Here is a 72089-nt window from a genome sequence, read left to right as displayed (position 1 = left end):
AATCCATTTTGAATAACTTCAATTTGTACTTCGTTAAACATTTTTTTCAGTAGTTCTATGAATGGTATGGACATGTTGCTTTTTGTTTTAAGTGTGTTCCAAATGATATTTCTATCTGTTACGTCATAGGCGGATTGTATGTCTAATAGTGCTACAACTGGTGCTTTACCTGTTTTTTGTTTGTGTTTAATAATTAGTTCCTGTAATATTAGCGCTTGGTCTATTGTGGATCTTTTTTCTCTGAATCCCCCCTGAACTGGATCCAATTTGATGCTTTGATTCAGTAGTGATGCATATATTGAGAATTCAAATATTTTTCTTGTAACACATATGAGACTAATTGGTCTATAGTTTTTTGGATGTTGGGGGTCACCCTTTTTGTATATGGGTATGACTTGGGCTATATTCCATTTTTCTGGGAGGACTGTGTATTTCCAGCATATTTTGAAGATGGCGTAGAGTATTGGTGCTATTGTTTCGGCTATGGGCTGGAACATTTCTGCTTTGAGGTGGTCCACTCCTGGTGCTTTATTTTTGGGTAATCTATTAATGGCATCTATAATTGTTTCCACTGTGAAAGGGGGTACTTGTGTATAACCTCCTGGAGGTGGTGCATGATCTAAAGTTAGGTTTTCTATTTGTGTATTTCTGATGTTACCATTAAACGTGTTTTTCCAATTGAGTGTTAGTTTATCGACTGCGTCTTGTGGTCCATCTATGCTTTCAAATGCCACGCGAATTCCTTTATTGGATTTGATGTTTTTAATTTTATTTGTTGCTTTGCTGAATTCCGTTGAGTTTAGTGTGTTGCAGAAGTTTCTAAAATGTTTATTTTTTTCTGATCTTATTTTTTTTCGTACTTCGTCTGCTAAATCTAGGTGTTCTTTCCAGTATTTTGCTTTATTGATTCCTGTGGCTCTTTTCCACTTTCTATATATTTTTTCTCTTTTTTCTGAAATATTTTGTAATTCTGCCGTCCAAAACCATTTCCATTGTTTTTGTCGTGGTGTTTGTTTATTGATAGTGGCGTCTAGCGATTCATATATTGACGTGCATAAGTTGTTTTCGATGTCATCAATTTTTTCCTGTATTTCATATGTTGGCATAGTGTTGTTGTTATTTATTGTGTCTATTAATGATTGTATGTGGGGTATTTTCCGACGCATGATTGTCCTGTAGTCTAAAATATATTTGTTTTCATTTGTATTTGTTTCTGTATTACCTTGGGTCGTCCCCTGTGTTGGGATTTCCCCTTTTTTCATAAATTTATTTAGTTGCCATAGTTTTCTTGGATGTTCTATTTTTTCTGGTGGGGCTGGTAGTGAGTGTATAAAGAAAAAAATACTAGTTTGTGGTTGGATCCAAGGGATGCATCATCGTGTATTTCCATATATGGGTCGATTATGTCCTCTTTTTTGTTGCTTAAAAATAGATCGATGATGCTTTTTTGATCTTCTGTATTCATGTGTGTTGATCCTTTTATATAGGTTGGTTGTCCATAAGTTAGTTGTTTGTTCCATAAATGTAATCCATTTTCTGCTATAATATTAAGGAGAGATGTACATCGTACATTGGTGATGGGCATATAAGTGTTATTGACTATTCTTCTGTCGCCTAGGTAATTTCCCATTCTGCAATTAAAATCGCCGCATAGGATTATTTTGTCATTGTTCATATTGTGTTTTCTTATTTCTGTGTTGATTATATTTTCGAACTCTTGTGTTGTTACTGTGGGGTTAGGTGGTATGTAAAAGCATATAATGATATAGTTTTTAATTCTGCATGTTAGTACGTATTTGTTTGTAATTGGATCTGTAATGACTGTATGGGGAAATTTCGGGTTAATTAATAAAGTTATTCCGTTTATACCCTTATATCCATTTTCGGCTAGCTGTGCATAATTATTTTTTTGTATCCATGATGTTTTAAATGATTGTGATTCTAGGAGCCATGATTCTGTGATGAAAAAGAGTGAAGTTGAAGGATTGATTTGTTGGAGTGTGAAATCTATTGATTCCTTGGTCATTCCTGTTGCGTTCCATAGTGTGATGTTTAGTTTTTCACACATTAAATATTATTTTGGTGGTTTGTTTGTGTCTCGTCGTCGCCTTGGCTTTCTCCAACTGGGGCGGTTTGGTTCTCTTCTGATGTTGATTCTTTGAATATATCCATTGCTTCGACTACGTTTCGTCCTGTTAGTATTTGCTTCAGTTGGTCATCACTAATTATTTTTTGTCGGTGAAAACATCTCGCAACTGATTTTTTTACTGGTTCTCTTATAAAGTCGAGTGCTCTCATTGAACAGTTATTTCTAATTTGCTCTAATTTTGTTGTCTTTTCTTCTTTCGATAATCCTGTAAGTCTGCTATCTCTCAAATGTGAAACATGTAAGTAGTTATATTCTTTTGTTTGTATACCAGCCTGGTCTAATTTTTTTTCTGCCGTCTCTTTGTATTTTTCATGTATTAATAAAAGTACTGTATCCCAGTCAGGGCAGTATGTGTCCAGTACTTGTATGTTGTCAATTCCCACAAAAGCCAGTTTTCTTCTTATTTCTGATGGTTTCATTCTTCTTTTGCAAGGTAAATAAATGTTGATGAAATTATTCTCTTCTGTTTTTTCTTCAAATGTTCTTGTGGCTAATTCTAATTGTTTTTTTGATGGATTATTTTGTCGGAAAAACTGGTTTTTTCTTCTTTTGGTCCAATAGTTGTTATTGTTACTGTTGTTGTTTTGTTGTGTGTTATTATTTTTTGTAGCTTTTAGGTAGGGGAACTCTTCTTGTGAGTTCATATTGATTTCCTGGTTGTTTTTATCTTCTGTTTGGTTTATATTGTTAGTGCTTGTTTCATTTTGCTCCTCTGTGTAACCGCTATTATTTTCTGCCCTTCCTTTTCCTTTATCTTTTTTGTCTATTTTTTCCTTTTCTGTTATGTTATTTTTTTGCATCTTTTCCATTTCCCCTAGTTTTTTTTTTAATTCGTTGTTTTCCTTTTTTAATTTTATGTTATCCCTTATCAACTCCTGCATTTTTTTTGTTTCTTTTTCCGTTTTTTCTACTCTTTTTTTTAACATCTTCAATTCAGTTAAAATATCAATTTTTTCTTCTATTCCGTTCTCCTCCTCCTCCATTTCAATGTCTGATATATCCGATATTTCATTTTCGTTATCGTCCTCAAAATCATCTTCCTCTCTCAGTGTCTAGTTCCATTTGTTCTTCACTTGTTGATTGTGTTTCGTATTTTAAAATGGTTTTCATTTCGTCATATGTTGTTCCTTTTTCGCATTTTTTGCACTTGTATTGTGGCTTAGGGGGTTTACTTTGGTTGCTTCCATTTTTTTGTAGGCTTCCAATTGTGTTACATTTCTTGCATGATATTTGTCCTCTGTGCAATTCATACTGTACTACTACGGCTTCTATTTCTTCCGTATATTGTACTCCCTTTTTTTTTCCTGTTATTGTGTTTTTTTCTCCTATTTGTCTTTTTTTTTCCTTTGTGGCTCTCGACATAATTTCTTGTACCTCTTCCATTGCATAGTGTTTTGTGCATTTTTTGCATGTTAGTACAATCTCTGTACTTTCTTCATCTCCTACTTCCATGTTATCTATTCTGTTGATGTTTATCCATGCTCCTTTGCATTCTTGACATTCGATTTTTTTTTGGTGTTTGTTGAATTTATTAATAAATTCAATTTGCTGTTCATTCAGATGCTCCTTGTTTGCTAGTTGTATTTCATTAAGCATTTCGTCTATTCCTATTCCGGGAGAAGTTGATGCACTCCTTTTCTTTCCGGTAATGTTCTCCTGATCGATGCTCATTATACCCAATGCGGATGATGTTGCATTTTCTTCTTCTCTTTTTTTTTGTTGTTCATTATCATTTGTTTTAGTATTTTTTTGTTGGTTTTTGTTGATTTTTCTGGTGCTGGTGGTTGTTGTGTTTTTGTTTAAGGTGGGTGATAGATAGGGGATACCTATCTTGACCTCCTGATCGGTGGGCGTAGGTTCCTGCGACATGCGTTGTTTGTCCAGGTGATATCTACTGCACGATTTTTTTTTTTTTAATTAGTTCTTTTTCTAGTTAAATTGCTTTGAATACTGCTTTATCGCGGATTTTAAGGGGGTGGCTTAGTCGAAAAAACGTATATAAGAAGGCGGATTTGCAACGCGCGATAAAACCATCTACTCTTCTTCTTCGATAGTATAGTGGTGAGTATCCCCGCCTGTCACGCGGGAGACCTGGGTTCAATTCCCAGTCGGAGAGTTTTTTTTTTTGTAGGCATTAGGTCCTCACAATTTGAAATTGTCGGGTCTGATATAAGTGTTAAGCTTAGTTATAGATATTTAAGTAGAGTAGTAAAAGAGTTATCGTTTTATTGAATGATTGATCTGACATATTTATAAGTATCTAAAAGCAGTCACGACAATACCCCCTTCCCAAAAAGAGCTTCATGTACGGGGAAAAATTATGAATTCATAATTTTATCTTTTGCTCTGGCTGTGCGAGGGATATACCAAGATTTGTCGATTGGGTTGCCATCATATTTTACTGGATGCAATCTATCAGTGTGGACCCAAGAAGAATATACTTTTCCATCCACTTCCTTGATTTGATATGTATTGAAATCAAAGTTGCACTTGATAACTTGATATGGTCCCATCCAGTTGAATTCAAGGCCTTTCTTGCTTTCATGCCTGAGCATGACATAGTCATCAATCTTGAATTCTTGAGTTTTCTGATTTTTTAATGCACCATCCCACTTTTCTTTGTCTTTTTCGGCCTGTATTCTTAGTCTATCTTCAGCTTGGAAACGATTTTCGCGAAGATATCGCAAATGGGTTAGAGCATCTTCAGCTATCAACTCCGGGTCTTCTTCTGTAAGCGGATCCATAAAAGGCCTAAGTGGATCGCCAGGGAGAATAGGATCTACGCCATACGTCATATAAAATGGGCTGAGGCCAGTAGTTGCATGCTTACGTACTCGACACGCAAAGAGAGCAGTTTCCATAAACTCATCCCAACTGTGAACTTCTCCTTTCACGTATTTGGTCAACATGTGCTTAAATGTTTGGTTAAGACGTTCACATTTGGAGTTCGTACGAGGATGAAACGCACTGGTGAAAATATGATGAGTCTTGATCTTCTGCATATATTGTTTCAATATCTTTGACATGAAATTGGCACCACGGTCAGTTACAATTTCTACTGGGCAGGAAAATCGCATAACAATTTCTTCATAGATGAATTTGACTATTTCAGAAGCAGTAGCAAATGGAAGAGCTTTTGCTATAGGCCAGTTAGTGTTGTAATCGACTGCCATGATTATCCATTTATTGCCATTTTTTGTGAGGGGCAATTCACCAATAAAATCCAGATGCCAACGAGAAAAAGGCGGAGGTACTTCCAAAGGTTTCATAGGAGCGTGGTGAACATCTTTTTCTTTTCTAGAATGCAGTTGACATTCAGGACATTGCGATAGCCAGTTAGAGATATCACCTGCCATTTTCGGCCACCAAAATCTTGTTTTCATCAATTGCGTAACGGTAAGTTTCCCTTGATGGCCAAAACCTCTGTGAAAATCTTCTACTAAGTCGGCTCTTCGTTTAAAGGGAATGAATTTCACCAATTTTTCTAAGGAATCCGTTGAATTGGTTAATTTCTTCCAAACATGACTTTCTTTGACAACAAAATTCTTGTGTTGATTAATCAGTTGTTTTTTGATATTTTCAGGCCAAGAATCTTCATCGTGGAAATAGAACAGTGGCCAGTCTTGCAATGGATCGGTAATTAAAGGATCATCAAATTGACGAGTTTTCTCAGATATAACAGCAGCACAGACTTCGGGTGAATCATATAAGTAGCGCGGCTCAAAAGACTTGTCATTGGGAGTGCAATCAGGACCTTCCTTTCTACTTAAGCTGTCCGGAACTATTTGCTCAATACCTTTTTTGTAAATAATTTTTGGTGAATATTGGCTCAACTCAGCCATCCATCTTTCAAGTCGAGGAGATATCTTGGCAGAATCGTTGTAGTATTTCAGAGGTAAATGGTCAGTATAAACTTCATAATCGTTACCATCGATGAAACAACGCCATGTACGAAGACAGTGCAATATGGCTAAATATTCTCTTTCTTGGGCTGGATATGCTCTTTCCGGAGCACTGAACTTGTGAGATTCATAAGCGACAGGTTTCCATTTGTTATCATCGTTAGGGTCTTCTTGAAGGAGTACACCACCACACATGTAGTCTGAGCTATCGCATTCAATTCTCCATCGATTTGTCATACAAGGTGTAAGTAATACAGGAGCAGATGTGATCATTTTCTTGATATCTTCAAACGCAGCTTGACATTCACTAGTCCAATTTATACCTCGTTGTTTATGACCACCACCTTTGGTAAGGTCGGTGATTGGGGCAGCAACACCAGCAAAAGAGGGCAGAAAACATTTATAGTACTGACACATACCAATAAACTTGCGAATATCTTGTACAGTTTTTGGGATAGGCCAAGATAAAATAGCTTCCACTTTTCTTTTGGACGGACTTATTCCTGCATTAGCAATAATATCATAACCAAGAAATGTTAGTTGTTTACGATTGAACTTGCATTTGTTTCGATTGACCACCAGACCAGCTTCGGCTAATTTCTTCATCACCATGTGCACATGCTCCTTATGAACTTTGATGTCTTTGTCTTTTGTAAAGATTAGCACATCATCAATATATACAATACAGATCTTATCTATATATTCATGTAATACGGAATTCATCATTTTCATGAACTGAGCGCCACTATTCTTGAGACCAAACTGGAATGACTTTCCATCGAAACTGACCATATCTTGTAGTAATAGTCGTTTTTTCGGAGTCGTTTTCGGTTAATCGTTGCTGATGAAAACCGCTTTGCAAATCAATCGAACTAAAATATTGAGCACCGTGTAATTGTTCAAGACATTCATCGATTCGAGGTACAGGTATTCTTTGTGATATGGTAGCCTTGTTGACAGAGCGGAAATCACAGACCATACGAAGTTTCGGAGGTTGACCTTCAACAGCAGCTGGGCTTTTAACAAATAGAACAGGTGTACCGTATTGTGAAGAAGTTGGTTCTAATAATCCTTGTTTAAGCAGCGTATCCAATTGACGTTTCAATTCCCGAAGTTCCAGAGGACTCATCTTGTATGGGGGTTTTGCATCAATTTTTACATTGGGATCCAATACAATCATGTCTTCAACAGAATCACGCATGGGCGGGAGACTATCAATGACACCTTTAAAGACAGTTGGGTATGCCGCAGCCAATTCATCGATCCATTCTTGATTCGTAATTTCTTCAGCCGATCGTTGTACGGGGCCAGAAGTAGGAGTATCGACCATAACCAAAAGATCATTCTGATCATCTAATACTGAAAGGTCTATCAAATAGCATTCATCAATTTTACCTTTTTTGAATAATCTGTCTAATTGTTTAGCAGTAATAACAAAATCCATATCAAGAGGTTTAGAATTATTATTGGTTATATCGGGGATCAGTTCTACTTTATCTACTGGCTGAATCATATGCAATTACAGTGGATCTATTACAGTGACTTGATTAGGGTTGTTACCTATCCGAATTTTCCATTGTCCAGAGAACCAATCGGGGATAGGCTGTACTTGCGATAACCATGAACGACCCAAAATAACATCAAACTTTGTGCCAAATAGATAAGCTTCAATTCGATCCGTATATCCACCTAAAGCAATCGAGAATGACGCAATTGAATCAATGGCTGTTTGTTGGCCATTTGCTGTTTCTACGACTTGACCTTGTAGTGTTGGTTTGACTTTCGATACATAAGGCAACAATCTAGGATGAATATAGTTGGCACTTGCACCTGAATCAATAAGAACAACACAGGGGTGACCATTCACAAGAATTCTATATAGCGGCAATTTGTTCTGGATGTTTTCAGCATGGAGCAAAAAGTCGATATCTTTTTGTATAATTGCTTGATTGACATTCAATGGTTTGACAAAAGAGGCAGAGGACGGTAACACAGAATACAATAATAATGCATCATTCGAACACTGGGCAGAAGTAGAATCTTTATTACTTTGACTATTTAAATTATTACTAGATTGAGGATTCCCTTGCATTGGAGCAGAACCTTGTTGGTAATTCTGGTCTTGAGAGGGATAGTAATTGTTTTGGGGATAGTAACCATCGTTTTCGTAATAATGATCATGAATAGATTCATTCATATAATGCAGTTCGGCATTACCTCGTCTACAGTTGTACTGCAGATGGCCCACCATACCACAATTGTAGCATGATCTGCTTTCACCACCATTCATACCACCACGAAAGCCACCACGAAAGCCACCACGGAAACCACCACGAGAAGGACCAAAAGAACCACGAGAAGGACCAAAAGAGCCACCACGAGATGAACCAAAAGAACCACCACGAGAACCACGAAAGCCACCACGGTAAGAGCCACGAAAACCACCACGACCACCATTGTTATTGACATAATTCAATACCTCTCGAGCAATTGTCACAGAAAGATCCATTGGCTCGGGCATCGACGGATCAGAGGCAAATGATGGAATGGATGGTAAACTTCCATGTTCATTCCGAGCCGATTCGAAAGTATACGCCGCTTGAATTGCTTCATCCATTGAGGGGCATTGGTCACCACGGTAAAGGCTACGTAATTGAATCCGGGCATCTTTACTTTTTAATCCACGGATAAACTTGGCAACCGCTTCATCATCAGTCATTCTAGGAATTCCTAGTTTCAGATTCATAAAATCTTGAATGTAATTGGAGATATTTGTTCGCTGTTGTAATTCTTCCATTTTATCTCGAAAAATCTGCGCTGAGTTAAGAGGTTTGAAACAAACCAGAATACGGGATTTCAGGGTCGACCAATTAGTAGGAGCGGACTCCGAGGCTTCCAGATTTCTAAACCAAACGGATGCCATCTCAGAAAGCAAAGTTTTAGCAAATTTGAATGTTTGAGTACCATTCCAGGCCTTGTAATCTTGATAGTCCTCGATAGATCGAATCCAGTTATCAATTACAAACGGATCTCTAGTACCATTGTACTTGGTTGGTTTATTAATTAGATCCAAGTCTTGATCGTTGCTATTGTTGTTGTTAGTTTGGACTAAATTGACTATTTCCTTTAAAGCCGCAGTTAAATTGTTCATATCGATATTGTTGCTGTTATTATTCATTTCCATATCGTTCATGTTGTTGTCGTTGTTACTTGAAATATTAGAGTTAAATTTTTCGATCAGTGTTCTTGCTAATGTATTCCAATGTAATTCTCTTGCGATAGTTGATTTAAGTCTTTCTCCGGGTAAGATGTCTTCCTTGTGAGTAATTCTTAATTTGTTATAACCAGCACGTTTGTCAATATCTAATCCTGATTCAATCCGTTCTTCGATTTCAAATTGATTTAAAAATTTCTGTCTATCCATAAATCCTGTATACAAAGGTATACAATAAAATAAAAATAAAAAGAATCTGGTGCTACCAAATGTCGGGTCTGATATAAGTGTTAAGCTTAGTTATAGATATTTAAGTAGAGTAGTAAAAGAGTTATCGTTTTATTGAATGATTGATCTGACATATTTATAAGTAAATAAAAGCAGTCACGACACATACAGGATTTTGAAGTCAATTTTGACAGTGTCGTGATAGTCGTTATAATATTTTAGTATATAAAATAAAAGTAGAGTAGATCAAAGATGACTTTATTTAATTTAATTATGGATTCTATTTTATAGGTGAGCGGAGGTGATATGATTTATAAGTACGACAACAGAATTTTTTTTTTCGCCCAAATACGTAGCCAATTTCGTGCTAATCAGAACTCGTTTTCGCTCATGTTCGGAGACAATATCGCCCAATTTCTAGGACGTTTTTGGCACAATTTGTCAATTGTTTTAATGTCTGGCAATTGAGTCGTTGCGGCGCATCTGTACGGCGTGGCCAATATTATTTTTTATTTTATGCGAGGAAAAGATACTCTTTATTGATACTCTGTGAAACTTAAAATATAAAAATACAATTTGGACACCGATGCTCTCATGCAGCATCCTTCTTTACTCACTTTAGCCTTTTGGGTATTGTTGGCCTAAATCTTCGTGCCGGCTTGGTCCATCGATTCTCCCTCTGGATAAACAGTGGTACCGGCCCGACAAATTCGTAGATAATTTAGTCTTAAGATGGACACAAATTCGAACATTACTGTAAACAATTTCATCATATATATTTTATTAAAAAAAAAAAAAGAAAAAAAAAAGAAAAAGTTACAACATATCCTCCTTGGTAATGCACCTTTGGAAGTACGACATCGAGTGTGAGACATATCCTTGACAATCAGAAGCACTGACAGTCCTCAAACCTTCCTCCGTCTTTCCCAAAAGAGTTAGCGTGTCATCTAAATATTCCCTTTTAACATAAGACTTCAATTTGGAGAAAAGTTCTTCGATCGGGTTCAGAAATGGACTCCAGGTCTGTAAGTAGACTACTTTATGCCTAGGAAAGTGCTGTAAAATCTTCTGTACTACGGGCGATTTGTAAATTGGGCAGTTGTCCATGATAATCGTTTGATTGGTGCCTTAGTTCTTTCTAGGTAAAGATATAGCTCCTTCATGTAATCCGCAAATACTTCACCATTGGTTCCATGCGTAGTATCATTCACAGCACAATAACTACACCATTTGTTGACATAGCAGCAATCAATGGCATGTTTCGTTTGCGCTGGCTACTCACTAATTGGAATGCTGGAGTTCCTTTTTTGGATCTTGCACAGCCTCTTGTCACTCACAAGTTAAACCCGCTCTCATCGACGAAAATACAATTATGGTTATAGGTGATTCCTTCAACCATCATTTGATTACAGTAGTCAAATCTTGTATCTTTAATTACTGGATCATTTCGTCTTCCCGGGTACTTGTGTAGTTTTTTCAGAGTATATTCGATGGGTTTTTTTAATGCGTAACTGGTACCGGTAATACAGTGGGGAGTTTCCATCTTAAAATGAAGTTTTAAGCGGGATTGAATGGTATCCAATGTAATAGAAGGGTTTTCATCAACCAAAGCTTGGATAAATTGAAGGTGCTCGTCATTGATCTTAGCATAATGACAGCCTCTGTCATGAACCAGGTACTTTGCACTCTGCCCCTGACCATAAATCCCCGACTACTGGAATGTTCTGGAATCTCACACTGAGATTCAACAACCCCAGTGTCCAGAACCTTCCAGGGCATTCCAAGACTATCCATGCAATGAACCTCCGCTTCCAAGAGATTAGTAATCATGACTCGTTTTCGAGTATCTCCGACGCCAAACAATTGGTAATCATGACTCATGGGTTTCGGCCACGTAAGATGAAACCAACACTAAGACTAATTAGGTAAGCCAAGACATTCTTAAATGCAAACCCATGTTATCTGAAAAGATATAAATACTCCGGCTTTCCATCGCCTTCCCCGTTCCATGTCGATTATCTTGTATTCTTTCCCCTTCCTTATGTAATCAATTATTATAATTAGGTATTTCATAAACCATTCTCCTTTGTCTTTGTTTAACTAGTAGGTATCTTCTGATATTATTGCTATAATATATTCCTAGCCACGTTCCTGACAGCCTCCCCTTTTGAGTGATTCTACTCTACCAGTATCTTCAAAAATTTTGTTATTGACGTCAAAGTAGATAGTGAGATTCGTAGGTTCGATGCCATTTCGTTCATGGTTTTAACACCACGATGATCTTCCAAGTATTTAATAATTTCTTTTCTTAAATTGTCCCTGATTTTTTGATATTTAGTTCTTCTTTTACTTATAGGTTGAACAGTTTGGTTTTGCTGTGACATATTTTCTTTAATCGGCATTTTTATATATAAACTTATAATCAATAAGAGAAAGATGATATGAGATTTGCTTCGGATAGAACAATTACGGTCCTTATATAGTTTATTGCTTAGAATGTCAAAAGTTCCAACACATTGTTTATGATCTCGAAAGTTCCAACACATTGTTTATAATCTCAAAAGATCCAGCACATTATATGTAATATCGAACGTTCGAGGACACTGTTTATAATCTCGAAAGTTCCAAGACATCATATAAATTTATGTTCAACTCTCATGTGACGAAAATGATTTCCTGAAAGTTCGAATTAGTGTCTGTCTTAAAATTAAATTGTCTAGAAAATGTGCCAAATCGTCCTAGAAATTGGGCGAAACTGTCTCCGAACTTGAGGGAAAACGAGTTCTAATTAGCACGAAATTGGTTACGTATTTGAGCGAAAAAAAAAAACTTTCAAAATTGACTTCAAAATCCTGTATTGTAAGATGAATTATAATGATTACATTGCGTCCACTCTGATTTGTGGTGCCTTCTTTTTTGGCATTTTGTCTTGTTTTTTTTGTTCTCTCATGTACATACTTTCTTGTACCACTTGCCATGCCAGAAATATATATAAATCATTATTTATCCCCTTTTATTTTGCCGATCATTATTCTATTTTAGGGCATTTTTCAAAAAATGACCTTTAGCTTTTCTGCAAAAAAAATTTCGTTTCCCACTTTATGGTCAATTTATTCCGGAGTTTTATTTATAAAAAAAGGGTCCCAGAGGGAGGTTTTACACTGTAAACCGATTGTACTGTTTTTCTTTTTTTCGTGTCCCACTTTTATGGTTCATTTTAATGCCGACTAACAAAACATCAGGAGCCATTACTTTCTTTTTCTTTCTAAAAAACAGCATGGGTAGACCAAGATTAACAGATGCTGAAAAAGAAGAACGAAAACGACTTCAAAGCGAAAAGCGAAAAAAAAAACGAAGATCTACTTCGTCCGCGCTATTGACCTATGAGGAAAAAAGAGAGCGTGAAAGAAAGCGTAAAGCAAAGCAAAGAGAAGATCCCTCGTTCAGGGAGCAAGAAATCAGCAGAAACGCAGACGATATGAGGTACAGCACAAATGACTAAAAAAAAAAATAACGCCACTAATATTTAAAAAAAAAAGGGTGACAACGATATGGAGTACAATACCAGCCAAGCTGCTGATCAAGATGATAACAATGGAAATCAGGTAATATATTGTGCGATATGTTTAAGTAACAATGTATTAAAGATTTTATTCGACAGGCTTTCGAAGCCATTCAATAAAAATACTATAAATTAAGGAAGGGCCAACATCTATATGTCTGTGTTGCAATGTTACATAATTTCCTTCGCAATCGAAACACTTGAAAGCAGAACTTTAACACATACAGGAGGTACCGTCAAATTTATTAAGACCATTTTTGGAGCTGTTACAGATTCTATGAAAGACGATGCTCTGGAAGAATTAAGTGGCACATATTGCAATCCTTGTTTTCAAGATATCAAGCAGTTTAAACTTCCTCGACTTTGTCTAGCTAATTGATTTAAGCTTGCTGATTTGCCTTCTGAAATCACCCGATTGGATCGAATTGAAGAGCGATTAGTCGCAACAAGACACAAATTCATGTCAGTTTGGACAGTTGCAGGTGTTAGAGGCCAGTTTAAAGGTAACGGAGCAATCGACAACAATCCTGTATCAGTTGACGCTTTCCGTTACATCCCTACCTCGTTCACTCAATGATACCAGAATTATGCCTATTCGGCTTGCCAGAAGAATGACGGATGTTCACAATTACATGGAGGGAAATGTAAACGCGAGATATGTCTGGGAAGCTATTCATTACTTGCAAACTCAGTCAGCATACGAAAAGCACGAAATTGCAATTGACGATACCTGGTTAAATGCGTATGATCAATAAACCCCAGAGAGCGATCTAGCAGAAGAAATGGATGAAGAAGACGATGTGGAGGGGCAAGATGGTCGCGGAATTGTAGAAGATGACATTCCAATCGGTGGTATTGAAACGCTGTACTCGGGTGAAGAACTACCGGATTTAGATAATGCCACATGATAAAAAATGACTCCTGGTGAGAAATCAACTGCGCTTTCGCTATTAATGGATGAAGACACGGATTTTATGGCATTTCCCAAAATATTTGGTGGACAAATTCTTAGATCAATGTATAATGAAAAGCCGTTATCGTATGCATCTTTAACGAAATCGTTGATTCGAATCGCTGATCGTCGAACTGTACGTCCGTATTATCTTTTTTTCATGCATAAAAAAAGATTACTCTTAAATTTGGTCGGTGGAGTGTCTACTATAATGCGCAAAAGTAAGCCTAACAATAAGGAATTAAAAGCAAAGCAGGTTTTCCGTGGTGTTAGAAGCTCGCCTACGTATTGGAAAACCGAGAAATGTAACGTAATGGCCATGACTCGTCAGTTAGGCATTCCGACACTCTTTGTATCTCTTTCAGTTGCTGAAACAAAATGGTTTGAATTAATTGTTATTCTGAAGAGGCTTGTAGACAAAGACGAAATTACTGAGGAAGAAGCCGCTAATTTGTCAAGCAATGATGTAGCAAGGTTGATTCAGGCTGATGCTCCGACTTACGCTAGATATTTTGATGGACGTTTTCGACATTTGAAATCGACATGGAAGCCACCGTATGGCCACTTCAGAGAGCATATGATTTAGGATTACTATTACAGAGTGGAATTCCAACATCGTGGAAGTCCACATGTACATATGCTTGTATGGTTATCCGATGCCCCTGTTTACGATGGATCAAATGAGGAAATAATGCAGCCTTTTATCGACAAAATGATAGTATGTCAGTTGAATCCTGATACAGAACTTTATTCAGGGTTATCTCAAATAGTAGTCTCTCGCCAAACACATAATCACACCTTGATGTGTTTCAAAAGATCATTGAAACGAAACGGAAAAAAAATTTGTAGATTCAATATCGCTTTCTTTCCCAAGAAAAAAACAACGATTCTTTAAAAATTACCTGAGTTAAATGAGAACGCAACAGATTCTGAGAAGGATAGACGAGAAGAGATTCTTGCTATAGCAAAAAACATTAGGGCATATCTTGCTGATAATTCCGATGTTTTGAAAAGCATATAAAATCCCTTGTCGTTCCATGATTTTCCGTTGTTGTTTGATGTCAATTACTCGAAATACATTATGGCAATTAGATCAACCCTTATTTGCAGCAAAGTATTTTTGAAGCGAGACGTAAGTGAGCTATTTATCAACAATTATAACCCGCTTATTCAAAGTATGCATAGAGCAAACATGGATATTCAATACATCCTAGACCCATATGCCTGTTGTACGTACATTGTTGATTGTATCAACAAGTCAAACAAAGAAATAACAAAGATGTTGGAAAACGTACTATCAAAAAGCGTAAACAAGCCAGGTCCTTTAGGAGGTGTATTGAGGTCTTGAACTTCAAAGTATTGTAACCTTTGTGAATTATCTTTTTAAGAAGCGGCGTACAATTTATTGCAGTTTCGAATGAGTGGGACTAGTCGTACAACTGTATTTATACCAACTGGTAAAGAAGAGAATCGGTGCCGTATGTTAAAGTCTAAAGCAGATCTTGAAAAGTTGAATCCAAACTCATAGGACATATATTTGGCTGGATTGCTTGAACATTATCAAAACAGACCTGACGATGTTTCAGAATGTAATTTGGCTCAATTTGCCGCTTATTATGCATACTCCAAGAAAAAATCTAAATCTAAAAAGAATGCCATTGTCGACAATGAATTTCAAAATGATGATGGAGATAATATTCTGGATGAACATGACCAAGGAGATAAGAGTAACTCTTGGTTTGAATTAAAAAAAAAGATAGTGTCGTATTTACTCCTATTAAACCGAATATAATTACAATTCAATTTGTCTGATTGTTATAATATGTTATATGTTATAGCAACGATTCTAGTGAATATGATTCCTAGTGTCTAAAGACACAATACCAGTACAACATAACATTCACTCTGTGATTATAATCTAAACTTAATCCAAGTTGTTGTGTAACAGTGGAATTTTACTATACATATACTTTGATCAGGAACTCTAATCCTTAATTCTAGTTAAGGAACCATGAGCTGTTACATTTATATAAAGGTTCCAGACATAACATGTAGAACCTACGTTACAGAAGTAATACACTCCATCTTACGTTGTCATGGATTTGTATCTCAAGTTAACGTATCACTATCCCGTGCAAAATCTTAATTAGAACTAAGCAGAGAATCTACCTGAAGTAATAATTCGTATATAGAAGGACCTCTAATTTTATTTATGACAAACTCTCCAACTTATAATAAAGGGATAAAGAGTCTCATTTCTTATTCCGTCTAAAAACTTTATACACATATACTTTTATATACGCAATTATCACATATGGGTTTTGTTAGAAGAAAAAGATGTAAAATCATTAGATTTTATAAACCAGATTCAATGAAAAACAGTTACGAGTTTGCATATCATATGATCATGCTGTCTCACCCTTGGACAGACCAGACGAAAGACCTTGATGAAATCAATATTCTTGATGTATACTCTAAAAACTTTGATATCCTGTTAAGTAAACATAAAGAATTCAGCGTGCTAGACGAAGATGCATTAGCAATGTTTGCCAAAGCTGCTATGAATCAGAATAACGAAGAAGACGAAAATAACGCAGAAGATGAGAATTCAGATTACACCAATAGTGGTTCTGAAAACGGTTTTCGAATGTATGCGTTACCAGGTGATATCTCTGTAGATATTAACGACGAAATCAATGGTTATGGAAACACTCTGGCGCAAAAACATGGTTTTACTAAGCGAGCCTCGTCTAGCAGTACAACACGTTCCTCAACTCCAGCAGCACGATACACACGACCCGATAGAATTGCCAATCTGGATTAGGAGTCACTGCTGTCAAAGCTGAACGTGCAGCAAAGAGATTGCTTAACACATGTAATGAACCATGTACGGCATGAAAATTGTGATGAAGTTCCGCTTCGGTTGTTTGTAACAGTTGGTGCCGGTACCGGCAAAAGTCTTCTTATTCATACCCTCTTCCAATCTCTCATCAGACGTTACGATGTAGATCGAAATAGGGATTTAACAAGTAATTTGGTACTACTTACTGTGTTTACCGGTAAAGCTACATTTAACATTTATGGCCAAATACTACATACCGCGTTTCACTTTCCGAACAATAACAACGATATACATGAACTTTCATCAGATGTCTCAAATACTATGACCGTTGCATTGGCAGATTTAAAAGTAGTGATCATTGATAAAATTAACCTTGTTAGTACCAGACATCTTCTTTGGATTGATAAACGTCAAAGAGACATATTTCGTTGTGATAGACCATTCGGAGAAAGTCATGCTTTTTTTGGAAATTTTAATCAACTGCCACCCGTAAATGATTTTGCTTTTTACAAAGGATTTCCCAGTGATCCTATGAAAAATTTAACGTTTCAAGATTTATCGCATTCGTTTAAAGTCCACTACTTAACTCAAATAATGAGGCAAAAAGATGACGCCAAATTTGCCATGGCTCTAAACAACACGGCCAGTGGAACTATGACTGCGGAAGATATCGAACTTTTCACTAAACGTACATTTTCTTCAATACCGGATGAAGCAAAGGTTGATGGAAAAGAAATTATTCGTCTCTACTCGACCAACAATGAAGTATCTCAATGTAATGAGGTTATTTTAAGTGGCATGACAACAGAGGTACATGAATCAGTATGTTACGATAATGTTACAATAGATAAATTGAACACCATTCCCAAGGAGACCTTACTTGAAAAACTAAAGGCTGTACCACACAACAAAATAGGTGATTTATCATAATGTCTAAACTTACGAATTGGAGCACGATACATGATAACCATCAATGTTGATACATCAGACAGTTTAGTCAATGGAACATCTGGTATTTTAAAGGAAGTAGAATTTGGATCTCCAATAAATCAACATCGTCATCTTTGCAAAAACCACTTCGCTTATGGCTATTGATGGAAGATGAAAGATCTGGTAAAAAATAGAGAAAAGTTGTCAAGGCAAGCCCCGATAGACCACCGGACTGGGTACCTATTGACTATACTACTGGTAGTTCTTTCGTCAAATTGGATTGTAAATCTCCTGTCGTAAGAGTCCAAAAAACACAGTTTCCAATGATTGTAGCGGAAGCCTTAACGGTTCACAAAATTCAAGGGGGCACTTATCGTAATATGTTATTGGATTTAAGCAGAATAAGATCACAAACACTTGAAATATCTAAAATGTACGTGGCATGTTTAAGAGCAACTACTGCATCTGGACGTTTCATAATCGCAAAGAGGTTTGTACCTACCACACTAACAGCACCAACAAATGATATATCTATAGAATTATCACGACTTGGAACTGTACAACTGAAACCAAAGTTCAGCTCTTTACGCTCACCACGTACAAGTATTCAAGTAATTTCCCACAATGTTCAAAGCCTAAATGCTCATGTTGATCAAATAGTTAACGATGTAATTAACAGTAGGTGGATTAATTGTCCGGATGTTTTGCAAAAAATCACTTAATCAATTATACTTTAACAGCCACGTTCTCTATTGGGGCAAGCGTTTGTTGGTGGACTAGACCAGATGTTTCTGTATGTGTGACTATAATTTCAGGGCAGTCCCGTTATATTTGGTTTCCTGACTGAGTGTTAAAAAAGCGGACCCCATCCGGACAATTTATCCGGGTTCTAGAAAATACGTGAATTGTCCAGAAAGTTCTCTAAATTGGACATACACAGTCACAAAAACATATTTTTTCTTGTATATAAAGATGGTGAAGAGTAGTCACCTGAATTTTTAGAAAATTACACAGTTACCACTCAGACCTGAATTCCAATAATTCAGTTCCGTGCAGTAACCCTACATATTGCCCAATTGCCCGAACAGCCACTAATCCCTCTTTCTCTTGTTTTCTGGTTATTTATTTATTACTAAGTTTAACCAACAATATCAATTGGTATGCATTACCTTTATTATTTAGTCTATTAGTATTAACCCCACCATCAGTTGGTTTTTTGTTTTTATAATAAATTTAATCGTCCCATATTTTAATGGCTTATACAATACAAGAAGTCTTTCTATTCATAAAATTTATTTGCTTTCCTTATTCTTCTTCTCTACAATTCTGCAAGAACTAATGAAATCGCTCTCAATTGAAAAACAAAACAGTATTAAAATCCTCTTGAAATCGGGTTTTTCGTACTCAAAAATAATGGAACGTGTGCCAGGTGTTAAAAAGTACACGATTTCGGACTACAAACAAAAGTTTTTCCCTGACATGTCACATTCAGCATCAGGTCGTCATCCCATAGTCAAGGAGACAACTCGAAATGCCATTCGAAAGAAGGTTGTACTCGGTGATCTCAAAACAGGAAAAGAGGTCGAAAAGTATCTCAATAATCTAGGAGTCGAAATCGGATACTCTGCATGTCTGAAACTACTGAAATCGATGGGTTTTGAAGCGGCTGTTAAGAAGAAAAAACCTTTTCTTAGGGCACATCACCGGAAACAAAGACTGGACTGGGCTAAAGCACATCGTAGTTGGACCAAAGATGATTGGAAACGTGTAGTTTTCTCTGATGAGACTAAAATAAACATTTGGGGATCCGATGGCGTTAAGTACTGCTGGAAAAGACCGGACGACAAGTTACAGTTTCATCATCTAAATCTTACAGTGAAGCATGGAGGTGGAAATTTAATGATGTGGGGATGTATAACTTATGATGGACCTGGTTATGCTTGTCAGATACTTGATGGCACCATGAAAAAGATGATTACATTAATATCTTGGAAAAAACAAGGAAGGACACGCTTGACTGGTACGGTTATGACCCTGAAAAAATATATTTTCAGCAGGACAAGGACCCCAAGCGCACTTCTAAGCTATCAAAGCAGTAGTTTAAAGACAACAACTTTAATACGGACTGGACTTATAGCTTGCCACCTCAGAGTCCCGACTTAGATCCAATCGAGCACGTCTGGCACCACCTAAAATTGAAGCTGAGCTCGTATACATCAAAAGCAAAAGGTGTTCATGAACTATGAGAAAGAGTCGAAGAACAGTGGAATACCATTACAAAGGAAGACTGCCAGAGATACATGGATAGCGTGCCAGCAAGAGTTGAGGCGGTTATTAAAGCCAATGGTGGTCATACAAACTACTAAACTGGTCATGTTATACCCGGATTAATTGTCCAGATGATGTAGTGTAATTTAAATACTTATAAATATAATCTCAGATTTCACAAAATAATAAAAAGTATAGTATGTTACACAGTACAATTTTATCTTTTTAACCATATAACGTTTTTGTCATTTGAATAATTGTGTCTTTAGATATCGTTCTTTTTGTCTTTTTCTAAGAGCATCCGGACGATTAATACACCTACTGTATATGTCATCAGATTATATTTTATTATCTGAAACTTGGACCACTCAGAACCAAATTTTTGATATTCCTGGATTTACTCAAATTTCAAGAGTAGATATAGCTGATTCAACCTCCTGTCGAGCTTATGGCGCATTGTGTCTTATAAATGATAAATTAAATCAGTCCACATCATTCAGCAAAATACAGCTATTGAATGCATCCAGTGAAGGGAGTATATCTACAGCGGGATTAAGTTCTCCGACATTGCTTGTTCTATCAGTTTACATATCCCCTAAATTAAAATTAGACGATGCTCTTCCAATTATAGAATTATGTATCACAGACAATGAAAGAATAATTTTAGCTGGTGATTTTAATGTTGATTTTAATATCGAATCTTCATCAAGAGCAAAATTATTACAACTTCTTGATAAATACAATATGCACACAGCCATGCCGGTTGATATGAAATCTACAACAAATAATGGCACATTCATCGACAACATATTTACTAATTTTACTGTTCAAGAAGGCGGTAGATATATATCGTTTACAAGCTACCATGACCCGTTATATACTACGTTTTAAGCACGTTTATTCAATAAAATGTAAGCTCCTGTGATTTAAAAAGAAAGTTTGTCACGTCGTATTAGAAAAATGCCCCCGGGGAGGCTGATTAGCCTTGAGTACCGCTGGATCTGTCGTATTTGGGTATGATTTATTTGAGAATAAACAAATAAATCGAATAAAATAAAAACATCCTTTAATATTGAGTAACAGCATACACCTGTATACTGCTACACAACGACTCCTACTATGAGTACATATTTCTATATAAAAAGATTGCATGATTGGCTTAAAATCGATATACGAATGACAGTTGGGTATAGAATTCTATACCACTGAGTTACGATATCACCGATCGGGAAGAGAAGCTTCTCCGATCAAACTAAGAAATATAAGAAAGGGAAACTTAATATTAATAGTTCTCTCAATGGATTAGCTACTCATAGAGAGAATAGAACAGCTATTTATATAAATGGTTCATTTACTTATATATTGATAAACACAACTTATACGACTGAAAGTGTATCAGAGAAGTAGTGCATGGAATATTTGGATGCCTATTTTCTACAACTAAATATACAAACATCGATAAGATATTGTATATTTAGGATCATATATTTACCCATGTCTTAGATAAAAATAATCAACAGAATGGATACACATAGGCTAAAAAAACTTACTTAAACAGAGTAAATGCGGACGAATGGGCGAATAGTCGTCTGGGGGTAAGCATCCGTTCAAATCTGAGCGGATAGTCGTCCGTGAGCGAGTATCCGTTCATTTTGGGTAAATAAACAATGGTACACAAAAAATAAAATTACTTCATTTACTCAAAATGGGTAAATATTCGTCCAGGGGTAACTGTTCATTCATTTTGAGTAAAATATAAACGTTGCATAAAAATTTAAGCTTTTTTGTTCCTTCCATTTACCTGCAGCGGACGAGTATTCGTCTATGGGCGAGTACTTACCCACATTGGGTAAATAAAAATTACTTTATTCGTTCCATTTACCTGCAGCACACGAGTATTTGTCTATGAGCGAGTACTTACTCACATTGGGTAAATAAAAATTACTTTATTCGTTCCATTTCCCTGCAGCAGACGAGTATTCGTCTATGGGCGGATACTTACCCAGATTGGGTGAATAAAAATTGAGATCCAAACCTTAAAATTACTCATTCATTCCATTTACCTGAAGCAGACGAGTATCTGTCGTAGTGTCCTGTTGTCAAGAAGCCGCGTATACAAAAAAAAATATCTACCTCCAGTCATCCCTCCGTCGTAACACCAACCTCTAAAAAGTACATATAAACGGAGTCTTTTTTTTTCCTTTGCTTTTTCCCTTTTTCTTTTTTAATATCTATTTTTTATCTTTTTACCTCAATAAATCAGTTTTTTTTAAAAAAAATTACTTTTATTCGTTCTTGTTTCTTGTAATTATGTAACTGAATAAACGTCTGGGCTTACTTCTTTTGCAATTACACTCTGGTAAACTCATCATTCCATCTCTGAAGTCCCTCCCCTTACTTATCTCTCTTTTAAATCAGCATAGACAGGTGTATAAGGGCTGTGCTTGCAATGTACTACGCCAGTGCTATAAGTAAGTGTTTTTCGTTTATGACTTTTCCTTTCTCTAATTATCTCTTCAGACTTACGCTTCCTGCTTTTACCGTTGTGGCGGCTACTCTGTTTAGAAAAGGAATTAGTACGTATCAATTTTGAGTCTTCTTATCATAAACTAACCTAATATTCATTTAGAAAACTTTGGTTATCCCCCTTGTTTTTAGATTATACGTTGCTTCCAATACAGAATAATCAATGCCTTCATGTTACGCCATGTACCGTTTACTTTTTAGTTCATTTAAGTAGTAATCCTTCTACATAGCAATTTGCCCTCAAGTATCAAAATATAAATAAATGTTACTTTCATTCTTTTAAATAAAATATATAATCAACTTTTAAAACTGCAAACCAATTTTTTCAAACGAATGAATGTATTAAATGATTCAATATGTATAAACGAAAGTTTTTTATTTGGCTGAAGGCTGAAAGGGAGAGTTGATTTTAAAATATACACCCCCTTAATTATGCATTTAATCCGTTTTTTTTTTTTTTTTTTGGGTAAATGGGTAAACGCTTACTATAAATTCGTCTAAACGAGTAAATGGGTAAATTTACCAAATTCGTTTTTTTTTTTAGTAAATGGGTAAATTTACCCAATTCGTTTTTTTTGAGTAAATGGGTGAACACTTACTAAAAATTCGTCCAAATGGACGAATAAGGCGAAACATTATAGCCTTGGTGATAAATGATCAGACATAACTACATGTTCTACCACAGCCAATTAAACACAAAAACCTTATGCATCTTTTAGCTAGCCACCGTTACATAATATCTTACTGGAATTCTGTAATTTAAACAGAACAATAAGAGTGTCCCAGATCGGTTGATTCAGGGCGACGTTATTTGAAATCAATTCTAACGAGTAGAATTCATCTAATGTAAGGCGGAAAACTGAGTATAGATTTATTACAAGACCAGAAAGGTTGACTCAACACAACTACCAGGGGAAGTTGTTCAATATAAAAAGGATCAATTATTTCATCGCAGCAGAGTTCTTTTAGTCTATTTTTATCTCGAATAAAGATATACTTTTTTCTCATAACTTTTTCATTGTAATATTTTTGTCAAATACCACAGGATCTTTTTTTGAGTATTTTACTTTTTGACTTAACTTAAATCAAGAAGCTGTTATTATTTTATCCAACATACATTATGGTTAGTTCAATTATTAGATATCCTCTTATCTTTACTTTATTCCTAGTCCATTATCTAACATGTCATCGGTTGTTATTAATAAAATATAGTTATAAACACAGTCCACATAATAACTCTCAAATGGAACATTTTTTGAACTCAACTGTCATTTTTTGAAAATACATTGGGCACTTTCCTCATAGCTGTAGTTATTTTACCCACCAGATTTCAGTAAATTCTATAAATTTCAGTCTCAACCCAATCAAAACTCGTACATTTCTAAAATTTTCTATAATTTAATATGTCGAGCCAATAAAACCACTTTATTTTCTATAAAATGTGCTGCCCGCCAGCTCAAATTATCACGAGGATTAATAATGTATAAAAGGTGTATTAAATCTTGTGCACGTTCCTTTTTCATTTTTATAACATAATTCGATGGATTATTATATTAAAATTATTGGAATCGTGACTACGCAGTCACAAGGCTAGCTGATTTTCAGTCACAAAAGTCACAAAAGTCACAAAAGTTAGGATTTTTAATGAGGGTGCGGGGGTTTCCCCGCAAGAGGGATGGGGGAACCCCGCCACCCAAGAAAACGGCCCATAATGGATGACTTCCAAAACACAAAACAGAATTAAATAGAATAGAATTAACTTCCGAAATTTGATTTTCCGAGTTAACTTTACTTTTGTTCCAAAACACTGAAAATAGAATTAACTTTTTTGACCCGTACCATATATGCAAAACTCTACCTAAACAGCTACATTATCAGATGACAATGATGTCTGAATACATCCAGACACCGGTAACCAAGGTAGTTTGATTATCATCAATGATGTTCCTTCCATTCGCACTAAAACCCATCATTTTTATATGCACAGTAGCAACTCACTGTTACTTCTCCTGAAAGGGCAAAAAAGACGGTTCTCAGAAGCGTAAAAGAGCCAAATAAATAAACTGTTTTGATAAATATTATCCATAGATCTCATATTTATTATATGAATGTTATTAGCGTTTATGAGAAACGAATTACTTAATAGAAATATGACTTTTTTGTTAATTTTTTTTAATTAGGGGGGTAGGGGGGTCGAATTAACTTCAAAAATTTAAGCTGTAAAATTTAAGGTTAATTACGCGTTACACAACCTAAAAATTAAGTCTATTCTATTTAATTCTATTCTGCGTTTTGGAAGTCATCCAATATTTAGCATTAAATTGTTACCTTCCGAAAAACAATGTTCCTTTTTTTTTTTTACAGCGTGAATTTTTTTACAGCCCTATGTTTTTAAAGCGTTATTTTTTTTTACGTCGTAATATTTTTTTTAGCACAGGTACAAAATTAGAAGCTGGGAAAACGTCTTCTCCTAGGAATACCACCCATGACAATAAGCATTAAACCGAAAAAAAAGCTTATATAAAAATTGACTATTTTGGAGAGAGTCATAATGTAAAAGTTACTTTTAGGGAAAAAGTCATTCAAACAAAAAGTAACTGTGAAGGTTTCGGGGTACAGGTTACCCTTCGCCCCAGTATAACAACCAATAGCATTAAGCCTTATATTATCGAGGTCAGAGAAACAGCCTATCAACACTTTTTCACAAACAATATATCATTATTCGAGAGGAACTGAAAAATTATTTGTTGTAGGTCGATGGAGGGGTCAACTTTGAAATTAATATTTTGGACTATCGAGTCTTTCATTATGAAGCAAAAACATTGGGCATAGAATATTTGATCAGATATGTAAACAATAATTACATTTGCGTAGATCAACTTGCGAGCCTGGGTCTAGGGATATCGTTTTTTTCTAAATATTTAATCCTGTAATGAGAAACATCAAAGTTTTCTCAGTGTCAAACTGATAATCAGCAGTGTAGCTTAAGCTATAATGGCGCGTGGGCTTTATGGTTAATTAATATATGTTAAGGTTTCTATTTCAAAAACAGGCCTGCGGCAGCACGAGGCTTTTTTTAAAGCGCAGCGTACCGAACCATAGTGCAGGTCCAAATTTTACCGAAACGGAGGTTTGGTTTGAAAAAACCTAGTGTTTCTAAAAATCATAAAAAAAACCCCGCCCAATCGGTCTGATGAAAATATTTCTATTTTGGACTTCATGTCCAAGAAACCTAATGCGACCTGTAACCAAAGCAGCTCTAAGATCCTTACATCTGACATACTTGAAGCTGAATGTCATGCATTGAGTGATACTGAAGATATCAATATCAAAGTAATTAAAGTAAACGGTTCAGATACTACGGATTTACTAAAATCCATTAATTTGTTTAGGAGAATGGGTTAAGATCTAAAACAACCATTGATGAGATAAGCTACCTCGTGGACGAAGACGATACAGAATGGTAAAAAACTGTCAAAAATTAAAAAATTCAAATACCCAGACGCTTAATTTAAATCTACCTTTCCTAGCGCTTACGTAGACCAGGAGTTTGAGAGGACAGAGGAGGAGTTTCTCACAATTGATGAAGTTGCAAGGAAGATTTTAAAGAGTGGACTATTAGACAAGTATGTCGAAAACTTCAAATTTGAGTTTGACATAAAAAATCCATACAAGAGTAGCACATATGGGATAATCCCAGCAATGTCGAATTTCGCATTGTCAAAAGATCTTAATCCGGAATCACTATATCTGCCTAAAGTGTTCATCTGGTTGCCACATGCATTGATGGATACAAGAAATAAAATGTTAAAATGCTTAGTTCCTGGATGCTCCAAAAATTGAAATAAGAAGGGATTCTTGGACAATCCAAAAGCCAGAAAGATCGTAGATATTCATCAGTAAGTTTTTGTGTCCATGTAAACATCATTATTCAATCTTCTGTGACTATGAGCATCCCCAACGGTGTGTGAAAAAACCATTTTATTCCAAAATAGCACAAAAATTTAGAATAATTTAACCCCAACGGTCAATTGGACAATAGAATATTTTAAAAATCTTATCACAAATATTCTAAATTTCCAATTGAATCAATAAATTTAGAAAATTTCTTCTTTAATTCTAGCCACTTAATTTTTTTGACATGAGCGATAATTCTGAAACAGTAACAATCCCTGAGCTCCCCAAAAAGGCAGGACGTGAAGCAATTTGGTCAAGAGCCGAAGACCAACAGTTCTGCCTTTCGTTTGTCGCCATTGCTACCGTTGGTGTCATTGGTAAAGGCCAGACATGCAAAAGTTTTTGGGATCGCATTAAGACCGACTACAATGCGAAAATCGGTGACAATGCTGTCGAAGAACGTACCAGTGCTGCCGTAACCAGCCGTTGCAACACCATCAATCCTAGCGTGCAAAAGTTCACCGGCTGCTACGAAACTCTTTTGAGAAGTGTGCGGCAAAGTGGATCAAGTCCTCAGGATTTGGTAAGATGGCTACAGCCTAATTCTAGCAGAACTAAATTGTTATTTTACATAATAGGTCCATAAGGCGTATGCTCTATACAAAACGTCGACCAAAAACGGTGCTCCTTTTGTTTTGGAACACTGTTGGCAAATCTTATCCGCAGAGCCAAAGTGGGCCATGTACAACACGCCTACGCCTGTTGTAACGAAGAGAAAAAACAATGGCAGTTTCGAAGTCATTAAAGACACTGAGACGGGTTCTTCTTCTGGGGATGTAACACGCCCAATGGGGTGTAAAAATCTGAAGGCACTCCAGCAGCGTGAACGCCAAAACGAGGTAGGTGAAAGCATCGCCGCCCGTTTGAAGGATCTTCTGGAGTTGAACCAGAAGAAGTTACTTCCGAACAAGTTGGCTGTTCAAGTAACCAACAAGAAGATGAGGTTCGACAAGAAAGTTCGAGATGAAAGAATCATGTCGATGGATCTTTCGGTCAAGACTGACCCTCGTAAGCGTGCGTACTTTGAGAAAAAACAGGAGAAAATCCTTTCTCAACCATCTGACGAGTCGTCTGATGAAGAAGTAGAAGATGTGGTAGAAGATGTAGTAGAAGAAGTAGAAGAATTAGAAGACGGATTAGAAGACTGATTGGAAGAAGACAAATAGAAACTTTTAAAAAATAAAAATAAAAAATTGAAACAAAGTACTACATATTGCCCTGTCTTTGCTAGTGATGCTCGATCAAGTCTTTTTTCAACTGATTATGTGTATCACTATCTTTTAAGGCAACCAAACGGCTCACCAAAGCAGCAAAGACTTCGGGATCATTCATATCAGGGTAAGCTTGTCCATGAAAAAGAGTGCATGTGGTAGTCTGTTCCAAGATCCTGACCACATTCGTTTTCTACAATCTTATTATGTAATATGATACATGTTTGCATAATGGCCTTGATATCGATAAAGTCCCAAAGTCTAGCAGGCCATTTAATAATAGCAAAACGTGCTTGCAGTACACCAAATGCACGTTCTACGTCCTTTCGCACACTTTCTAGTGCCTTAGCAAAACACTATTAAAGTCCAAGTAAATTAGTTTTTTATAAATTATCTTTGTTACTCTTGGTACCTTCTCTTTTTGCGACGTAGGCACTGCAATTGTCTTCACCAAAGTCGACTAAGTTGGATAAATACCATCTGCGAGAAAGTACCCCTTATCGTATCTATTGCCATTGACGAAGAACTCGACTTCAGGAGCAACACCATGTATCAAGGGGTCAAATACATGGGAACGATTGATGACATTGATATCGTTCAATGATCCCGGAAGACCAAAAAAGCCATGTCAGATCCAAAGGTCTTGGGAAGCAACAGCTTCGACAATCAATGTTGGCATTTTTTCTTTACCGGTATACATGCCATGCCAGGTAGTTGGGCAATTTTTCCATGTCCAGTGCATACAATCAATTGACCCCAACATACCCGGAAATCCTCTCTCTTCATTGATTGCCAAAATATTGTTGACATTCTCGCTGCTTCAGGCTCTCAAATATTCGTCCCCATAGATTGCCACAATCGCATGGCGAAAGTGCTTCAATGACTCCATGGCTGTAGAATCAGCAAGTCTGATGTACTCATCAACGGAATCTGATGATACACCGTAAGCTAATTGACGCATAGCTGCTGTCACTTTCTGGATGGGTGAAAGTCCAGGCTTTCCAGCGGCATCCGGTTTTTGGGTGAAGTAGTCATCCTCTAATTGAACTGCTTCGACGATTTGCAGAAACAGATCATGCTTCATTTTAAAACGACGACAAAACTGTTGGTCTGTATAAACAGGGTCATTGGAAAAGTAGTCGTTGAATAGAGGTTCATGCCCGGCAGCACGGTTTCTATTAACATAGCGGCGACCAGGAACGGATCCACCTCTCTTAGGTGTATGTTCGGTTAGTTGTATAAGATACTGAAGAGCTTCTTGGATAAGTTGATATTCAATATCATTGTGGTCGATTATGTCAAAGTTATTACTAATTTTTGTAACAAAAATTTGAGATAGAACAAAAAAGAAAATAAAATCAGGAACGGGATTCTAAATTTAGCTACAACCGTTGGGGTCGATCTGTTCTATTTTATTTTAACAGATGGAAAACAGTCCTATTTTACATTTGGAATTCAAAAACCTTTGGGGATGCTCTAACGTGCAAAATTTCAGAAACTTTTATATCATGACATATCGTTATGAATGTCCAAATAACGAACATGGTACCTGTGTTGGCTATGATAGAAAAGGGATTCAACAGCTGCCATATAAAATTCAACTTGATTTTCCCGCACATCTGACCCAAAGATCTGGAATTTCCAAAAATTTGGGTAAACGGTTGAGAGATGAAGCTCAAAACTCTCTTCGACCTAGCAAAGTCAGTGGGGTGCTTAAGGAATTTCATGGGCTTAGACACAATGAGTTAGAACATCCATATCTGGATGTGTTAAGATACCATAAAACTAGCACCATTATGGGATTGTGGAATAAGAAAACTGTCAATCCAGAGTTATCTCCCTTCAACGACAAGGAAAGATATGCCGGCTCTATCGCTTCAGCTAGCTATCCGAGCTTTGTTTATTGTTCAATAATTAATGACCTTCGACCTTATATGTGTCACATAATTTCGTCTTTGGGAGGAGACATTCTTAAAGCAGATCACTCATTTATAATCATTGATCATATGGGGAAAATTAATCGGGTTCCTGTGTTTGGTGCATTATATACTGTATGCAACGAGTACGAAGAAAATAGGGCTCAGGCCCTGCTACCTACAAAAGCTCACAGACATCTCAAGCCGGTTTACGATAGTTTGATTTAAAGCTACATTATCTTTGTTCAAAGTCCTGAAAAGTCTCAAAAGTCCCCACCTAATTGGAGCTCAGAGCGGTAATAAATTGACTTATTTGAAAAAATGGCCGTAAATAACTGCACTTATCGTTGTAAGACATTTTTAGTATTTGTTATGAAAGAAAAGAATTCCGACACAAAATGAGTGATGTGATTTTAGTACTTTTTCGAGTTAAAAATGATATTTGAATGTCAGAAAACATTTTTTAAAATTTGACCCCGTCACAGTGGTGGGGCCAAATATTTTTAATTAAAATCAAGATTTTAAAATTTTAAATAATTTGCTTCAGAATGCCCCTTGTCAAATAATCTGCTTATCATATCTGTTCCGTAAAGTCCCTTGTTAATCTATAATTTACCTTTTCCCTCGTATAAGAAGTAGTATAAATATATGCTAGTTATTTATTAGAAAAACGTTATTCTGGATATTAGTCCTAACCACTCCTGTCATGAACCGCTTAGGTTTCAGTTGCATATTATCATGCAAAATGTCTCAGATCATTATTGAAACCCAACTAGCCCATTGTCCCTGTTCCACCTGTTCCACCTGTTCCCTGTTCTCTGTCTCCTGTCACACATGTCACTGTCAAACATCAATATTTTATCCTGTCTAACGTCTCTGTTCCAAATAATGTATCTCCGTTATCCCTTGTCCTTGTCAAACCCATTTAACACCCGTTTCCTTTGTACCTCTGCCTTTGAACTCCCTTGTAAAACATTAATAATATCAGCCCATGTTATCCTCTGCATCTTTCCCGAAATTATCTGTATCTATGCCCGCTACCCCAAAGATGTCCCAAACTCAATATGACTAATAATTTGTCTCTGTATATCTGATCCCCGAACCCTTGTTTACCCGATCTGTCAATTAATATAAATAACAGCATGTTTATTTATTCTTATTTCATTTCTGTATTCAAGATCTTATCTATTTTTCCTGTTTCTTTGAATAAACCTTTTTCTACCTACATTCCTTTTATATATATATTAATAATAATAGATATTTAATTTCTTTACCTTGTCCCTCACATTAATAAACATTCTGTTCTGCTCTTGCCCCGCCCCGCTCCTGACAACTCCCCCTTCTCAGAAATAAGCCTTCATTTAATTATCATTTTAACTCTGACCTTCGTGTCACCAAGTAGTCTTCTTTCTGTTCTTGTTCTGTTTCTGACACAATCGGCACAGATTGGTCTTGTTGGAACATGTCAATAGCTGCGTGAGATCTCGACAAGCCATCCTTTATAACACGCTGCCAATGGTAGCTCCAAACTGTACTAAAAGCTAAGCCTAATAAAACCAGAATATAAGGTTTTAGACGTCTGGATTTAATCAAACGAAGAGAGACCATGCAAGACCATACGTCGTATCCGTTTAAAAATGGTCACCTTTTTTAAGAAGCAAAATGAAGTTGCACCAAAATTGCCATTTATCAAAACAGCCTAGCACAAAGGGGAAAAGATCTTCTGAGGAAGACACTAGGCATATAGGGCAGGTAGCACTTGGAGACTTCAGAAGAGACCATCTATGTAGCTTAGCGCGATATCCAATACAGTATTGTAGTAACCGCCACCAAGTTGTAAAAGCCTTACTTGTCATATTAACAGTCCGGAAACGACGCCACAAAACGGGTTTCAGCAAGCATCGTGTTGGTACAATTTCCGGGACGTTAAGAGGAGAGTCAAACTTGGACCGATCCTGATGCCAAAACCACCAAAGCTCACGTGGGAGGGTACCAGCGACAGTACTAAAGTTCCAGAGACCATTTGGCTCACACCATTTGGAGAGGTCATGTAATCAACTACGCGTTAGAAGATCACGCTGGGCCTGAGGAAGCATGGCATTGGGCAAAAAGCCAGTAGCAGCAGACCAACCTTCAAGGAGGGACGAGGCCCGAATAGTCTCACGGACCTTTCGCTTGGTAGACACGTGATTATGCACCAGACTACCTTCTTCTTGATCCCAAGTGTAGATATCAGTTATCAGATACCGAAGTGGAATACTTGACGGAACTAACGAGGGAGCCCGACCATTGACGGACGCAGATACAGAAATAACACATTGCAGTGGAAGATCCAAGTACCAACGGGAGCATCAGGTAGAAGAGAGTTCCAGTGTAGGTAACTTTGCTAGTAAATCAGAAAGATGAGTCATAACTAAAATAGGTTGCAGACTTGACGTAAACTTGGTGGGGAACATGAACCATGGGAAAATGGAGGAGTGACCAGAGTATATTTGGATCCATCCAACTATCCAGGGAGAGACAATGTCGGTTGGAGTGGGACCAGACACTAAACGTTGCACGTATATCTGATAAGACTAAAGGTTTGATCATGAATTTCAACAAGGCCAACACCACCAAACGTACGAGGTAAGGTCAGAGTAGACATTGCAGGCCTAGGCCAGAAAGGTTATAGGTAGCCACAAACAATTGACTTAACCAAGTCCAGCCACTTAGTTGGTATAGGAACCACTCGAAGAAGATGCCAAATACGACTAAGAAGCAGAGGATTAGCTACCAGGCCAGAACAACACAAAGAGAGGGGCCGACCACGAAGCATTTGTGTGTGCCGAAGTATCTTGACCCGAATATATTCCATAAATGACCCCAACTGACTCGTTTTATGATAAACAGGGTAGACTAAATACAGGACAGAACCCACAGAAGAGGAATCAGGCCATTCGACATTGGAGGTATTAGTGATGTCTGCCGAACAAGCATGCCAAACACCAGACAAAGATACGGCAACAGTCGTGTCAAGATTAACCTAGGCATTGGAAGCGGAGCTATACGACCGAAGATGATCCAACAGGATGTCCCATTCACCGGGACCAGAAAGAAAAACCTAAGTCATCAGCATAACTCAAAAGCTTAAGCCGGGGAGAAAGATTCAACACAAATAGGCTAATAAAATTGCGATCAGATGATGAAGAAGTATCCAGCCATACCGGACGCACCAAAGCAGATGAACTCGACCCAGCTATACCACTACGCAGAGAAACACCAGAAAGATCAGAACAAGACAAAATTGACCTGAGGAGAGGTTCAAAAGCCAAGTTAAACAAAAGCGGCGAAAGAGGGTCACCTTGTCGAAGACCGCAACACTGGGAGATAGGCACACCTAACAAGCCATTAATGAAAATTGATATCTCCGTACCGAAGAACAGAGTACCAAGACAATCTACCAATATCAAATGAAGCCCAAACCGAAGAAGAACCTTGCGGAGATAATCCGGATGAACCCTAACATAAGCTTTTTCTTGATCTAGAAAAACTAAGACTTGTGTAAGATCAAGATCTACGTTACGAGCATTAGCCTAAAAGTTTGGTTCAGCCAGCCGTTATCAGAGATTAACCAATTTGGCATAAAACCAGTTTGATATGGATTGATTAGTTGAGGCAGGACCACATTAAGACAATTGGGCAGAAGTTTTGTAAACAGTTTAGCATCGCTGTTAATTAGAGACAAAGGCCGCCAGATTTTCAGCATCATTGGATAACCTTTCCTATAGAGCAGAACCATACGAGTCTGCTGCCAAGAGATTGGATACACAACAACGAGTGCGTCCTTCAGAATTCCTAATAACATAGCACAAAAGTCAGCCGAAGTTTTGAACAAGTGCCTGTACACCTCAAAAGCAAGACCATCTAAACCTGGACTTTTACCAAGGGGTGTGTGACTGACCGGATTTTGAAGAGTGTCCATAAGACAAACGAATCAGAATCATTTGGGGACAACACCACATCATCGGGAATACTAGCCAAGAGAGAATCAACTGCTGCATCATCGATTATATCGTGTGTATATAGTGCCTGGTATCAACCTCTTGCCTCCGGAATAATATCCTCTGATTTCACTAGGACCGAGCTAGTAGCGGAACACTTCAAAGGCTGTATAGTTTGTTTACACTGGCGCTCCTTGACAACCCGGTAGAAATATCTGTTGATCCGATCACTTACCTCGTGTCAGCGAGTGGCAGACCCAAGCATGCATTAACGAGTTTCTTCGCGACTCCGAGTATCAATAAGTTGGTAGAGTTCATCATGTTTCATAGTATTATCCACGTTACTGGGAGAGCCGTTAACGCCGGTGACATTGGCTAACAGAAGAGTACGCTCATGTTGTAACGACGCGACCTTGTTCTTGAAACGACGTTTAGAACCACGAGTATAGTTTTGAGCACAACATTTAAGTGACGACTTAAGAGATTCCCCGATATCCTGTACAGGGACCGGTCTATCGTCATGCTTGTCACCGTGATTTCTGGAACTCACAAGCCGCAATTTACACGTTTCAGCAAGATCATTCGGTACTTATTGCCGATAATCTACCTCTCAGTCCCTTTTAGTTGTTAATTTTTTTTTTTTTGTATTAACAGTGAGTTTATTTAGCAAGTTAGATATAGAAGTAAAAAAGGGAAAGCTAAACTATTTCGGTTTAGCAACCTTTGTCTTCGTAAACATTTTGTGACCTTTAAGAGCATGTTGCGTCTGGACAACTAACTTAGGAGCAGGACCTTTGGAGTTTTGCTTGATAGCCTTCTGTTTACCCAAAATGGAACGCTTTTGTCCTAGCATTTTTTTTCCACCATCAAACATTTTACCAGCCAAATGGGAAGTCGGAACTGTCACCGGTAATGTACCCTCGTCTTCTTCAATTTCCATGGACACCGTTTCTACTGTTGTGGCGTACTTAGACGTTGAAGAACCACTTTCAGCAATCTTCGAAGGCTGGTACGCATCTGACAGGTCTGTATCAGAATCGGAGATAACCTGTTCAACAATCGTAGGCAGCTCGATATTAGATTCCTCCTTAGGGGTATGGACTTGCACTGGCTGAAACGTTTTCTTTTTACAAAATTTCGCGGTATGACCATAACCTTGACAAGCGAAGCACTTGGTTTTTGCCAATTCCGGACATTTGGAGCGTATGTGACCGGCGTGGTGACACCAATGACAAACGATAGGGGCACCTTTGAAGGATGCCGAAGCAAAACAATCCCATTCGAACAAATATAAATTATTCGACAGCGGCTCATTGGCATGCTCTCCATTATCATCATCAGAATAACCGGTAGTCGTATCGAGTATCAGTGATAATTCGCCTTCGAAATTTCCACCACAAGTGTACTCCTTGACTTGCAAGACTTCTCCGTAAACAAGAAGAGACCTCATTAACTTTTCAAGAAAACCCTTCTTATCAGGAATATATAAAAGTGATATCTTCACGTGGGCAAGCTTCTTCACTTCGCTATCATTTGAATGGGTTCCTTTGATAACGGTGTTCTTGATTGTAACACCAGAAGAAATTGCCTTGTCAAAACTTGAGTCATCAACAAATTTGGCTTCAATCAAATGATCACCATCTAAGCTGGAACCATAATTACTGATTGGGCGGAAACCATGAACAGGACCACATTGCGTTTCAATAAGCTTATATGCTTCGGTACGATGTTGGATTAACGAAGCAGGAATGGAGAAAAGAGCGGAGTCAGGTGTCAGGGCCTGTTTCACTATTTCGGTAGCCTTCTGCATTCTGATGAGGCCTTCAAGGTCTTCACTTTGGTAGATGACCTTACTTTGTAACTTGAATTGAGAGTCCACATTTTTAGGGACAGATAAAGGACGAACAACTTTCTTGGAATTACCACGGGATACGATTGTTTTTTTTTTTTTTTTTTTTTTTTTTTGTATTAACTGTAAGTTTATTAGATATAGAAAGAAATTATAAATTAGCCCGAAGGCGTCACGAGACTATCACTACGAACTAAAGGGGATTGAGTTTCTAAAGTATCAGCAATAAGTACCGAGTGATCTTGTTGAAACATGTTAAGAGCAGCTTGAGAGTTCCACAGATCACCATCAATCACACAGCGCCAATGGTATTTCCAAAGTGTTGCTAATCCAGAGCCAAGAATAACAAGCATATCCGACGATAGAGGCTTTTGGTTTTGACCGCAGAGAGATACAAAGCCAGACCAAATATCAAATTCAGTTTCGAATGTGTCACCAATGTTGAGAAGAGAGATCACGTTACACCAGTACTGCCACTTATCGAAACATCCTACCACAAAATGGAACAAGTCTTCGGAAGAAGAGACTAAACATATAGGGCAGCTGGCACACGGATACTTAGTAGGAGACCACCGGTGTAGTTTAGCCCTGTAGCCTATACAATCCTGGAGCAGCCGCCACCACGGAGTGAAAGCCTTACTCGTCATATCCAAAGACCAAAAGAGCCGCCATAAGGAAGGCCGAAGTAAGAACCGGGTTGGAACCACTTTAGGTATGACGGCGCGAATCTCAAACTTCTCACGATCTGGATGCCAATACCAGCGAAGATCACCTGGACGTATACCAGAAACAGTAACCATGTTACCACGACCTTGGGGGATAGTCCAATGATAAAGCGCTGGAAGCCATGCCGGGAGCAGAACATCGCGGTTTGATTGATTATGCAAAGCTGTTGGAAGAAAACCAGTTGCAGCAAACCAGCCATCGGATGGATACAAAGCTCGTCGAACTTCTTTGACTTTGCTAGCATTGACGACACGTGTATTTTGCAAGTTGTCGGTGGACTGATTCCAAGAAAAGATATCGGAGACCAAATACCGAAGGGGCACAGAAGAGGGTACCAGTGTCGGGGACCAAGTATTAACTGCATCACCAACAGTTACAACACATTGAAGAGGCAGATCCAGAAACCATCGAGCAGACCATGTGTTGAACAAGGACAGTGGAGGAAGCTTCTGTAGAATTTTGCCTAGTTGAGCCAAAGGGACTATCCGTTTCAGTGAATTTTGAAATTTAGTCGGATATAAGAACCAGGGTAAAATTGAGGCATGACCGGTATATAACTGGATACCACGAACCAACCAAGGAGAAACAAAATCAGTTTTTTTCGGGCCAGAGATCAACCGTTGAATGTAGATGTGTTGCAAAGCTAGTTGTTGTAGATGCACATCGACCAAGCTAACACCACCGAATTTTCGCGGGACAGACATAGTAGACATGGATGGCCGCAGCCAAAAAGGAAGTAAATAGCCACGAACCAGAGCTTGGACAGAATCCAGCCACTTAGTTGGAACAGACACCACACGTAAAATGTGCCAGAGCCGACTTAAAAGCAGAGAATTGGCAACAAGACCTGATCCACGCAGAGAAAGATTGCGCTGACGTAAGATATTGGCGTGCCGCAGTATTTTAAGACGAGCTTCATCCAAAAACGAATCGAGCTGCGTGGAGGTATGGTACAGGGGGTAACCAAGATATCGCACCGCACCAACAGAACTAGAATCATGCCATTCGAGCCCTTCAGATTGAGCAATGTCGACCCATTCAGCATGACCAACACCGGAGAGAGACACCAACACCGTTTTGCTAAGATTGACTTTGGCATTAGAAGCTAGACCGTAGCAATCCAATAAAGATTTCAAAACCGGCCATTCACCTGGACCAGTTAAAAACACCTCCAAGTCATCAGCATAACTTAGTAATTTGACAGGACGAGGAGGGTTCACCACCGACTGACTGATAAAATCGCGATCAGATGAGCTAGGAGTATCAATCCACACCGGTAGAACCAGAGGACACACCGCCGAAGACACCGCACCACCACCAAGAGAGACACCAGAGAGACCAGAGCACGCTAGAATGGACCGAAGAAGAGGTTCAAAGGCCAAATTAAAGAGCAGAGGAGAGAGAGGATCACCTTGCCGTAGACCTCGAGACTGAGGTATGGGCATTCCTAACCAACCATTGATAGAGATGGATATCTCAGTACCGAAGAACAGAGTACTTAGACAATCCACCAGCGTCAAGGGAAAACCAAATCGAAGAAGCACCTTGCGGAGATAATCCGGATGGACCCTATCATACGCCTTTTCTTGATCCAGCAGAACTGCCACATGAGGAACATCAGGAGCCACATCACGAGCATTAGCCATAAACATTTGATTTAACCAACCATTGTCCGAGATCAATCGATGAGGCATAAAACCAGTTTGGTAAGGATTGATCAGCTGAGGAAGAACAGTATTAAGCCTATTAGCCAGAAGTTTTGTGAACAACTTTGCATCGCTATTAATGAGAGAGAGCGGGCGCCAGTTCTTGAGTAACATTGGATCACCTTTCTTGAAAAGTAAGACCATCCTAGTTTGTTGCCAAGAAGAAGGAAACACACCGATAAGAGCATCATTTAAAATACCTAGCAGCATCGTACGGAAATCAGCCGAAGACTTGAATAGGTATTTGTACACCTCAAAAGGAAGACCATCCAAACCAGGGCTTTTACCAAGGGGAGTATGACCAACCAAATCTTGCAGAGTATCCATCAGAATAGGATCTGTCAGCGAGTCTGAATCTTCTAGAGACAACACCACATCATCAGGAATACTTGCCAAGAGAGAGTCAACAGCTGCATCATCAATTAAATCAGGTGTGTATAGCTCATGGTAAAAACCTCTTGCTTCCCGAATAATATCATCTGAATTCACCAAGACAGAACCAGTAGCGGAGCACTTTAAGGATTGTATAGTCTGTTTAGACTGACGCTCCTTTATAACTCGGTAGAAATAATTGTTGTTACGTTCACCCAGTTCATGCCAGCGAGTAGCAGAGCGAAGCATACATTCACGCGTTTCTTTCTGAATCTGATTGTCAATCAGTTGATCTAGCTCTTTCAGTTTCGAGGAATCAACCAAGATACTTCCAGAACCAGACTGAGTTAACACAGCATCACTAGTGATAATGCCCGACGCAGTTGATAGCAGAATTGTACGTTCCTGTTGTAACGAAGCAACTTTGTTCTTGAACCGAGCCTTAGCACCTCTAGTGTACTTCCGTGCGCAGCACTTCAGTAACACTTTGAAAGATTCCCATATGTCTTGAACAGGCACAGGTTCACCCCCACCACCGTCACCAGGATTATCAACACAAACAATGGAATCAAAGAAGAGCGCCACGGTCTTATCCAGCAGAACCAGGAACTCAGCATCATCCAATAAAGTAGGGTTGAAACGCCAACAACCAGGACCAATATCAACACGGGCAGGAACAAGATCGATTGATAGTAAACAATGATCTGTATACGCCGAAGGGACTTTTCGAATCATACCATTAACCAGTCGAGTAGCCAGAGAGCGATGACCAAAGACATAATCAATAGTAGTTCTTGAGTTACCCTGCGTGTGAGTAGGAAGACCAGAAGGAAAGCAATTGTCGAAATGACTACGCACCCAATCAAACCAGAAAGACACAGTGGAATGACCAGTAACCTTGACATTATGAAGATTCATGTTGAGATCACCCATAAGTAGCCAAGGCGCAGTAGACATGTCAGAGAAAAAAGGAAGAGAAAGAAAATTGTTCAAAAACAGAGGACGGTCCGAAGACTGTGCCGGTACGTAAACAGAGGCAACGCGACACAAGACATTTTGCTGAAGATCCATAACTGAACCAACAACACAACGCTCGTCCAATGAAATAGCAGTGTCATCCAGATAGAGACCAGAATTGAGACATACAATAGCACAATATTTGGAGACAACCACCGAACAACGAGGAAAAAGAAAGGAGCAGAATTGAAGCATTTGATCATCAGTAAGATGGGCTTGATGAAAAGAAGAAACTTCTTGAATGCAAAGAACATCCAGAGACAAAGAACGATTGCGCAGAAAAGAAATAAATTCCTTTTGAATTTGAGGGCTCGTCGACTTGAAAATGCTGCGCGCATTAAGTGAGCCCAAGCGAAGAGGTTTACCTAACATTGCGCCTTATCGGCAGTCTGTTGGAGTTTCTTTTTCATATGAATACTTGTATATGGCGGAGGCACACCCATTTTCTTCGAAGAACTAGATACTTTTTTCACACTACCGCCGGCAGGCTGAGCAGTCTTTCCTTTCTTTGAGCCAAGAATTCGACCACCACCACCAACAAAGTTCCTTCCAGTTAGACTAGCACCAGCAATAGAACCTGCACCAGCATTAGCACCAGCACCAGACATATCACCACCAGCACCAGACATATCACCACCAACACCAGACATATCACCACCAGCACCAGACAAATCAGCACCAGCACCACACATATCACCACCAGCACCACACATATCACCACCAGTTCCAGAAGTAACAGCACCAAGACTAATACCACCGACCTGAGACACATTACCACCATCAGAGCTCACACCGGAAGCAGCACCAGACCCAGAGGCACCAACCGAGACATCACTAGACACACCAACTGCCAAGTCTTCATCTTCACTCATGTCATCGCACATGCTAGACCCAATTGTCTGAGCTGACTCGCTAAGCTCAAGCTCCACAGGAGAGACAGACTCCATGTCCACATCAAAAATTGTAGAACCCGAAGCCCATTTCGAAGATTTGGTGCCTTTATCAAATGTGGCAGCTTTTTCACCAGCTACAGAACCATGAGGATCAGCCGTAGATATACTAATACCATCATCTTTTGTGCGATTGCAGGCGCGCAGATACTCGTGCAAATCAACGGCGTCGCTGTTCATCTTTTTGGCCTTACAAAATTTGGCGGTATGACCATGACCATTACAACTAAAACACACCCGTTTGGCCAGTTCAGGACAGTCCTTTCGAAGATGACCAGCCATTTTACACCAATGGCAGACAGGAAGAGCACCTTTGAAAGAAGCAGCAGCAAAACAATCCCATTGTTCCAGGTACAAGCTATTCGACAGAGGTTGGGCTTTTAATGTTTCACCAAGATCATTCTGATAACCTTCAGAAACATCCAACAAAACAGACACCTCACCCTCAAAAAAACCGTGATACGTGAACTTCTTGATCTGATACACCTTACCATAGTACTTTAGAGACCGTTTCAAATCGGCAGCAAAATTCTCTTCATCAGGTATTCTTAGCATGCTCAACTTGATATGCACCAAATTACTATTTGACATACCATCATGTGAAGGGAAAGCTTTGAAACAAAGTTCACCAACCATTACACCTGTTGAGACAGCCTTAGTTGTACTTTCGGGACGCGAAAACTTCACTTCCACCAGAAGATCACCAGTTGACTTACCACCATACATACTAAGTGGCCGAACACCCGTGATCTTACCACAACTGGCCTCAATGGCAGTATAAGCTTCTGCCCGAACTTTAAAAAGACGAGCCGGAAAAGAAAAAAGAACCGAACCAGGAGTCAAAGCCTGACGCACAATAGCAGCAGCTTTACGAGCCAAGATTTGAATTTCCAGGTCAGCATGTTGGTAAATTACCGTACCAGAAAGCTTAGATTCCAAGTCTTGCACCTTAGAACGATACATTGGACGAACAATTTTATTGGACGCTCCACGAGCAACAACAGTTGTCCAGGACAACCGATCATTTGATTCCATGTCATTCATTTTCAAAATTGGAATCAGGAATTGAAAATTGAGAATTGAAAAAAGTTTTTTGTTCGAAGATTTCTATAAATGTCGAGATTGTAGTCGAGATCGAAGAGATGGACGAAAGCGTAATAATTGAAAAAGATAGAGCTTGCAAAGACGCGTCGAATGCAAAAAGAAAATTGAATGGATGGATAGAATTCACCGAGATATCGCCGAAACAAGTTTTTGGATGCAAATACCTTTTGTAAAAATTCTTTAAGCGAAAGAAACCCAGCACGGGATACGATTGTTGCCCAGGAATTGTGAAGATTTTCTGCCATTGTTTAATAATCCAGAAAGAAAATTAAAATTGGAGATTGAGAATTGAGAATGTTGAAATCTTTGCCGGATTGGTTAAATGTCGCGATAAACGCTGAGATCGAAGAGATGGAGGGGAGCGTAATAAATAAAAAAGATAGAACCGATAGAGAGGAATCGAATGCAATAAAAATTTCTGATGGATGTATAGAATTCACCGAGATATCGTTGAAACAAGAGTATGGATGCAAATACCTTTTGTAAAAATTCTTTAATTGAACTGAATGCTTACTTATTTAATATAACTCTTTATCGTTCGAACAAGTGTACTGAATATAGAAACAACCTTTCTGCGACCGAAACATCCAAATATAAAGTACATATTTAACGCAAGTTACAACAACTGCTAAAGGTTTAAACGAAAATCGAATCATGACTTGATCTTGTAGATGTCGTACATTATAATTATTATTCTCAATAAATATCAGCCATTAAACAATAAAAACGCAAAACAACAAGTTTACATAATCTTCTTGAGAAATTCACATCATCTGGACCTGAAGTTCTTATGAAATTCTCCTGAAATTCTAACGAAATTCGAACGAAATTCTAACGAAATTTTATTGAAATTACAATGTAATTCTATCGAAATTCCCAATGAAATTCCCATAAACATCACGTGATACATCACGTGATATTCACATGATCTCACGTGATATTCACGTGAAAAAAAAATTAAGGGCTATACCGGGATATGTGACGCAGATGGCGCATATGACCTAAATGGCACAAGCTACAACATGTACTGGTTTTACCTAAAATTAACGTTATAATTGTTATTGTGGCATATGCACAATTTTTAAATCGTACATTTTTCGCGGACCGGTGTTTAAATGGTTAAAATCCCGAATCGCCGCTTAAATTGGCTTTTTGAAATTATTTTTTTTTTATTTTACTTTTTAAAATTTTTGATTTTACTGATTATTTTTTTTTTTCGAACATGTCGTCCGGTTCATACATAAAAAAAAAAATGCCGTCCGTTCAGTGCTCTCGATGGGAATTTTTTTCTTTGGCCCATATCTCCATCAATTCTAAACATCTATTCAAAATGTTTATTACAATCCGTTCGCCTTCTCCTGCTCTATCAAGGCTTTCTTTCGCTTCTGAAAAGAATTTTTCATAAAGGTATTTGCATCCAAACTCTTGTTTCAACGATATCTCGTTGAATTCTATACATCCATCAGAAATTTTTATCGCATTCGATTTCTCTTTATCGGTTCTATTTATTTTATTTATTACGCTCCCCTCCATCTCTTCGATCTCAGCGTTTATCGCGACATTTAACCAATCCGGCAAAGATTTCAACATTCTCAATTCTCAATCTCCAATTTTAATTTTCTTTCTGGATTATTAAACAATTCCAGAAAATCTTCACAATTCCTGGGCAACAATCGTGTCCCGTGGTAATTCCAAGAAAGTTGTTCGTCCTTTATCTGTCCCTAAAAATGTGGACTCTCAATTCAAGTTACAAAGTAAGGTCATCTACCAAAGTGAAGACCTTGAAGGCCTCATCAGAATGCAGAAGGCTACCGAAATAGTGAAACAGGCCCTGACACCTGACTCCGCTCTTTTCTCCATTCCTGCTTCGTTAATCCAACATCGTACCGAAGCATATAAGCCTATTGAAACGCAATGTGGTCCTGTTCATGGTTTCCGCCCAATCAGTAATTATGGTTCCAGCTTAGATGGTGATCATTTGATTGAAGCCAAATTTGTTGATGACTCAAGTTTTGACAAGGCAATTTCTTCTGGTGTTACAATCAAGAACACCGTTATCAAAGGAACCCATTCAAATGATAGCGAAGTGAAGAAGCTTGCCCACGTGAAGATATCACTTTTATATATTCCTGATAAGAAGGGTTTTCTTGAAAAGTTAATGAGGTCTCTTCTTGTTTACGGAGAAGTCTTGCAAGTCAAGGAGTACACTTGTGGTGGAAATTTCGAAGGCGAATTATCACTGATACTCGATACGACTACCGGTTATTCTGATGATGATAATGGAGAGTATGCCAATGAGCCGCTGTCGAATAATTTATATTTGTTCGAATGGGATTGTTTTGCTTCGGCATCCTTCAAAGGTGCCCCTATCGTTTGTCATTGGTGTCACCACGCCGGTCACATACGCTCCAAATGTCCGGAATTGGCAAAAACCAAGTGCTTCGCTTGTCAAGGTTATGGTCATACCGCGAAATTTTGTAAAAAGAAAACGTTTCAGCCAGTGCAAGTCCATACCCCTAAGGAGGAATCTAATATCGAGCTGCCTACGATTGTTGAACAGGTTATCTCCGATTCTGATACAGACCTGTCAGATGCGTACCAGCCTTCGAAGATTGCTGAAAGTGGTTCTTCAACGTCTAAGTACGCCACAACAGTAGAAACGGTGTCCATGGAAATTGAAGAAGACGAGGGTACATTACCGGTGACAGTTCCGACTTCCCATTTGGCTGGTAAAATGTTTGATGGTGGAAAAAAAATGCTAGGACAAAAGCGTTCCATTTTGGGTAAACAGAAGGCTATCAAGCAAAACTCCAAAGGTCCTGCTCCTAAGTTAGTTGTCCAGACGCAACATGCTCTTAAAGGTCACAAAATGTTTACGAAGACAAAGGTTGCTAAACCGAAATAGTTTAGCTTTCCCTTTTTTACTTCTATATCTAACTTGCTAAATAAACTCACTGTTAATACAAAAAAAAAAAAATATTTGCACATTTAAAATCGACATTCTTAATTTTTCCACTGGATCATTTAACAATGTCAACTCAAGATCATGTTTCCTGGTCAACTGTGGCTTCTCGCGGTGCCTCCAAGAAAGTCCTGCGTCCACTTCCTGTCTCTGCGGAGACTGATTTTCAATTCAAGTTGAAAAGTAACACCCTTTTCCATCATTCTGAACTTGATTACCAGATTATGGTACGCCAAGCTGCTTCTATTGTCAAGCAAGCACTGACGCCTGGTTCTGTTTTGTTTTCGTTCCCCGCTTCACTTTTGAAGCATCGGACAGAAGCTTATGAACTCATTGAAGATAAATGTGGTGCTGTCCAGGGATTTCGTCCTATTAGCAATTATGGTACTCGCTCTGCTGGTGAATTCATGGTTGAAGTTAAGTTTGTAATGCCAACAAGCACTACAAAGGCAATCACTCACGGTGTTAGTTACAAGAACTTGTTGTTTAAAGGCTCTCCTTCTGTTCCTAGTGGCAACAATACACTTGTGCATGTCAAGATGACTCTTTTGCGAATTCCGGACAAGGATACGTTTCTGGCGGATCTCAAAAGATCTCTGCGTTATTACGGTAAAGTGTACCAGGTGAAAGAGTACACTTGCGGTGGGTACTTTGAAGGTGAGCTGTCGGTTATCCTTGATACTTCGGCTGGCTATATTGATGCTTCTGGTGACAAGGTCAAGAATGAGCCACTTACAAATAATTTGTACTTGGAGGAATGGGACTGTTTTGCTTCGGCAACATTTAAAGGTGCACCGACGGTTTGTCACTGGTTTCGTTTGGCTGGACACGCACGGTCCAAATGCCCGGATTTGGCTAAAACCAAATGTTTCTCGTGTCATGGTAGTGGACATACCGCCAAGTTTTGTAAGAAGAAAAATCTTGGTGTTACAGAACTGCCTGTTTAGGATGAGATCTCAACTGATCTTCCCTCCCCCACCGTTGAGAGCCTCCATGCTCAAGTGCTGTCTGACTCGGACACAGATATTTCTGACGTGTCTACGTCCCCCAAGTTTGAACCGAGTGGCTCTGCAGCTTCTAAGTTTGCAACCACTGTTGCTAGTGTATCCATGGAGGTTGACAATCACGTGAATACTACCACTCCTGCTTCTTCGACGGCTGGTCCGATGGTCGAAGTTACTAGTGGCGCTATAAAAGTTGCTGGTGCCAAGCGCTCGGTTTTAGGTAAGCATTCTGTCCCGAAATCAGGCGTTAAAGGTCCGCTTCCCAAATTGGTGGTTCGCACACCATCCAATTTAAAAGGTCATAATTTGTTCACGAAGAGAAAGGTTGTTAAAAAATAATTTTTTTAATTTTCCCTTTCGATTTCTATAATTTTTTCATTGGTAAATAAACTCACTGTTAATACAAAAAAAAAGGGACACCGTTTTGTGTTCCGGGCGGACTTTTTTGTTTTTTTTTCACTGTAAAATATTTTCAGGGACACCGTTTTTTTTTACGGACACCGTTTTTTTTTTACGGACAACGTTTTTTAAAGGCGCCGTTTTTCGAGGACACGGACATCGTCTATTTATGAGTAAAGAGATAAATAATAGGTCCTCTCAAGTTGAATTTTTTTTTTTTTTTTTTTTGTCCAAATATAGGAGCGAACCAAAATTCATTTTTTGTGATATATTTGGATTTTTTATAAATTTTATTAAAAATAAAAGATGTCACATTTTTTAATAATTAAAAAATACTAAAAAGACCCCAGAGTGCATAAATGTACATGAAGTTCTCTTTTATTTACAATTACAATAAAATATCATTATAACATGGACATCGACAACTATAACAGTTTTGATAATTTGCAAGAGCAACTTTGGATGGTTTTATTTCAAGATATACATGTGAACGAAGACCTGGATTTGGATTTGATTGATGAGGAAACGAACGAAATCGAAGACGACTTAGATATGGAAGATGATATCTGGATTGAAGACATGATTATCCACGAAAATGAAGTTATCGATGATATATTATTTTGTGAGGAAAATAGTACCACAGGTGCGCCATTAATCTATGACTTGTGCTGTCTTTGGGCAAGAACATCTAACTTGATGATGTCAACGTTGATCAACTACGACATATTTTATTATATTTACAACTGTAGCCCCATCTTTATGAGCGGGGAACGGTCCCCTCGAGTTGTAAGATCTGCCCGGATGGACACTTTCGAGCAATATTGGACTGTAAAACATCCCAATTTAAACGATGATCCTAAAAGTCGTAAAAGTTATAGAGCGCATTACCGAATCAACAAAAAAACTTTTCAATGGTTGGTCGCTCGTTTAAGCAACTCCTCTCATTATGCCGGATCAATTGTACAAGGAGGATATAGTGTAGAAATTCAGGTTGCTTGTGTTTTGTGGAGATTTGCGAATACACATTTTGGATACCGCATTGCAGAGGTTACTTTGGGTGTTTCAGCAGGATCATATAGAAATTTCACAGAAAGGTTTATTAATGCCATGGTAGATATGAGCAACGAAGTAATTTCTTGGCCCATCGGTAATTCTGCAAGAGCTCTGGAAAATTCTGAAGAGTTTTATGAACTGGGTGGACCCAATAACATGAGATTAAAAGGAATTCTTGGATGTATTGACGGTAAGCTTGTCACCATCCAGAAGCCATCAGTAAATGGAAATGCCCATGTGGATCGTAAGAACAACGCATCGATGAATTTAACTGCTGTGTGTGATGCAAGGTGCAGATTTATGTATGCAAAAACAGGGCATTCCGGTAAGTGTATGTCTTGAATAGACGTTCAGTGTCTTTGTTTTTGCCTACAGCTTTAACCAATACATATAAAGGACGAAACCATGATGCCAGGGTTTTTACAAGCAGTGTTCTATACCATAAAATGCTGACAGACGGTGCTCGATGGTGTCCTGAAAATACTTTCATTTTGGGAGGTGTGTATACGTTAGTCATATATAATACGTTTTCACTGATAAATGTCTCAATTGTAAAACCACCTTGTAGATTCAGCTTACCCTCTTCTCCCAAACTTGGTCACACCCTTTTCAACCAACGACAATTCTTTACAAGAATACAAGGATTTTAATGCTGTTCTTTCTAGCTCAAGAATTAAAATTGAGCATGCATTTGGGGCCTTGACATCTAGATGGAGATTTTTATGGAAACATCTTTACATGCTTGACATCAAGCGAATAGCAAAAACAATTCTGGCTTGTTGTGTTTTGCACAATGTGTGTATTGACCAGTGTGACATCGAAGAATCTTTTGAAGCTGGTAATTTGGAATATGCTGGGTTTATCAGTGCAACGACAATACGTAGAAGAGACGATGTTGAAATATCTCTTCAAAATCCTACACCTCTCCCCAATAATGTAGTACCCGCTCATCCATCAGCTCCTACATTACAACCTACGAGGATGACCACTGCTGCTTTACGTGATCTTAAAAGACTAGCTATATCTCACCGTAACACTCTTTTGGAATCGTTAAGGCAAGTCGAACAAGCCAATGTTTTGACGACATCCGATCAAGAAGAAGACGAAGCTGATTTTTCACATTCAGATGAAGATGCATAAATTTGTTTTATTTATGCACGTTGTTTTTTATTTATGCACGGTTTTTTTTTTTCTTATTTATTATCATATTAAAACTTACAATTCATCGTATTATTTTGTGGCAAGTTTTAGTTAGAAAGCAAGATAACATTTGTCAACTGTAGATGCTCAGTCAAGAAAAATATTTTACGAGAATGGTTTTATTATGAAAAGAAAAAAAAAATCTAATTGTTTTCGTTGTTAGAACGAATATTTGTTAACATGTGATACTTTTCAAAAGTTTCTTCCAAATGCTTTCTTCTTTTTTCAGCCGACTCTTCATACAAGGCATGTCTCTCGCGCATCAATTCTCGTCTTCTTTCAGCCATTTCATTCATGGTAGCTCTTCTACTCTCTTCCAGTCTCGTCAAAAAAGCATCACGATCGATTTGTCTTTGTTCACGCTCTTGGACTCCCAATGTCATTATTGTTTGCATAAATTCACGATTGGAAGTCTGAGCATTATTGGCAATTTGTTGAATTCTTTCAATTGGATCAAAGGTAGAATTATTGGCAACATTATTGGTGGTCAAAGAAGGGGCGTTGTTGCTTGAGTCAGAATGAATGGAAGTGGCGCGAGGGTTAGACATATTTGATGAGGAACGATTGGAGGAGGGACGGTTGGAGGAGGGACGATGGAGTGAGGAACGATTGGATGTGGAAGGGTTAGATGCTGACGGGTTTGGCGTGATAGGATTGGAATTAGCAGAAGTACGAATATTGGCATCAGGTGTAATTGGAGATGATGAAAGGGGACGAATATTGCTTGACTCTGCATCTGAGTCGGATGAATTGCTATGCTCGTTGGTTACATCTTCGACGAAGAAAGAGCTTTCTCTTGCTAACCGGGGAAGAGGAGTGTTAAGAGATGCGCTTGGGTAGCGTTCTCGTCTGGCTTTGTTGATCACCTCTCTTTTAACTTCTGTGTCATCCATATACAAAATTCTACCTAAACCCAGAAGATTTTGTACACCATTGTTTCTATTATGGCGACCAGTTTCAACTGCAGATTGATTTGATTCCACTACTCGTTGAAGATCTTCATCTTGATCAATATCATATATGTGAATACCAGTCTCCTCCATGTTAACAGTTTCGAACAAGATCTGAGGATTGATACTGGGATCATCTCTTGTAATGGCACCCACAGCAGCATAGTACTCTTCATCTTCAGGTGATTCACCCCCATTTCCAGTAACACGAGTCTCGTCACGTCGTGTTGTATATCTTCTTCTCATTCCAACCCATTGTGTTTGCATCTGCTCTGATGTAACTTTCTCTGCAAAAAGTTTTTCGGCATCGGTGGGGTTACTCTCCAATAGTTTCTTTTTCATCAAAATTGTAGAATACTTCCAAATAAGTTTCTTCATGTTCGTATCACTTCTTTCAACTAGAACAAGGTGCGTCTCCGTGGTAATTTCCAGCAAGATATCCTTGGCCTTCTTCGGCCATACCAAATAACTGCGACTTGTAGTTGCACCTTCACTGGGCTCTTCGACAATTGCATTGTCTGACGTAATGACAGGTGGCTGGGAAATGGGAACATTTGTAGATACTTGATTAACGGGATCACTAGCTCGTTGTTCAATTATATTAGTGTTAGCTGGTACCTGACTTTCAATAGCTGTTTGTCCATCGAAGTTGACAGAGACCCAGTTGTTTGCTCCTGTGGCTGTACTAGGTCCTCTAGATCTTCCTCCTCTACCTCTATTACCTCTAGCTCTGGTACCTCTCGTACCTCTAGTGCCTCTGCTACCACCTGTACCTCTAGAGGAGGTAACGCTTCTGGACTCATTCATAGCAATATTGTCGTCGATGGTATGACTATCTCTGGTGGTGTTGCCGATGGTATTGGTGTTGTTGTTAATTTGATTATTACCGCTGTTATTGCTGTTGATTTCCATTTCGTTGGTTATATCCGTAACAGTAGTCGAAAAATTGTTCATTATAAAGTAAGTTGTATCAAAGAAGATAGAAAAATGAAAGAGGATAAAATAAATTCAAAATAAAAATTCGCTTTGCATGATTTTTATTTTATTTTGTCATTTTATCACTTCCTTTTTGAGCTTCTATTTTTCAATTTAGGATCAAATCGATCCTAATTTCATTTTTTATTTTTTGTCCCTTTTTGTAAAAGAATTAAATTTGACGAATTGGGAATTTATTTATTTTTATCAATTTGGTCATTATCATTCCTTATATATAAAAAAAATTAATTTCAAATTAAAAAAATTCAACTTGAGAGGACCTAATGTTAGTAAACATGGTAGAATGAAGAAAACAAATAATGGTTTTTAGGAATGATAGTATATATTTGAGTTATAAAATGATGGAAAAGAGAAAAAAAAAAAGTTAAGTATTTTGATTAAAATCAGAAAAATCGCCTGTGCAGATATCCCTACGAACTGTCATAGCTTTTTTGTGAACGGGGCTAATGTCGGGCCAATGCTCATAGGCAATTGGCTTGTTGTTTTTGATATTGCTTTTGCGTTCTAAAAGATAAAAATGGAAATTACTCAAGAATATGATGATCGGGTTAGTCAAATGTTAAGTGTAGAACTCCAAAAAAGGAACAAAAGTTTGTCTCGACTTGTTGTATACAATATTTCCTTCATCGTCATATTCAATACCAGTTACTTTAAAGATCCTATGTGATAAGCTTAAGAGGACCACTGGTCGTTTAAATGTGTCTGCGACGAGTTGTGGACAGCCAATAGTATCAAACCACATGAAATTATCCTCAGAATCGAGACACGGAGACTTGTTCGTATTTAATTTTGTTTCGAAATACTTGATATCCAGCTCGATAGTTGTATAAACGCTTTGGTAGGAACGGAGAGTTTTGAGCATTGATTTTTTTACATGGACCCAACCCTCTTCATGGCCGAACAATGAAAGGCTTACTGCTCTGAACCCGCAGTTGCCATCACCTTGGGGATTGACAAGGCCTAAAGCCTGGCCAGCGTCCAACGGATGTAATTGTTGTAGCAAACCAGGATTATTATCAATGGGGTCTATATGCGTGTTGTTGTATCTTTTATGACAGCAACCGGTTAATCGTAACATATTTTTTTGTTGTTGTAATAGAACAAACTTACTTCACGGAGACGTTTTTCAAGAGGCTGGTCGCCACACTTGGTTTAGTCTTTGTTTTTTTTTCTTGCTTTTTCGGTTGTTTATTCTTTGGTAGGTCAAGAATTTCATCAGCCTTCCGTTTCTTACATTCTTGTTTGATGGCATGTTCTTCGTGTTCTATTCCCAACTTTTTTCTCTTGGTGCTCTTTGGTCGGCCCTTCTGAGAAATAACAGTTGCTGGAGGAAGGGCTGACTCCACAGATGACTTACCTACAGGCTCATTGTATAATGCGTCAATTCTTTTTATAACGTCTTCCGATTCTTGTTGGCTACTGGCGGTCTTCAACAGCAAGGAAAATCTTTCAAATCTCAACATCAAACGACCGTGAGGGCTGTTTGGGTCGTCACTACAAACAGGTGGCTCCGGTTTATCTTGTTTAACCTCGGCAATGGTGGCAACTAGATGTTTGGAGCTTATTATTCACGAACTTAAATGAAAATAAAAATCTTACCACTTCCTTTGATGTAATATATTCTCCATCGTTTGGAAATTGCTTTCAGAGGGATGACATTATTGTTTTCCAAAAGCAGCTTAGCTAAAAAATGTCTACCTGGAAGATTGTAGTTTCTTCTTAAAGCGCAAAAGCAAGATTTTTCTCCAGGAATGACATGACTCTTGTGGTTTTTGTCTTCGCTATCCAATCTCATTTTCACAAGCTCCTACTTCATGTTCTCAAGCGCAAAGCTAGTAACATTCATTTTTATCAGGCTGATTTTGGCCATAATGTCAGAATCAAGTAGCATTGTTTGCTGTGACAATACTTCTTTCGTAGACTGTAAATCTCGGTACTCCTCCTACATATGATAGTTAGTTTATGATAATCAAATGATTTTGCAAATACTGAGAATAAAATGTAATTAAATTTAAAAAAAAACTTAAATTTTACTCGTTTCTGGGTCCATGGGCTGATCTTGTCAATTACAACAGATATACCTCCGGAGGAAGCATGCTAGTGACGCTTAATATTAGCGTGGGCTGCTTCAACTCTGTTGGAAGTTCGATTACCCGTGTGCATGAGTGGATTCACATGGTAGCCTGCCCAAAATCTAGCTTTTTTCATCATGCTAAAGAAAATCGTTTAGTTGATTTTTGACAGAACATTAAATATTTCCCCATAAGCATAAATGAAATTAAAATGACTACATACAATTCCAAGTACTTTCGCATAATAATAGCACCATCTTTAGTGCAAAGGTCGGGCCGAGACACAAAAGCATGACACTCTGCTTTGGCAGCTTTGAATTGTTCCAAAGTGGAACAAACAAAAGCCATCTTCTGAGCAATCTTTAATAAACTGCGAACTTCAAGTTGCATTTCAGGATCTATTTGATTGTAGTTTGAGTTAGTCTAAAAAATACATTGAATCCGGCTGGTATAATAGCTTACTGTTTGCTTTTACTTTCGATGTTAAATATTTTTTAAACTGAAAAAGAAAATTACGTTGAATATGTATCCAACAAAGGATCTGCTTACTGTTACGAGAAACAGATTTTATGGCCTTTAACAAAGCCTCTTCGATATCGGTAACGAAACACTTGGGTAACAAATTTTCATTTGTGCCAATAGGCCACACAATATCTCTAAAACATTGTAGAGCCCATTGGTATCTCTCCGCTTTTTCTTTGTCCATCCAACAGCCGGCAATAGGAACGGATGTTAGCTGTTTTGGCTTCTCTTTCGAACGCAAAGCACCGGCAACAACGAAATTTAATAAGACCATCTTATGTGAATTTGTCTTATAAGTAGAATCAATAATTATGCACTCTGCCAGTCTACGAGCTTCTTCGATGCCGTGTTCATGGATGAAAAAAATTAGATTGTATTCTATTGTCTTCATTTGTCAAATATCTAACATGATGATTTGTTGTTTCCAAGCGTCTTATAAAATCCCACATAAAGATGCTATCATCTCTGCAGAATCATTGTTGAATGTACGTGAGATCTGTAACAGTAACATTACAAACGTCTCTTGTTCTCAACATCTTTAGACAAAATAGCAATTTAACATTTTATAATCAACTGCAAGTATCGTCTTATTTTGTAAGTTGTTCTACGCTTTACGTATAATACTTCTTCATTTAAACTAAAAGAGATCACAAACAATACTAACTCCTTACAAAACCCGCTATTTATTTTGAAATCCCTTACCTCTGTGGTATTTGACAAAATATTACATAGAAAAGTAATGAGATAAAAGTATATTTTTATTAGGGGTAAAAATAGACTAAAAGAACTCTGCTGCTATGAAATAATTGATCCTTTTTATATTGCACAACTCTCCTGAGTTTTAATGATGAGTCAACCTTTCTGGTTTTGGAATAGATCTATACTTTGTTTCCCGCCTTGGGTTAAATGGATACTACTCGTTAGAATTGTTTCCAGATAACGTTGTCCCATATCAGTGGATCGGGAGCATGAGTATGCTAATAAATCTTTAGTATTACGAGACACTTATTTATCAGATCATGCAACGGTTACTGTAAAAGATGCATACTTGTTTGTCAAGTGTAATTGGCAATAGAACATAATAGTTGATCATTTATTCATTATCTTTGTAATGAATAAATTACGATCCCAAATATAAAATGTCTTATCGATATTTGTATATTTGGTTGTAGAAGCTAGGTATCCATTAATTCATACACTATTTCTTTATACTCTTTATCAGCAGTATAATTATATCAATATATAAGTAAATGAACCATTTATATTAATAGCTGTTCTATTCTCTCTCTGGGTAGCTAATCCATTGAGAGAACTATTAATATTAAGTTTCTCTTTCTTATAATTCTTGATTGATCTGAGAAGTTTCTCTTCTCGATCGGTGATATCGTAACTCAGTGGTATAGCATTCTGTATCCAACTGTCATTCGTATATCGTATTTAGGCCAATCATGCAATCTTTAATATAGAAGTATGTACTCGAAGTAGGAGAAGTTGTATAGCAGTATACAAGCGTATGCTGATATGCAACATCAAAGGTTGTTTTAATTTCATAGTTTATTTATTTAAACGATTTGCTTAATTATTCTTTAAGTGGATCGTACCCAAATACGACAACCTCCAAGACTGCACTGTGAGTGCTTCTACTTTGCATCATCAGCTTCCAGTTTTCTATTGACGTGGTACATCTTGCGGTTACTGCTGACAGGATGCGTATGCTCAAAGCATGTCTTAATCACAAACCACCGATTCTCCACGTCCTTCAAAACTATCTTTAGGTGGATGAAGGCTGTACACCCAACTTTACCTGTCTTTCGGTTGGGTCTCTTGAATCCACCCTCATCATCATTGCCGTCTTTTATTTTTTACTTTGTTACTATAATTATAAGATCACTGAAGTCAAAAAATACATACTTTCTACACCTCTGGTGCTACGATAATCTCCAAAGTGCTTGCACACAAGTTTGACATAGACTTTGGCACTTCTCAAAGTTTGGAATTGGATGTTTTGAGCCTTGCAAAACTCTTGAATTTCCGCTCTTGCAGAATTCTTATGGCCAAATGTCTTCTTTTTTGAAAACTCTTTCTCAAAAGCCTCCTTCATACCAACAACAGCTTCACTGCTACTTTCTTTCGCTTAGCTTATAGAATTTTTACAAAAGGTATTTGCATCCAATATCTTGTTCGCATCCATCCGTTATCAAATCTTTGTCTATCCGTTCAAATCAGTTGTGTATTCGATTCGTCTCCTTCTGCTCCATCTTTTTGAATTAATACGCTTTCTTGCATCTCTTTGATCTCGTCTTCAATTTCGACATTCAACACATTTGTGAAAAGATTTTCGTATAACTCCCGATCATTAAACTATGTCAATTTCACCAGAGTTTACTTGGGCAGATATTGCAGCTGTTGGTAATGCCAAGAAGGTTCTTCGTCCCATACATGTCTCTGATGAGACTGATTCTGAATACAAGCGTGCAAGTACCATTATTTACGAAGATGAATGCCTAGAGGCTCTCTTCTTGACACAACAAGCGATGTCCATCGTAAAGCAAAAGTTGATTGATGGATCTGTTTTGTTTTCTTTCCCCGCTACCGTATTCAAGCATCCTTTCGAGGCTACGAGGCCATTGAATCCCAATGTGGTCCTCTACACGGCGTTAGACCCATTAGTTATTATGGGGTTCTTTCTGACAGTAACATGTTGTTGGAGGTTAAGTTTCTGGATGATGGTAGCACTATGAAGGCTATCACCAGTGGTGTCTCTGTTAAGGACAAGATTTTTAAAGGTTTTCCAACGAATTTTTCCGACAAAAATACTCTCGTACAGGTCAAGTTCTCGATTTTATATATCCCAGACCAAGAAAACTTTCTGGAAGATTTGTTAGCATCTCTAGCGTTTTATGGACAAGTATTACAAATCAAGGAGTATTCCTGTGGTCGTTACTTTGAGGGTCAGATGTCCGTCATTCTGAACACTGCGGTAGGCTACACGGATGAAGATGATGAATATCACGCTAGTACCTTTGTCAAACAACTTGTATCTATCCGAATGGGACTGTTTTGCTACTGCGACCTTTAAAGGTGCTCCGTCTGTGTGTCATTGGTGCCATGTTGCTGGTCATATTCGTTCCAAATGCCCGGAATTAGCGAAGACCAAATGTTTTGTATGTCATAGTCATGGTCACACAGCCAAGTTTTGTAAGAGGGGAAAACGTTCCGTAGTTAGGCAGCCTGTTTTTGCTGAAGTATCCCAAGATATTGACTTGGATTCAACTGATTGTCTTGATGCCAATATTTTGTCCGACTCAGACACTGATATTTCTGATGTATCTACATCGCCCAAAATTGCTTCCCGTGGTTCCGATGCTTCCAAGTTTGCAACTACTGTTGCTAGTGTGTCTGGAGACGTGGACTATGTAATGGATACCACCACTCTTCCTTCTTCGAACGCAGAACTGGTTGGTAGAACTGGTGGGACCGATAAAGGTCTTATTCCCCAACGTTCTGCTTTAGGTCAACATCCTGTCTCTAAACAGAGAGTGAAAGGGACGTTTCCCAAATTGGTGGCTCGAACACCCCCTACTCTAAAAGGTCATAATTTGTTTACGAAGACTAAAATTGTTAAAAAGTAACCATTTTAATTTCCCCTTTCGTTTTACGTATAATTCGCTTATTGCTAAATAAACTTACTGTTCATACAAAAAAAAAAAAAAAAAAAAGAATTTTTACAAAAGGTATTTGCATCCAAGGGAGGGCTTTCTTTCGCTTAAAGAATTTTACAAAAGGTATTTGCATCCAAAACTTGTTTCGACGATATCTCGGTGAATTCTATCCATCCATTCAATTTTCTTTTTGCATTCGACGCGTTTGCAAGCTCTATCTTTTTCAATTATTACGCTTTCGTTCATCTCTTCGATCTCGACTACAATCTCGACATTTATAGAAATCTTCGAACAAAAAACTTTTTTCAATTTTGAATTTTCAATTCTTGATTCCAATTTTGAAAATGAATGACATGGAATCAAATGATCGGTTGTCCTGGACAACTGTTGTTGCTCGTGGGCGTCCAATAAAATTGTTCGTCCAATGTATCGCTCTAAGGTGCAAGACTTGGAATCTAAGCTTTCTGGTACGGTAATTTACCAACATTTGACCTGGAAATTCAAATCTTGGCTCGTAAAGCTGCTGCTATTGTGCGTCAGGCTTTGACTCCTGGTTCGGTTCTTTTTCTTTTCCGGCTCGTCTTTTAAAGTTCGGGCAGAAGCTTATACGGCCATTGAGGCCAGTTGTGGTAAGATCTCGGGTGTTCGACCCTTAGTATGTATGGTGGTAAGTCAACTGGTGATCTTCTGGTGGAAGTGAAGTTTTCGGCCCCGAAAGTACAACTAAGGCTCTCAACAGGTGTAATGGTTGGTGAACTTTGTTTCAAAGCTTCCCCTTCACATGATGGTATGTCAAATAGTAATTTGGGCTATCAAGTTGAGCATGCTAAGAATACCTGATGAAGAGAATTTTGCTGCCGATTTGAAACGGTCTCTAAAGTATTATGGTAAGGTGTATCAGATCAAGAAGTTCACTTATCACGGTTTTTTGAGGGTGAGGTGTCTGTTTTGTTGGATGTTTCTGAAGGTTATCAGAATGATCTTGGTGACCATTAAAAGCCCAACCTCTGTCGAATAGCTTGTACCTGGAACAATGGGATTGTTTTGCTGCTGCTTCTTCAAAGTTGCTCTTCCTGTGTGCCATTGGTGTAAAAATGGCTGGTCATCTTCGAAAGGACTGTCCTGAACTGGCCAAATGGGTGTGTTTTAGTTGTAATGGTCATGGGTCATATCCGCAAAATTTGTAAGGCCAAACGAATGAACAGCGAGCGCCGTTGATTTGCACGGAGTATCTGCGGCCTGCAATCGCGCAAAAGATGATGTATTATATATCTACGGCTGATCCTCATGGTTTTATGCTGGTGAAAAAGTACCACACTTGATAAAGGCACCAAATCTTCGAAATGGGCTTCGGGAACCTACAATTTTGATGTGGACATGGAGTCTGTCCCTCATGTGCAGCTTGAGGTTAGCGAGGTCAGCTGAGACAATCGGGTCTAGCATGTGCGATGACATGAGTGAAGATGAAGACATGGCAGTCGGTACGTCTAGTGATGTGTCGGTTGGTGCCTCGGGTCTGGTGGTGGTTCCGGTGTGAACTCTGATGTTGGTGAGGTGTCTCAGGTCGGTGATATTAGTCTTGGTGCTGTTTCTTATGGAATGGTGGTGACATGTGTGTTGCTGGTGGTGATATGTCTGGTGCTGGTGGAGATATGTCTGGTATTGATGGTGATATGTCCTGGTGCTGGTGGCGATATGTCTGGTGCTGGTGCTAGTGCTGGTGCTGGTTTATTACTGGTGCTAGTCTAAATGGAAGGAACTCTGTTGGTGGTGGTGGTCGAATTCTTGGCTCAAAGAAAGGAAAGGACTGTGCAGCCTGCTGGCGGTAGTGTGAAACAAGTATCTAGTTTCTTCGAAGAAAATGGGTGTGCCTCCGCCATATACAAGTATCATATGAAAAAGAACTCCAACAGACTGCCGATAAGGCGCAATGTTAGGTAAACCTCTTCGCTTGGGCTCACTTAATGCGCGCAGCATTTTCAAGTCGACGAGCCCTCAATTCAAAAGGAATTTATTTCTTTTCTGCGCAATCGTTCTTTGTCTCTGGATGTTCTTTGCATTCAAGAAGTTTCTTCTTTTCATCAAGCCCATCTTACTGATGATCAAATGCTTCAATTCTGCTCCTTTCTTTTTCCTCGTTGTTCGGTGTTGTCTCCAAATATTGTGCTATTGTATGTCTCAATTCTGGTCTCTATCTGGATGACACTGCTGTTTCATTGGACGAGCGTTGTGTTGTTGGTTCAGTTATGGATCTTCAGCATAATGTCTTGTGTCGCGTTGCCTCTGTTTACGTACCGGCACAGTCTTCGGACCGTCCTCTGTTTTTGAACAATTTTCTTTCTCTTCCTTTTTTCTCTGACATGTCTACTGCGCCTTGGCTACTTATGGGTGATCTCAACAGAATCTTCATAATGTCAGGTTATGGTCATTCCACTGTGTCTTTCTGGTTTGATTGGGTGCGTAGTCATTTCGACAATTGCTTTCCTTCTGGTCTTCCTACTCACACGCAGGGTAACTCAAGAACTACTATTGATTATGTCTTTGGTCATCGCTCTCTGGCTACTCGACTGGTTAATGGTATGATTCGAAAAGTCCCTTCGGCGTATACAGATCGTTTACTATCAATCGATCTTGTTCCTGCCCGTGTTGATATTGGTCCTGGTTGTTGGCGTTTCAACCCTACTTATTGGATGATGCTGAGTTCCTGGTTCTGCTGGATAAGACCGTGGCGCTCTTCTTTGATTCCATTGTTTGTGTTGATAATCCTGGTGACGGTGGTGGGGGTGAACCTGTGCCTGTTCAAGACATATGGGAATTTCAAAGTGTTACTGAAGTGCTGCGCACGGAAGTACACTAGAGGTGCTAAGGCTCGGTTCAAGAACAAAGTTGCTTCGTTACAACAGGAACGTACAATTCTGCTATCAACTGCGTCGGGCATTATCACTAGTGATGCTGTGTTAACTCAGTCTGGTTCTGGAAGTATCTTGGTTGATTCCTCGAAACTGAAAGAGCTAGATCAACTGATTGACAATCAGATTCAGAAAGAAACGCGTGAATGTATGCTTCGCTCTGCTACTCGCTGGCATGAACTGGGTGAACGTAACAACAAGTATTTCTACCGAGTTATCAAGGAGCGTCAGTCTAAACAGACTATACAATCCTTAAAGTGCTCCGCTACTGGTTCTGTCTTGGTGAATTCAGATGATATTATTCGGGAAGCAAGAGGTTTTTACCAGGAGCTATACACACCGATTTAATTGATGATGCAGCTGTTGACTCTCTCTTGGCAAGTATTCCTGATGATGTGGTGTTGTCTCTAGAAGATTCAGACTCGCTGACAGATCCTATTCTGATGGATACTCTGCAAGATTTGGTTGGTCATACTCCCCTTGGTAAAAGCCCTGGTTTGGATGGTCTTCCTTTTGAGGTGTACAAATACCTATTCAAGTCTTCGGCTGATTTTCGTACGATGCTGCTAGGTATTTAAATGATGCTCTTATCGGTGTGTTTCCTTCTTCTTGGCAACAAACTAGGATGGTCTTACTTTTCAAGAAAGGTGATCCAATGTTACTCAAGAATTGGCGCCCGCTCTCTCTCATCAATAGCGATGCAAAGTTGTTCACAAAACTTCTGGCTAATAGGCTTAATCTGTTCTTCCTCAGCTGATAATCCTTACCAAACTGGTTTTATGCCTCATCGATTGATCTCGGACAATGGTTGGTTAAATCAAATGTTTATGGCTAATGCTCGTGATGTGGCTCCTGATGTTCCTCAGGTGGCAGTTCTGCTGGATCAAGAAAAGGCGTATGATAGGGTCCATCCGGATTATCTCCGCAAGGTGCTTCTTCGATTTGGTTTTCCCTTGACGCTGGTGGATTGTCTAAGTACTCGTTCTTTGGTACGGAGATATCCATCTCTATCAATGGTTGGTTAGGAATGCCTATACCTCAGTCTCGAGGTCTACGGCAAGGTGATCCTCTTCTCCTCTGCTCTTTAATTTGGCCTTTGAACCTCTTCTTCGGTCCATTCTAGCGTGCTCTGGTCTCTCTGGTGTCTTCTTGGTGGTGGTGCGGTGTCTTCGGCGGTGTGTCCTCTGGTTCTACCGGTGTGGATTGATACTCCTAGCTCATCGATCGCGATTTTATCAGTCAGTCGGTGGTGAACCCTCCTCGTCCTGTCAAATTAATAAGTTATGCTGATGACCTTGGAGGTGTTTTTTAACTGGTCCAGGTGAATGGCCGGTCTTGAAATCTTTATTGGATTGCTACGGTCTAGCTTCTAATGCCAAAGTAATCTTATAGTAAAACGGGTGTGGTGTCTCTCTCCGGTGTTGGTCATGCTGATTGGGTCGAAAATGCTCAATCCGAAGGTCTCGCATGGCATTATTCTAGTTCTGTGTGGTGCGGTGCGATATCTTGGTTACCATCTATAACATACCTCAACGCAGCTCGATGCGTTTCAGGATGAAGTTCAGCTTAAAATACTGAGACACTCGAATATCGTACGTCAGCGCAATCTTTCTCTGCGTGGATCAGGTCTTGTTGCCAATTCTCTACTTTTTAAGTCGGCTCTGGCATATTTGCGTGTGGTATCTGTTCCAACTAAATGGCTCGATTCTGTCCAAGCTCTGGTTCGTGGATATTTACTTCCTTTTTGGCCCCGGCCCTCAATGTCTACTATGTATGTCCCGCAAAAATTCGGTGGTGTTAGCTTGTCGATGTGCATCTGCAACAGCTAGCCATGCAACACATCTACATTCAACGGTTGATCTCCGACCCGAAGACAACTGATTTTGTTTCTCCTTGGTTGGTTCGTGGTATCCAGTTATATACCGGTCATGCCTCAATTTTACCCTGGTTCTTATATCCGACTAAATTTCAAAATTCACTGAAACGGAGATTCCTTTGGCTCAACTAGGCAAAATTTTACAGAATCTTCCTCCACTCTCCTTGTCCAACACATGGTCTGCTCGATGGTTTCTAGATTTGCCTCTTCAATGTGTTGTAACTGTTGGTGATGCAGTTAATACTTGGTCTCCCGACACTGGTACCTTCTTCTGTGCCCCTTCGGTATTTGGTCTCTGGTATCTTTTCTTGGAATCAATCTACCGACAACTTGCGAAATACACGTGTCGTCAATGCTAGCAAAGTGAAAGAGGTTCGACGAGCCTTGTATCCATCCGATGGCTGGTTTGCTGCAACTGGTTTTCTTCCAACAGCTTTGCATAATCATCAAACCGCGATGTCCTGCTCCCGGCATGGCTTCCAGCGCTTTATCATTGGACTATCCCCAAGGCCGTGGTAACATGGTTACTGTTTCTGGTATACGTCAAGGTGATCTTCGTTGGTATTGGCATCCAGATCGTGCGAAGTTTGAGATTCGCGCCGTCATACCTCAGGTGTTCCAACCCGGTTCTTACTTCGGCCTTCCTTATGGGGGCTCTTGTTGGTCCTTGGATGTTGACAGTAAGGGCTTTTACTCCATGGTGGAGTCTAGCTTCAAATTGTATAGGCTATAGGGCTAAACTACCCGTGTGTCTCCTACTAAGTATCCTTGTGCCAGCTGCCCTATTGGTTTAGTCTCTTCTTCCGAAGACTTGTTCCATTTGTGGTGGGCTGTTTCGATAAGTGGCAGTACGGGTGTAACGTGATCTCTCTTGCTTAACATTGGTGACACATGCAAAACTGAATTTGTATATTTGGTCTGGCTTTGGTATCTCTCTGCGGGTCAAAACCAAAAGCCTCTATCGTCGGATATGCTTGTTATTCTTGCTCTGGATTGGCAACACTTTGGAAATACCATTGGCGCTGTGTGATTGATGGTGGATCTGTGGAACTCTCAAGCTGCTCTTAACATGTTTCAACAGGATCACTCCGTACTTATTGCTGATACTTTAGCACTCAATCCCCTTTAGTTCGTAGTGATAGTCTAGTGTCGCCTTCGGGCTAATTTTATAATTCTTTATATATCTAATAAACTTACAGTTAATACAAAAAAAAAAGTAGTATAGTCTGCCAGCGAAAAAAACTATGGTGCGCCAGCGAAAAAAACTATGGTGCGCCAGCGAAAAAAACTATGGTGCGCCAGCGAAAAAATGTATGGAGCGCCAGCGAAAAAAGCATGGTGCGCAGGAAAAAAGTGCAATGTGCAAAAATCATTTTTGGTCCGACCCGGAATTTTATTATTTGACCGGTGTTGCAGCCAATCTAAATTGACTTGGTGTTACACAGGATAGGATCTTTCCTATAAATACGCCCTTTTTTTTTCTTAAAAATATTCCTCCAGTTTTATCTTAACTAAAAATCTAGTTTCTTAATAATTTGTAATTGACTCCTTTGTGTTTCCCTCAATTTTCATACTTCTTGTTATCTTAAGTCTCTACTTACATATAACAATTAACTCAAAGTTCATATTTTCACACTCGACTCGAATCTCTTTATTACTACAACCGTACATAAGATATTGTTTATAATAACATAATTACTTTTTTTTTAATCTTGGCAATTTGTTTATATTTATATTACTTACGCCGTCTTAAAATCATCGTTGATTACCTTCTTATCCTAAAAACTTTATATTATAAGATTTCTTAAGTTGACTACTTCCAGTCTGGTGCTCACTTTCATAACTACTTTATTATTAACTTCAGTGTTAATAACCTATATCCACCTTATCCTTTAAGAACTATTACCAGTGTCTTAACACCGGACAGAAAGAAATGGTGCGCGAGATTTTTTTTTCAAGCAAAAAGTATGGTGCGCGTACAATTAGTCTATTTTTTTCGCTACTATTTGACATTTGAAAGTATATAATATTAATTTTAAAATCGCAGACCATCTACCTTTATACCATTTACAGACCCCTGACGGCATCTAAACCCATTGCATTGTACCACACAGTTCTTAAATGATTTTCCTTCTTAAATTTAAACCACCAGTCTATTTCATATTTTTTTTGTAATAATCTCAAACTGTATGTCTTTATTCCATGTTTATTTATTGTAGACTGCTGTCAATGTATACTTCGTACACAACTCCCAACCCTAATCCGACTGACTGGACAACTATTCAACGACCGAGTATACTACTAAAAAACTTTTTTTTTGTATTAACAGTGAGTTTATTTAGCAATGAAAAAAATTATAGAAATCGAAAGGGAAAATTGAAAAAATTATTTTTTAACAACCTTTGTCTTTGTGAACAAATTATGACCTTTAAATTGGATGGTGTGCGAACCACCATTTGGGAATCGGACCTTTAACGCCTGATTTCGGGACAGAAGGCTTACCTACAACCGAGCGCTTGGCACCAGGAACTTTTATAGCGCCACTAGTAACTTCGACCATCGGACCAGCCGTCGAAGAAGCAGGAGTGGTAGTATTCATGTGATTGTCAACCTCCATGGATACACTAGCAACAGTGGTCGCAAAATTAGAAGCTGCAGAGCCACTTGCTTCAAACTTGGGGGACGTAGACACGTCAGAAATATGTGTGTCCGAGTCAGACAGCACTTGACCGTGGAGCTCTCAACGGTGGGGGAGGGAAGATTAGTTGGGATCTTATCCAAAACAGGCAGTTTCGTAACACCAAGATTCTTCTTTTTGCAAAACTTGGCGGTATGTCCACTACCACGACACGAGAAGCATTTGGTTTTCGCCAACTCCGGACATTTAGACCTTGCGTGTCCAGCCAAACGACACCAGTGACAAACCGTGGGTGAACCTTTAAATGATGCCGAAGCAAAACAGTCCCATTCCTCCAAGTACAAATTATTCGTGAGTGGCTCATTCTTGACCTTGTCACCAGAAGCATCAATATAGCCACACTATTAAAGAACCGCTTACACTAACTTGAAGCAAATCTATAGGCTAGTTTTTAAAAAAATTAAGTTTTTATTGGCTCTTCAGTCCCCTCCCATAAGCCTAAGGCCAGAAATTTGAATTACGGCCTTTGGATTCAAAATGTATTGGCCAATAAATTTAAAAACAGCCTTTGCAACAGAAATATATTGGCTGCTGAATATCAATTTGTAAATTCAATATCCAATCAATGAAGGATCCAAACGTCTGAGTAACCCCGAGGTATGTTATCCCAGCCGAATTTCAGGGTGTAGCAATATTTTAAACTGCGTACGGTGTAGGTCTTTTTTTTTTTTTTTTTGTATGAACTGTAAGTTTATTAAATTATTTTCAAATTATAAATTAGCCTGAAGGCGTGACTAAACTAATCTTTGGAACTGTTGACTTTGCCAAGGTCGAAGCAATAAGAACAGAATGGTCTTGTTGGAACATGTTAAAAGCCGCGTGAGAGCTCCATAAGCCATCTTCCATAACACACTGCCAATGGTATTTCCAAAGTGTACTAAAAGCTGAACCTAATAGAACCAGAATATCAGGCTTTAGCCGTTTGGACTTAATAGAACAAAGAGAGACCATGCCAGACCAGACGTCGTATTCGTTTTGAAAGTCGTCACCTATTTCAAGAAGCGAAATGACGTTGCACCAAAATTGCCATTTATCAAAACAGCCGACCACAAAGTGAAAAAGATCTTCTGAGGAAGACACTAGGCATATAGGGCAGGTAGCACTAGGAAACTTCAAAGGAGACCATCTATGTAGCTTCGCGCGATATCCAATACAGTCTTGTAGCAACCGCCACCAAGGTGTAAAAGCCTTACTGGTCAAATTAAGAGTCCAGAAACGACGCCACAAAACAGGTTTCAGCAAGCATCGTGTTGGTACCATCTCCGGGATCTTAGGAGGATAATCAAACTTGGAGCGATCCTGATGCCAAAACCACCGAAGCTCACGTGGGAGGGTACCAGCCACAGTACTAAAGTTCCAGGGACCATTTGGCACACACCATTTGGAAAGGTCAGGTAACCAACTAGGCGTTAGAAGATCACGCTGGGCCTGAGGAAGCATGGCATTGGGCAAAAAGCCAGTCGCAGCAAACCAACCTTCAAGGGGGAACAAGGCCCGAATAGTCTCACGAACCTTTGGCTTTGTAGACACGTGATTATGAACCAGACTACCTTCTTCTTGATCCCAAGAGTAGATATCAGATATCAGATACCGAAGTGGAATACTTGATGGAACTAAGGTGGGAGCCCGACCATTGACGGCCGTGGATACAGAAATAACACATTGCAATGGAAGATCCAAGTACCAACGGGAGCACCAAGTAGAAGAGAGTTCCAGTGTCGGTAATTTTGCCAGTAAACCAGAAAGATGAGTCATAGCTGGAATAGGTTGCAGACTTGACTTAAACTTGGTGGGAAACATGAACCATGGTAAAATGGAGGAGTGACCAGAGTATATTTGGAAGCATCGAACTATCCAGGGAGAGACAATGTCGGTTGGAGTGGGACCAGACACTAAACGTTGCACATATATGTGATGAAGACTAAAGCTTTGATCGTGAATGTCAACAAGGCCAACACCACCAAATTTACGAGGTAAGGTCAGAGTAGACATTGCAGGCCTAGGCCAGAAAGGTAAGAGGTAGCCACGAACAATAGACTTAACCGAGTCAAGCCACTTAGTTGGTATAGGAACCACTCGAAGAAGATGCCAGAGACGACTAAGAAGCAGAGAATTAGCTACCAGGCCAGAACCACGCAAAGAGAGGGGCCGACCACGAAGCATTTGTGTGTGCCGAAGTATCTTGACCCGAATTTCTTCCAAAAATGACTCCAACTGACTCGTTGTATGATATAGAGGATAGCCTAAATACCGGACCGAACCCACAGAAGAGGAATCATGCCATTCGACTTTGGCGGAATTAGTGATGTCTACCCAACAAGCATGCCGAACACCCGACAAAGAGACGACGACAGTTTTGTCAAGATTAACCTTGGCATTAGAAGCAGATCCATAAGACCGAAGAAGATCCAACAGGATATCCCATTCACCGGGACCAGAAAGGAAAACCTCTAAGTCATCAGCATAACTCAAAAGCTTAAGCCGGGGAGGTGGATTCAACACAGATTGGCTAATAAATCGCGATCGGAGGATGAAGGAGTATCCAGCCATACCGGACGCACCAAAGGAGACGAGCTCGACCCAGCTATACCACTACGCAGAGAAACACCAGAAAGATCAGCACAACACAAAATTGACCTAAGGAGAGGTTCAAAGGCCAAGTTAAACAAGAGCGGCGAAAGAGGGTCACCTTGTCGAAGACCACGTGACTGGGAAATAGGCACACCTAACCAGCCATTAATGGAAATAGATATCTCAGTACCAAAGAACAGACTACCAAGACAATCTACCAATATCAAAGGAAGACCAAACCGAAGAAGAACCTTGCGGAGATAATCCGGATGGACCCTATCATAAGCTTTTTCTTGATCTAGTAAAACGGAGACTTGTGGAAGATCAGGATCTACATTACGAGCATTAGCCATAAAAGTTTGGTTTAGCCAGCCATTATCAGAGATTAACCGATTTGGCATAAAACCAGTTTGATATGGATTGATTAGTTGAGGCAGAACCACATTAAGACGATTGGCCAGAAGTTTCGTAAACAGTTTAGCATCGCTGTTGATTAGAGACAAAGGCCGCCAGTTTTTCAGCATCATTGGATCACCTTTCTTATAGAGCAGAACCATACGAGTCTGTTGCCAAGAGATTGGATACACACCTATGAGTGCATCATTCAGAATTCCTAATAGCATGGTACGAAAGTCAGCCGAAGTTTTGAACAGGTACTTGTACACCTCAAACGGAAGACCATCTAAGCCAGGACTTTTACCAAGGGGAGTGTGACTGACCAGATCGTGTAGAGTGTCCATAACAATAGGTTCCACCAAAGATTCAGAGTCATCAGGGGATAATACCACATCATCAGGGATACTAGCCAAGAGAGAGTCAACAGCTGCATCATCAATTAAATCGGGTGTGTATAGCGCCTGGTAAAACCTCTTGCCTCCCGAATAATATCATCTGATTTCACTAAGACCGAGCCAGTAGCGGAGCACTTCAAAGACTGTATAGTTTGCTTAGACTGGCGCTCCTTGATCACCCGGTAGAAATATCTGTTGTTCCGTTCACCTAGCTCGTGCCAGCGAGTGGCAGACCGAAGCATGCATTCACGCGTTTCTTTCCGAATCCCAGTATCAATAAGCTGGTCGAGTTCATCAAGTTTGATATTCTTATCTACGTTACTGGAAGAGCCGTTATCGCCGGTGACATTGGCTAGCAGAAGAGTACGCTCATGTTGTAACGACGCGACCTTATTCTTGAAGCGACGTTTAGAACCACGAGTATAGTTTTGAGCACAACATTTAAGTGAAGACTTAAGAGATTCCCAGATATCTTGAACAGGGACCGGTCCTTCGTCATGACTGACACCCGGATTATCAACACATAACACTGAGTCATAAAGACCGCCACGGTTTTGTCGAGTAACGGCAAGAAGTCAGCATCATCCAATAAAGTTGGGTTAAAACGCCAGCAACCGGGACCAATATCAACACGGGCAGGAACAAGATCGATTGAGAGTAGACAATGATCAGAGTACGCCGAAGGGACTTTTCGATTCATACCGTTCACTAGTCGAGTAGCCAAAGATCGGTGACCAAAGACATAGTCAATAGTAGTTCTAGAGTTACCCTGCGTGTGCGTTGGGAGACCAGACGGAAAACAATTGTCGAAATGACTACGAACCCAATCAAACCATGCCGAAAACAGTGGAATGACTAGTAACCTTGACATTATGAAGATTCAAGTTTAGATCACCCATCAGCAACCAAGGAGTCGTAGACATGTCGGAAAAGAAAGGTAGAGATAGAAAATTGCTCAGAAACAGAGGACGGTCCGAAGACTGTGCCGGTACATATACAGAGGCAACACGACACAAGACATTATGTTGAAGATCCATTACTGAGCCAACAACACAACGCTCATCCAATGAAATAGCAGTGTCGTCCAGGTAGAGACCAGAGTTAAGACATACAATTGCACAATACTTGGAGACAACCACCGAGCAGCGAGGAAAAAGAAAGGTACAAAATTGAACAATTTGATCATCAGTAAGATGGGCCTGATGAAAAGAGGAAACTTCTTGAAGACAAAGAAACTCCAGAGACAAAGAACGATTACGCAGAAAAGAAATAAATTCTTTTTGTATTTGAGGGCTCGTCGACTTGAAAATGCTGCGCGCATTAAGTGAGCCCAAGCGAAGAGGTTTACTTAACATTGCGCCTTATCGGCATTATGTTTAGTTTGGTTCTTAATATAGTTCATCATAGCCGGGGTTTTACCAACCCGAAGTTCAGGTTCGCCAAATTGTTTGAGCTTGGGTACCGGTCGAGTAACAGTTTTGTCCTTTTTACTTATAGCATGCTTATTACCATTCACTTTACTTCCAACTCCAACACCAGGAGGGCCGTACCAAGACCGGCAATCCCCTTACGGCGAACTCCAGCACCACGATTATCACCAGGACCAGGACCAGGAGTAACACCATCACCACGGTTGACACCAGCACCAGGACCAGGAGTAGCACCATCACCACAGTCAACACCCGAGGCAACAACCATATCAACGTCATCAACAGTAGCCGAATCATCCATAGCATTCACCTCATCATCTGCTATGCTATCAGTAAGATCAACCATGTCTTGGTCAATGTCAAATACGTTTTCCGCCATGTCGGTCACAGTTGTCTTGGATGACTCACTAACTTGAAGGTCAGACTCCTCAATGATTTGTACATCCATATCAACATCTGGGGAATAATCCGCCCATTTTGAAGAAGAAGCGCCGTTAGGTTGATCGAAGAATTTGCCTTCTCAATAGAAATATTCTCCATATCACGACTCGAATCATTTGGATTCTCCTCAGTGCGTGGGTTACAGGAACGAAGATACTCGTGCAAGTCGATAGAATCCGAGGTTTTCTTGGCCTTACAAAACTTCGCGGTGTGACCACGACCGTTACATTTGAAACAGACTCTTTTGGCAAGCTCCGGGCATTCCTTACGCATATGACCAGCTACTTTACACCAATGACATACCGGAGCAGCACCCTTGTATGACGCGGCAGCAAACAATCCCATTGTTCCAAGTATAAACTGTTTGACAAAGGTTGGACCGGCATTGTCTCGCCAAGATCGTTAACATAACCAGAGGAAACATCCAAGATAACGGAGATCTCACCCTCAAAGAACCCATGGTAGGTGAACTTTTTAATTTGGTACACCATACCGTAATAACGCAAGGATCTTTGAAGATCGGCCACAAAATTTTCTTCATCGGGAATACGAAGCATGCTTAACTTGACGTGCACCAAGTTACTATTCGACATACTATCACTTGAAGGAGTTGCTTTGAAGCACAATTCACCAACCATGACCCCAACAGATACAGCCTTAGTAGTACTAGCGGCATTAGAAAACTTCACTTCCACCAGAAGATCTCCAGAAGACTTACCACCGTACATGCTAATCGGTCGGACACCGGCAATTTTACCACAACTTGCTTCAATTGCGGTATAAGCATCAGCGCGAACCTTGAACAAGGCAGTGGGAAAGGAAAACAGAACAGAACCCGGAGTCAAGGCTTGACGAACAATAGCTGCAGCTTTACGAGCCAAAATTTGAATCTCCAGGTCAACATGCTGGTAAATTACCGTACCAGAAAGTTTATAATCTTTGTCTTGAGTCTTTGAAGAAAACACGGGACGTACAATTTTCGTGGAGGCACCACGAGCAACAACAGTTGTCCAAGACAACCGATCATTTGATTCCAGGTCATTCATTTTCAAAATTGGAATCGAGAATTGAAAATTGAGAATTGAGAATTTAAGTTTCTTGCGTAGATTTCTTTAAATGTCGAGATTGAGGTCGAGATTGAAGAGATGGACGAAAGCGTAATAATTGAAAAAGATAGAGTATTCAACGGCGCGTTGAATGCAAAAGAATTTTTGAAGGATGGATAGAACTCACCGAGATATCGTCGAAACAAGAAGTTGGATGCAAATACCTTTATGAAAAATTCTTTAAGCGAAAGAAAACCTTTTTTTTTTCGTACGGTGTAGGTCTGTCGAGTTTGCTTTTTGGTTTACAGCGGTTCTGGTCTTCTGCCTGGCTCACTTTTTTTTTTTTGTATTAACAGTGAGTTTATTTAGCAAGTTAGATATAGAAGTAAAAAAGGGAAAGCTAAACTATTTCGTTTTAGCAACCTTTGTCTTCGTAAACATTTTGTGACCTTTAAGAGCATGTTGCGTCTGGACAACTAACTTAGGAGCAGGACCTTTGGAGTTTGCTTGATAGCCTTCTGTTTACCCAAATGGAACGCTTTTGTCCTAGCATTTTTCTGCCACCATCAAACATTTTACCAGCCAAATGGGAAGTCGGAACTGTCACCGGTAATGTACCCTCGTCTTCTTCAATTTCCATGGACACCATTTCTACTGTCGTGGCGTACTTAGACGTTGAAGAACCACTTTCAGCAATCTTCGAAGGCTGGTACGCATCTGACAGGTCTGTATCAGAATCGGAGATAACCTGTTTAACAATCGTAGGCAGCTCGATATTGGATTCCTCCTTAGGAGTATGGGCTTGCACTGGCTGAAACGTTTTCTTTTTACAAATTTCGCGGTATGACCATAACCTTGACAAGCGAAGCACTTGGTTTTTCCCAATTCCGGACATTTGGAGCGTATGTGACCGGCGTGGTGACACCAATGACAACGATAGGGGCACCTTTGAAGGATGCCGAAGCAAAAACAATCCCATTCGAACAAATATAAATTATTTGACAGCGGCTCATTGGCATAAATCTTCATTATCCATCATCGAATACCGGTAGTCGTATCGAGTATCAGTGATAATTCGCCTTCGAATATCCACCACAAGTGTACTCCTTGACTTGCAAGACTTCTCCGTAAACAGAAGAGAACCTCATTAACTTTCAAGAAATTCCTCCTTATCAGGAATATATAAAAGAGATATCTTCACGTGGGCATGCTTCTTCACTTCGCTATCATTTGAATGGGTTCCTTTGATAACGGTGTTCTTGATTGTAACACCAGAAGAAATTGCCTTGTCAAAACTTGAGTCATCAACAAATTTGGCTTCAATCAAATGATCACGATCTAAGCTGGAACCATAATTACTGATTGGGCGGAAACCATGGACAGGACCACATGCGTTTCAATAAGCTTATATGCTTCGGTACGATGTTGGATTAACGAAGCAGGAATGGAGAAAAGAGCGGAGTCAGTGTCAGGGCCTGTTTCACTATTTCGGTAGCCTTCTGCATTCTGATGAGGCCTTCAAGGTCTTCACTTTGGTAGATGACCTTACTTTGTAACTTAAATTGAGAGTCCACATTTTTAGGGACAGATAAAGGACGAACAACTTTCTTGGAATTACCACGACACACGATGTTGCCCAGGAATTGTGAAGATTTTTCTGGCATTGTTTAATAATCCAGAAAGAAAATTAAAATTGGAGATTGAGAATTGAGAATGTTGAATCTTTGCCGGATTGGCTAAATGTCGCGATAAACGCTGAGATCGAAGAGATGGAGGGGAGCGTAATAAATAAAAAGATAGAACCGATAGAGAAATCGAATGCAATAAAAATTTCTGATGGATGTATAGTTCACCGAGATATCGTTGAAACAGAGTTTGGATGCAAATACCTTTATGAAAAATTCTTTAAGCGAAAGAAAGCCTTAGATTTTGGTTCTGCCTGGCTCACTTATACGTTTCCAGCCGTCTTATTGGCTCTTTTGCAGGTTACAGCGGTTCCGGAAGATTATTGGCTAAACAGCCCCTTACTACAATCGTACCGCCACCAAATTTAGCAACAACCACATGATATCAACGCGAAAAATACTTGGCTGTACCGGGATATGTGACAAAGCCAACGTATATATGATAAAGATCACAAACC

At 39.0% G+C, this 72089-nt stretch overlaps 10 protein-coding genes and 1 non-coding gene across 11 annotated transcripts; 4 read left to right on the top strand and 7 right to left on the bottom strand.

The window, feature by feature from the left end:
- Positions 1–2091: 2091 nt before the first annotated feature.
- On the bottom strand, positions 2092–2661 carry EV154DRAFT_398014 (uncharacterized protein; the record flags this gene model as incomplete). The annotated part of the gene is made up of 1 exon (XM_051595220.1): positions 2092–2661. A coding segment is annotated over one exon (570 nt), but the record flags the coding sequence as incomplete, so codon positions are not given.
- Positions 2662–3181: 520 nt separating this feature from the next.
- On the bottom strand, positions 3182–4018 carry EV154DRAFT_487669 (uncharacterized protein; the record flags this gene model as incomplete). The annotated part of the gene is made up of 1 exon (XM_051598994.1): positions 3182–4018. The coding sequence occupies one exon, from the start codon at positions 4016–4018 to the stop codon at positions 3182–3184; it is 837 nt and encodes a 278-aa protein (XP_051451245.1).
- Positions 4019–4193: 175 nt separating this feature from the next.
- On the top strand, positions 4194–4265 carry EV154DRAFT_t139. Its single transcript has one exon. It is a non-coding gene; the product is annotated as a tRNA-Asp (tRNA).
- Positions 4266–34343: 30078 nt separating this feature from the next.
- On the bottom strand, positions 34344–35576 carry EV154DRAFT_431580 (uncharacterized protein; the record flags this gene model as incomplete). Its single annotated transcript, XM_051596619.1, has 1 exon — positions 34344–35576. A coding segment is annotated over one exon (1233 nt), but the record flags the coding sequence as incomplete, so codon positions are not given.
- Positions 35577–41827: 6251 nt separating this feature from the next.
- Positions 41828–44269, top strand: EV154DRAFT_556572 (uncharacterized protein; the record flags this gene model as incomplete). The annotated part of the gene is made up of 3 exons (XM_051605361.1): positions 41828–41962; positions 42380–42482; positions 43011–44269. The coding sequence occupies 3 exons, from the start codon at positions 41828–41830 to the stop codon at positions 44267–44269; spliced, it is 1497 nt and encodes a 498-aa protein (XP_051451243.1).
- A 72-nt stretch (positions 44270–44341) lies between these two features.
- EV154DRAFT_474071 (uncharacterized protein) lies at positions 44342–45628 on the top strand. Its single transcript, XM_051597952.1, has one exon. It carries the CDS (start codon positions 44395–44397, stop codon positions 45271–45273), a length of 879 nt encoding a protein of 292 aa, XP_051451242.1. The 5' UTR covers positions 44342–44394; the 3' UTR covers positions 45274–45628.
- Positions 45629–48031: 2403 nt separating this feature from the next.
- Positions 48032–49886, bottom strand: EV154DRAFT_580300 (uncharacterized protein; the record flags this gene model as incomplete). Its single annotated transcript, XM_051606609.1, has 1 exon — positions 48032–49886. One exon carries the CDS (start codon positions 49884–49886, stop codon positions 48126–48128), a length of 1761 nt encoding a protein of 586 aa, XP_051451241.1. The 3' UTR covers positions 48032–48125.
- A 4276-nt stretch (positions 49887–54162) lies between these two features.
- EV154DRAFT_570636 (uncharacterized protein) lies at positions 54163–54623 on the bottom strand (the record flags this gene model as incomplete). The annotated part of the gene is made up of 2 exons (XM_051606207.1): positions 54163–54374; positions 54434–54623. 2 exons carry the CDS (start codon positions 54621–54623, stop codon positions 54163–54165), a joined length of 402 nt encoding a protein of 133 aa, XP_051451240.1.
- A 42-nt stretch (positions 54624–54665) lies between these two features.
- Positions 54666–56219, top strand: EV154DRAFT_529599 (uncharacterized protein). Its single transcript, XM_051603693.1, is given in 3 exon segments — positions 54666–55116; positions 55146–55502; positions 55522–56219. The coding sequence occupies 3 exon segments, from the start codon at positions 54886–54888 to the stop codon at positions 56152–56154; spliced, it is 1221 nt and encodes a 406-aa protein (XP_051451239.1). The 5' UTR covers positions 54666–54885; the 3' UTR covers positions 56155–56219.
- A 6343-nt stretch (positions 56220–62562) lies between these two features.
- On the bottom strand, positions 62563–63995 carry EV154DRAFT_487662 (uncharacterized protein; the record flags this gene model as incomplete). Its single annotated transcript, XM_051598993.1, has 5 exons — positions 62563–62626; positions 62713–62747; positions 63026–63102; positions 63472–63593; positions 63700–63995. 5 exons carry the CDS (start codon positions 63993–63995, stop codon positions 62563–62565), a joined length of 594 nt encoding a protein of 197 aa, XP_051451238.1.
- Positions 63996–70351: 6356 nt separating this feature from the next.
- On the bottom strand, positions 70352–70961 carry EV154DRAFT_556569 (uncharacterized protein; the record flags this gene model as incomplete). Its single annotated transcript, XM_051605360.1, has 2 exons — positions 70526–70961; positions 70352–70464 (listed from the first exon to the last, which is right to left on the bottom strand). Exons 1-2 carry the CDS (start codon positions 70923–70925, stop codon positions 70352–70354), a joined length of 513 nt encoding a protein of 170 aa, XP_051451237.1. The 5' UTR covers positions 70926–70961.
- Positions 70962–72089: the final 1128 nt, after the last annotated feature.

This window comes from Mucor mucedo (genome assembly GCF_025094135.1).
Source record: "Mucor mucedo strain NRRL 3635 chromosome Unknown EV154scaffold_195, whole genome shotgun sequence".
NCBI classification, from domain to species: domain Eukaryota; kingdom Fungi; phylum Mucoromycota; class Mucoromycetes; order Mucorales; family Mucoraceae; genus Mucor; species Mucor mucedo.
The sequence above is the reverse complement of the archived record's forward strand: the minus strand, read 5'-3'. Positions and strand labels throughout refer to the sequence as shown.

What these genes read in the sequence shown, in the direction of transcription:
- EV154DRAFT_474071 (XM_051597952.1), top strand. Translation starts at nt 44,395, where the DNA reads ATGTCAACTCAAGATCATGTTTCCTGGTCAACTGTGGCTTCTCGCGGT.
- EV154DRAFT_529599 (XM_051603693.1), top strand. Translation starts at nt 54,886, where the DNA reads ATGTCAATTTCACCAGAGTTTACTTGGGCAGATATTGCAGCTGTTGGT. An exon ending in TGTTTTCTTTCCCCGCTACC is followed by an intron (nt 55,117 to 55,145) that starts GTATTCAAGCAT and finishes CGAGGCTACGAG; the next exon opens with GCCATTGAATCCCAATGTGG.